The following is a 72,089-nucleotide window of genomic DNA, read 5'->3' as shown; positions in this document are numbered from 1 at the left end:
CAACAAAATGCAATAATGAGGATCTCAAAGTAGCAGAGCAGGGATACTTCATCTGTAGGGATGAAGTATGGGCCACCACACACACTTGAACCCAGCAATCACTAGTTCACCAGAAGCAGGTCCTTCATCGTAGATTTCTGCCAGAAACCTTGAAAGCAGGAAGGACCCAGAGGCAACACCACCTAGATGCATACATTCTTAATAATTGAATTATCCAGAAATAATCACTATCCCGTGCTTCATCTTCAAACATTAGCTAGCCTTAAGGGTTTCCTCCTTAAGGGTTTCTTGGGATGCATGCAAATTATACTTCTGTAAATAATTGTGAGGAAAACTAAGCAATTGTAGGTCAAGTTAATCTTCACCCAGTAGAGACAACTGTACTGTTCAATGGTAAATGGGTGTGGAATTCAACTGACTCTGCTAACCCAAAAACACACATTGGGTTATCCCATGGCTTACAATAAATAACAATGTTCTGCTTGCCTCTCTCCATTTATCTACCTTAAATAAAGATAGTGACTAAATTATAACCTGTTTATTGCTAGGGGCTAAATTGGAGGATGTAGCTTATGTGAGAGATCACTGCATTGCAGAATTAGATAGATGTTCCCATTGAGTCTCAGTTTACTTTGGACAGCGGTGGCCTCAGCTAGCTTGTTCCCAAGGCAGAGAACAGATCCTAGCTGAGAATGCGTGGTTACTCTCTGGAACTGGCCAATCAGGGGAATCACTCCTCTCCCTCCCACAGGATGCTGAAGAGATGGTTACAGGCCTATAGCCCATGTATTCTTCACAGGAAGAAAACCGGCCCCCCAGCAATCCACCTCTGTTTGGATAACGTCTAATAAATTTTGTCTCAGAAAACTGAGCCTTAAATTTACTACTGAAGAAGAAATTCCATATCAGTTTGGAGAACCGAGTAAAAGATACAGTTATACGCTTTATGTCATAAATCAAAGCTAAGAGAGATAATAAGGACTGATATGATGAGAGATTTGTTACAGATAAATTATGTATGGCGTGTAGTCAAAGGAAGGCACTGGCACTTCTCAGCTAGAGATCTGAAGTTAATCATCCAAAGCAGAGAACAGAGTGGCAGTTAAGTCTTCAGAGGATACAGAAATTGTGAGCAGACTGCCAAATCACGTCTGGGAGAAAGACCAGCCTCACGCCGAGTAAACACTGCACGGTTATGTTGAGACCTCTGTCTCTGTTGGACTACCAAAAGGGCACCAGGTCACCATGGTGTGAGCAAATTTCCTCCTCTGTACCTGGCTCCAGAAACTTCCATATCACAGAACATCAGGAAACTACGCTTCTCCTGGGAGATCATGTCTGCCTCCATGCCTCCCATCAGTCATCTTTCCCAGGGGAGATTCTAGAATTTCTGTATAGAAAGGGCTTAGGGAAGCAACCTGGATGTAAGGAGGGGTCTCGGAGTGCTTATCTGAAAACATCCTCTGCTTTTTATATTTCTTACATTGTAGGTTTGTCATATCTTGGATTGGGAGTGAGTACGAGATTGTGGAGTGACTCACATCTCCCCAGGCCACTCCCATCACCACCTCTCTGCCTCTTCTAACAAAATAATTTAGATTCAGAGATTGACTATCCATCCTATATCACATGGCAGAGTATCTCTCCCCTTCTCCTAAAACAGTAGCATAGTCATTAATCAGAATTTGTGTGAACTCACACCCTGGAAGGTTGGTTGTGGAACCCTGTCCATGCACTTTCTCCATGGCTCCCCTAGACCAGCCACGCTGCTGGCCAGGCCTGAAGCACACTCACTCCCAATTTGAAAGGACAGTGGTGCCCTGTTCTTAGGATCTTCAAGGCCTGGTGTGACACAGAGTGAGTTGGAACAACACTGGCATCTGCTACAAGCCAGGGGACAGCTAGGATCAAAGTAGTGTTTAAGGAAGTTCCCCTGAGTTTCTGGGCCCACAGACTCCAGATGCAAACTCATTCGTGGTGTCCAAGAACCAGTCCTGGGGATGGTTCCTGAAGAACCAGTGCTGATGCTCTGTCAGCTCATATTTAAACTGGGGATTAGGCAAAACCACCTCAGGCTGATGGGTTTAATGCTCCTCTATTCACTGGGAGGGAGAAACATTCACAAATGTGAACAAATACATTAAATAGTGACAAGTTCTATTACAAACTACAGCACACAGAGGGCTGGCAGAAGTTGACAAATTATTAGACTTGTTTACCCTATAGGCCCATGCAATTCATCCAGAGTAATTAATATGAAAGAGAAAATTAGCCAGAATACATTAGTAATGTGGAGGAAGCTGAGCAACTTAAACTACCTCTAAGAAGAAATGAAAATACATTTGAGGTAGACAAATAAATATATCCTATGTATTTAGTACATTTATAAGTACATTTCCATAACTCCTACAGAAAAAAACAAACGAATTTTTGGCCAACCCAATACAACCAGAGACATAATTTGTAGAGCTCCTGCAAAAATAAAATGTGGGCCCTCTTGTTCAAAATGCAGGGAAAAAAAAAGTACAGTTAAGAGTACTAAAACAGAGACTCTTTTTATTTAGAAATATTTTATTATTAATACAATTTCATAGGAGTAATTTTATACAAAAGCAACAACACAAACTTATAAATTGCAAAATATATTCTGGTGTAATAAGTTTATAAAACAAATAAATAATAAAAATATTTCATTAATTTGATATCTTGATTGAGCATAAGGTTTCTGTGGCTCACTTTTCTGAAAATACCTTTACAAACTCATCAAAATGAGTATCCAAAGCAATTTAGCTTTCTTTTTTTCTTTTTTTTTTTGAATTTTATATATTTATTTATGTTATACAGCAGGTTCTTATTACTTACCATTGTATACCTATTAGTGTATATATGTTAATCCCAATCTCCCAATTCACCTCACCACCCTCCACCCCATTTTCCACCCTTAGTGTCCATACGTTTGTTTTCTACATCTGTGTCTCTATGTCTGCCTTGCAAACTGGTTCATCTGTACCATTTTTCTAGATTCCACATATATGTGTTAATATATGATATTTGTTTTTCTCTTTCTGACTTACTTCACTCTGTATGACAGTCTCTAGGTCCATCCATGTCTCTACAAATGACCCAATTTCATTTCCTTTTTATGGTTGAGTAATATTCCATTGTATATATGTACCACATCTTCTTTATCCATTTGTCTGTTGATGGGCATTTAGGTTGTTCCATGACCTGGCTATTGTAAATAGTGCTGCAATGAACATTGGGGTGCATGTGTCTTTTTGAATTATGGTTTTCTCAGGGTATATGCCCAGTAGTGGGATTGCTGAGTCATACAGTAATTCTATTTTTAGATTTTTAAGGAACCTCCATACTGTACTCCATAGTGGCTGTATCAATTTACATTCTCACCAACAGTGCAAGAGGGTTCCCTTTTCTCCACACCTTCTCCAGCATTTATTGTTTATAGATTTTCTGATGATGCCCATTCTAACAAGTGTGAGGGGATACCTCATTGTAGTTTTGACTTGCATTTCTCTAATAATTACTGTTGTTGAGCATCTTTTCATGTTACTTTCAGTCATCTGTATGTCTTCTTTGGAGAAATGTCTATTTAGGTCTTCTGCCCATTTTTGGATTTGTTTGTTTGTTTTTTTTAATATTGAGCTGCATAGCTGTTTATATATTTTGGAGATTAATCCTTTGTCTGTTGATTCATTTGCAAATATTTTCTCCCATTCTGAGGGTTGTCTTTTCGACTTGTTTATACTCTCCTTTGCTGTGCAAAAGCTTTTAAGTTTCTTTAGGTCCCATTTGTTTATTTTTATTTCCATGACTCTAGGAAGTGAGTCAAAAAAGATCTTGCTGTAATTTATATCAAAGAGTGTCCTGCCTATGTTTTCCTCTAAGAGTTTTATAGTGTCTGGTCTTACATTTCTGTCTTTAATCCATTTGGAGTTTATTTTTGTGTATAATGTTAGGGAGTGTTCTAATTTCATTCTTTTACATATAGCTGTCCAGTTTTCACAGCACCACTTATTGAAGAGACTGTCTTTTCTCCATTGTATATTCTTACTTCCTTTGTCATAGATTAGTTGACCACAGGTGTGTGGGTTTATCTCTGGGCTTTCTATCCTGTTCCATTGATCTATATTTCAGTTTTTGTGCCAGTACCATACTGTCTTGATTACTGTAGATTTGCAGTATAGTCTGAAATCAGGGAGTCTGATGCCTCCAGCTCCATTTTTCTTTCTCAAGATTGTTTTGGCTATTCGAGGTCTTTTGTGTTTCCATACAAATTGTGAAATTTTTTGTTCTAGTTCTGTGAAAAATGCCATTGGTACTTTAATAGGGATTGCATTGAACCTGTAGATTGCTTTGGGTAGTATAGTGATTTTCACAATATTGATTCTTCCAATCTAAGAACATGGTGTATCTCTCCATTTGTTCGTGTTGTCTTTGATTTCTTTCATCACTGTCTTATTGTTTTCTGAGTACAGGTCTTTTACATCCTTAGATAGGTTTATTCCTATGCATTTTATTCTTTTCATTGCAATGGTGAATGGGATTGTTTCCTTAATTTCTCTTTCTGATCTTTCGTTGTTAGTGTATAGGAAAGCAAGAGATTTCTGTGCATTAATTTTGTATCCTGCAACTTTACCAAATTCATTGATTAGTTTTCTGGTGGAATCTTTAGGATTATCTATGTATAGTATTATGTCATCTGCAAACAGTGACAGTTTTACTTCTTCTTTTCTGGTTTGTATTCCTTTTATTTCTTTTACTACTCTGATTGTCATTGGTAAGACTTCCAAAACTATGTTTAATAATAATGACAAGGGTGGACATCCTTGTCTTGTTCCTGATCTTAGAGGAAATGCTTTCAGTTTTTCACCATTGAGAATGATGTTTGCTGTGGGTTTGTTGTATATGGCCTTTATTATGTTGAGGTAGCTTCCCTCTGTGCTTACTTTCTGGAGAGTTTTTATCATAAATAGGGGTTAAATTTTGTCAAAAATTTTTCTGCATCTATTGAGATGATCATATGGTTTGGTTAATATGGTGTATCACATTGGTTGATTGTGTATATTGAAGAATCCTTCATCCCTGGGATAAATCCTACTTGATCATGGTGGATGATCCTTTTAATGTGTTGTTGGATTCTGTTTGCTTATTTTGTTGAGGACCTTTGCACCTATATTCAACAGTGATATTGGTCTGTAATTTTCTTTTTTTGTAGTATCTTTTTCTGGTTTTGGTATCAGGGTGATGGTGACCTCATAGAACTAATTTGGGAGTGTTTCTTCCTCTGCAACTTTTTGGAAGAGTTTGAGAAGAATGGATGTTAGCTGTTCTCTAAATGTTTGATAGAATTCAACTGTGAAGCCATCTGGTCCTGGACTTTTGTTTTTGGAAGATTTTTAATCACAGTTTCAATTTCATTACTTGTGATTGGTCTGTTTATATTTTCTATTTCTTCCTGGTTCAGTCTTGGATGGGTATACCTTTCTAAGAATTTGTCCATTTCTTCCAGGTTTTCCATTTTATTGCATAGAGTTGCTTGTAGTAGTCTCTTATGATGCTTTGTGTTTCTGCTGTGTCCATTGTAACTTCTCCTTTTTCATTTTTATTGATTTGAGTCCTCTCCCTCTTTTACTTGATGAGTCTGGCTAATTGTTTATCAATTTTGTTTGTCTTCTCAAAGAACCAGCTTTTAGTTTTATTGATCTTTGCTATTGTTTTCTTTGTTTTTTGTTTCTATTTCATTTTTTTCTGCTTTGATCTTTATGATTTCTTTCCTTCTACTAACTTTGTGTTTTGTTTGTTCTTCTTTCTCTTGTTCCTTTAGGTGTAAGGTTAGATTGTTTGAGACTTTTCTTGTTTCTTGAGAAAAACAATTTAATTTTCTATTGACATAATTGACAACAATATCACTTGTTCTTGGCAAATGTAAGGTCACAAAGCATTTTTTAAATTTTTTAATTTTAAGTAGAATCTTTTGTTGATGCAACTATGACTGAAGGTTATTATATGCTGTGAAAAGTGTAGGATACATTTCTGTTAAATTATTATTATTATTATTATTATTTTTATTTTTTTTTTTTTGGCGGTATGCGGGCCTCTCACTGTTGTGGCCTCTCCCGTTGCGGAGCACAGGCTCCGGATGCGCAGGCCCAGCGGCCATGGCTCACGGGCCCAGCCGCTCCGCGGCATATGGGATCCTCCCAGACCGGGGCACGAACCCGTATCCCCTGCATCGTCAGGTGGACTCTTAACCACTGCGCCACCAGGGAGGCCCACTGTTAAATTATTTTGAAATATGATTTAAAAAAATTTTAAGTAATAAAAATAAGTACTAAAGTGTCTGCAAACACTTTGAATTTAAAATGTATTTTCACTTGATCATAAATTGTATGGTTTTAAATAAATTTTTCAGTGTTCAAAAAAAAAAGAAATATGTTTTTTAGTATACCTAAAGATAATCATTCTTGTGTAATAATTTTTAAAAATATTATGAATTTTGTGTTTGAATAAAAATTCTGTTTGCTATTTTTTAAAAATAAACTTTATATAGTACAGCATTTTTATGTTCAAGGCAAAACCGAGCAGAAAGTGCAGAGAGTTTCTGCTCTTGCATGTATTGCCTCTCCTACTACCTACATCCCCCACCAGATGGTACATTTATTATAGTCCGTTAACCTACACTGACACATCATAATCACTCAGTGTCCATAGTTAACATTAGGGTTCCCTTTTGGTATTCTGTATTCTGTGGGCTTGGGCAAATATATAACATGAATTCACCTTTATAGTATCATACAGAACTGTTCTGCTGCCCTACAAATCCTCTGTGTCCCATCTCCCTTCCTCCAATTCCATCCTTTCCTTCCTTCAGCCTCTGGAAACCACTGATCTATTTACTGTCTCTGTAGTTTTGCTTTTTCCAGAATATCATAAATTTGGAATCATCTTTTCAGATTGGCTTCTTTCACTTAGTAATAAACATTCAAAGTCCCTCCATGTCTTTTTATGGCTTAATAGCTCATTTCCTTTAAGCACTAAATAACATTCCATTGTCTAAATGTGCCATAGTTTGTTTACCCATTCATCTACTGAAGGATATCTTGGTTGCTTCCAAGTCTTAGTGATTATGAATAAAGCTGCTATAAACAAGAACCTGTGTGCAGGCTCTTGTGTGTACCAATTTAATTTTAAAAGTAAATTTCCATGACCATGTTTTAATGTTTCCTCTGGCATTTCCTTAACTTGTGTATGAAATACAAGAACCCAAAAGCAGATTCATGATTTGCACACAATTCAAAATTCCTGTTTCTGCACTCAATCACTGTATCTTCAATAACATAGAAATTCATTTAAAAATTATCTTCCTCATCAATAGTAGGCTTATCTAAAGGTTCATATGAAGATAGCATTATTTACCATCGAATATGATATCCTTAAATTTAATTTCTACTTTTAAGCTTGTGGGTATTTGCTTTGCAATTTTGCAGCAGTTTTCAATACAAGAGATTCTAACTCTCTGAAGATTTCTAGTAACTCCCCGATATGTTTTATTGCAATGTCCATACATATGCTTTTATTTTGTAATAAAATAAAATTTTACTAGCTCCAGCAGTTTATCTCTCAGGCTGGAGAGTTAATATTTGTGCAGCTGCTGCAGGCGGGGGCTCCACTGCAGGTCTCAGACCTGTCCCCACTTGGGGTCCTCTTCTCTCCCTCAGCTGTCACCTCTGCCACCAAAGCTCCTGTTTTTCACTGCCACCTCACAGGAAGATGCACATGTCTTTTCTTCTCTTGTCTCTTTCCTCAGCTAGTTGTCACTCTCTCCCTTCTCTTCTCTTTCCAGGCAGTGTGGCTTTGGGGAACTTCCTCCCTACACTTTCTGTTCAAATGCCCCCAAAATCAAAGTTGGGTTATTTCTCTTGGAGGGAAAATTAGGGGTCTGGGGACACTGTCCACAAAGTCATCTCAGCTTTGCTGCCTTTGTCCTCATAGTATGTTCAAACCATTAGCCCATTTCTCTCCATCCTTCTCTGAAACTCCCCAGCCTGTTGTTGACCCCAGCACCAATGTTTGAGCCCCACTGTCCTCAGTTTCTCTTTCCTAAGGTGAGGAGCAGCTCTGCCTATTCAACGTTGTCAGGTGTGTGAGCCCCAATATCCTTTTCCACTTCTCCAGGGCATGCACCTGAGTCTCACAGAACACAGGATTTCCACCACTTCTTAACCAGGCAGTGCTCTGGGTATCTCTATGCTTTTCACTCGCTTGTCCAGCTTCCCAAAGGGCCGTTACTGCTTCTCATCCTCCTAAGGAATCAGATTGAATGCCACCTCCTCCAGGAAATCTTTTTCAAGTGTTCTGGTTTCTTCATCTTCTTCTCATAGCCTCTTTAAAGATTTCTGTTAGATCAGGGACAATATTTACCATGATTATTTTCTCACACATCAGCCTCTTTCAAACCACTGATGAATCTTGTGATGATTTTGACAGGAAATCTAAAGGTTCTGTATTTTACCCCAAATCTGCTCTGCTTATGACCAGTCTTAGCATAGGTTATTTTTTCTCTTCTACCCCATCTTTCCATGATTCATCCTCTAATCTGATAACTCTAATTTGCCTCCATAATTGAGTCACATTTCTCAGTTATTCTCCTCTACTCTCATTACCAGGATAAAAGAGCATAATACCTTTACATGTCCATAAAGACTTCAAACTCATTATCTGTGAAAATAAATATATTTGACATGAAATCTCAGAATTTACAAATCCAAAACTGAGGCACAAATCAGGTAATAAAATGTTTTAAGCTCTGAAAGAGGAAAGCAAAGAGAAATATGTGCATATGCCTTTGTGTGTGTGTATGTTTGTGTGCAGGTATATATTAACAAGATAAGCTCATCAGAGTAATTTTGTTGAGACTCACAGACTTAGAGAACAAACTTATGGTTACCGTGGGGAAGGGTGGGGGAAAGGGATAGTTAGGGAGTTGGGGATTGACATGTACACACTGCTATATTTAAAATAGATAACCAACAAGGACCTACTGTATAGCACAGGGAACTCTGCTCAATGTTATGTGGCAGGCTGGATGGGAGGGAAGTTTGAGAGGGAATTGATACATGTATATGTATGGCTGAGTTGCTTTGCTGTGCACATGAAACTATCGCAACATTGTTAATTGGCTATACTCCAATATAAAATAAAAGGTTTAAAAAAAAGTAATTTTGTTGAGGCAGAAGCCAAGAGACACAAAAATAGGTTACTCAATTGCCCATGATACTTTTGAAAATTGTTTTCTATTTTTTCATCCTTCCCCTTACTTCACTTCAGAAAATGGAGGGGAAGTGAAGTTAAAACACAAGATGGCCAGTTTTATGACAGGGCAAAAATTGATTACAAAGAAGAAGCAAAGACTAGAAAATAGAAAAAAAAAAATGCTCTCCATACCTTGCATGTTAGTCGCCTCCAAACTTCAACCTGTTAGAGGTGGTCTTTCCTAAGATGAGCAAGAAATCCCTTTATATCTTCTTATTTTTATATAATTTCATGTACACAAGAAGCCCAGGGTGACTTGTGAGGACTAGGGAGTTTGGCTGTTGTCAGACACTAATTTTCTTTATTGGATGAAATGAGGAGAAATTGATGATGCTGTTCATTATCTTTGGAGTGTGGTTGAACTTGTTGGAAGTTTGCAAGCCTTGGGGAATTTTGAGCCAATTTACAGGTTATTTTTTTAACTTTTTATTTTATATTGGAGAATCATTGATTAGCAATGTTATGTTCATTTCAGGTATACAGCAAAGTGATTCAGGTGTACATATACATGTATCTATTCTTTTTCAAATTTTTTTCCCATTTATGTTGTTACATAGTATTGAGCAGATTTCCCTGTGCTATATAGTAGGTCCTTGTTAGTTATCCATTTTAAATATAGCAGTGTGTACAGGCTATTTTAATTGACTAACAATATCTCTTAACTTCACTAATTAATGTATGTGGTGTTATGTATTCCTTGGCCCTTCAAGAATTCTGATGCCCCCTTCTCCTGCTACCCCCACTTTTTGACTTGGGATTCAAAGAGTGGCTTACGTGGTATAAAGATGTGATTCTTCTTGATTAGAAAAATAGCTAGGGCATGAATCAGGAAAGGGGTAACTTTGGTGGCCTTAGGCAAAAGCTAATAAAGAGGAAGTGTGATAAAAAGATGAGGGAAAAGACAAATCTTACCAATGAGAAATCTAAATAACTATTATAGATACAAGTTAAGGTAAAGCAAAGACACTTCAATGTCTAATTTTAAAAATCAAGACAAATTTCTCTTGAGCCCAGCAAGAGGTGTATTTGAGGAGCAGAGAATTAGGAGAGGTGAGGTGAGAGGAATCCATACATACATCAGGAGAATTGTTGGAGAATACATTTCTGTATCCTTGGTTAGCTGGCTTTTCTGCAATGTTGTCTCCCTTTAGTCAGGAAACCTATGAGGAATAGGTTGTAATGAATGCATTAAAACCTGACTGTAGTAGATGTGGTAGATTTTGTTAAGAAAATGACCACAGTGCTATCTCTCAACACATATGCTCTTTGGCAATGGTTTCTTGTCTCTCCTGACCCCTGATTCAAAAGGGGAATCTATTTCCTTCCCTGGGAATCTGGACTAGCCCTTGAGTGCTCTAAACAGTAGAATGTGGCAGAAGTGATGTTCTGAGACTTCCAAGCTCAGATATTAAAAATATCTGGCAGCTTTGACTCTTGTGCTCTGGGATAAGCCAGCTACCAGGTAAGACTTCCAATTTCCTCAAGACTGCCATGCTGTAAGTGATAGAGATAGGTACACAGAGGAAAACAAGACACCCACAAGTAGCAGAACCCAGACCAACCTGCTAGCCATGTGACTAAGATCATCTTGGAAAAAAATACTACAGACCAGTCGAGCCACCTGGTGACACCACATAGAGCAGAGTACTGCTTTCTCCTCTAAGCCCTGCCTACATTGCAGAATCATGTGTAAATAAATCATATTTTAAACCACTAAGTTTTAAGGGGGTTGCTAACAGCAATAACCAAAGCATGACCTCATACACCTTGAGGTTCCCTACACTAATCATACTAGTTGTACAAATGGAGGCATGTTAACAGTAACTGCCCCAATAGACAGCCCTCAATAGACCACCCCTGTACAAGTTCTTTTAGAACATCCTAACTCAACTTCAAAGAGTAGTCCTTAAAAACTACCTTTTCTGTCCAATTGTGTAAAACTTTTCCACTTTGATTCCAAGGACATGGATACCATATGCTAGCTGAGAAGATAATAGATGGAGAAAATAGATAGTGTAACTCCAATACATGAGTAATTTCACAGCACTCTGGTAAGATGTAGTCTCTTTGCTATATTCAGGGTTTAAAATTTTAGCTAAGACCCTAGAGTAAATAAGAAACATGTTAGAAGCAGACCCTGTAAGCCTTTGCTCCCTTAAAGCAGATATTAAAATGTGCCTCCTGATGGTAGATTACCGATGTTTGTATGCTCCCCACCATACACACATGGCACATAAATATAGGTCAGTAAATAAGAGCCTTCCAAACAATTAGGTTTGCTAGTCTGAAGTCTCTTGGGATATCATAATCTTTAAGAGCACATAATTTTATTGTTGGATTACAGAAGTAGGAGAGATAGGGAAAGTTAAGAATATAAAATATAAAAATATAAAGTGGCAAACAAGGGGCTCAGTGACCTTATTAAAATTGAGTGAGTTGATTAAAAGCAGTTTCTGCATCAGCCTATCTTCTGCTTTGGTGGGAAAATGACATTTGTATAAAGAATTGTAATTTTCCCAAGATTTGATTTTGAAAAATTTCAAAAACAGAACATTGAAAAATATTTACAATGAATAACTAAATACCTCTACCTAGATTTTACCATTATCATTTATTATGCATGTTTTATCACATATTGATATTGATCACTTAATTTTTGAAGCACTTCAGAATAAATTGCAGACATCAGTACACAACTTTTTAGATGCTTAAACATGTATGCCACTAACTAGATTTCAATATTTGTTTATAGAGACTATGTAAAATTTATACACTATGAAATGCACAAATAATAAGTCTACATTTGATGTTTTTCCAAAGGTATACATTGTAATCCAAAACCCTATCAAAATATACAATATTAATCTCACCACAGGAAGTTTCCTTATGCCGCTTCCCAGTCAGTATTCATTTCTACTTCATTCAAATTGGCAGTCATTGTTCAGATTTCTTTTCCAAGATCAGTTTTTCCTGTGTATAATTTCGTATAAATGTAATAGAATCGTGTAGTTTATTGTGTGTAGGGCTTTTTGCCCAGCATATTTTTGTGACTCATCCATGGTCTTGCATAGTCACACATTTGTTCCTATTCATTGTAATGTTCCATTGTAGGAATGTACCAAAGTTTATATATCCATTCACCTATCAATGGATACAAGTGATGCTTTCCAGTTTTTAACTATTATAAATAAAGCTGCTATGGACATTCTTGGGAAAGTCTTTCCATAAACATGTTTTCATTTCTCTGGAACAAATAAATAGGAGAAGAATTCTGGGACATAGAAAAGACATATGTTAGGCTTTTTAAGAAACCGTCAGAATATCTTCTGTGCCAGAACATTTTAAAGTGTTTGTACCATATTACATTCCTACTAACATTGCATGAGAGTTCCAGCTGTCCTGCTCCTCACCAACATTTGGTTTTTTAGGTCTTTTAAACTTTAGTCACTTTGGTGGTCATTTTTCAGTTTGAGATGATATCTCATTATGAATTTAATTTAGATTTCCCCAATGATAAATGAGATTGATAACTTTTAAATGTGTTTATTGGCAATTCATACATATTGCTTTGTGGAATGTCTATTAAAATATTTATTCCATTTTTTGTTAATGTGTAGTAGAAGTAAGAGTTTCATCTTGTCTTGTGCTTGATCATAGTGAGACGAGAATTCAGTATTTGATCATTAAACGTGATGTTACTTGTAGGGTTTTTTATATGCTTTTTATCAGATTTAGAATGTTCTATTTCAATTTGGCTAAGAGATTTCATCATAAATGGTTGTTGGATTTTGTCAAGTTATTTTTATGTATACATTATAAGACTATGATTTTTTCTCATTTATTCTCATAAAATAGTGAAATGCATTAGTTGATTTCAAATCAGTTTTAGCTTTTGGAACAGTTTTAGATTTACAGAAAGTTTGAGAAGATATTACAGAGAGCTCCCATATACACTGCATCCAGTATCCCCTATTATTAATACCTTATATGAGTATAGTTCATTTGCTACAAGTAATGAACCAATATTGATATGTTATTTTTAACTAAAGCCTATATTTTATTCATATTGTCTTGGTTTTTACCTAATGTCCTTTTTCAGTTTTAGGATCCCCTCCAGGATACCACATTGTATTTATTTGTCATTTCTCCTGAGACTCCTCTTGGCTGTAAAAGTTTCTCAGATTTTCTTTGACATTGATGACTTTGACCAATTTGAAGAGTACTGGTGAGGTATTAGAGAATGTCCCTGTATTTGACTTTTTCCTGATATTTTTCTAATGATTAAACTGGGGTTATGGATTTTGGAAAGGAAAACCAGAGTTTAAGTCCCATTTTTATCACATCAAGGGCATATATTATCAACATGTTTTACCACTGTTGATTTTGATGATCACTGGTGGAAGTTGTGTTTGCAAGTTTCTCCATAGTAAAGTGACTCTTTATTCCTCCCTTTCCATGATGTACTCTTTGGAAGGAAGAGGCCTGCCAGCCCATGTGTAAGGAATGGGGCTTGGTCTCCCTCTTCTTGAGGGTGAAGAATCTACATAAATTATTCAGCATTCTTCTTCACAAAAAATGGGTCTCTTCTCCATCATTTATTAATTTATTCAATTATTATATTAGTATGAACTCATTGATATTTATTTTATACTTTGTGTTATAGTTTAATGATACTTTGTCTATTTATTTTGCCAAAATTGTTCCAGCATTGCCCATTCGGAGCTCCTGTACCCTTCAATGTATGTGTGATGTTAGCTGTAGGCTTTTGTAGATGTTCTTCTTCAGAGGGAAATGATTCTCTTTTATTTCTAGGTTGCTGAGATTTTTTTTTTATCACGAATAGATGTTGAATTTTACCAAATGCTTTTACTCCATCAATTGATATGATCATGTGGCATTTTTTCTTTAGAATATTAATGTGGTAAATTATATTGATTGATATTTTTAAAATAGTAGACTATCTTTTTTTTCACAGGAGTAAACCAAACCCCCCAATTCGGTGGCAAGGGCTTACACTATATATATAGATATAGATATAGACATAAATATAGATGATATAGATTTAGTTTGCTAATATTTTGTTGAGACTTTTTGTGTTTATGTTCTTGAGGAATAATATTGGTCTATAATTCTCTTTATTTTTTTAAAGTAGTGTCTTTGCCTGGTTCTGGTATCAGGAGGATGAGGTACTCAAAAATAATTTTGGAAGTGGTTTTTCTATTTTCAGGAAGAGATTGGACAGAGTTCTTGTTATTGCTTCTCTAAAGTTTGGGAGACTCCACCAGTGAGGCCATCTAAACCTGATAATTTCTTTTCTGGAAAGTTTTTAACCACTAATTAAATTTTCATTATATTAGTAGTACTATTCAATTATTTGGTCTATCATGGGTGAGTTTTGATAGTTTGTACTCTTCAAGGAATTAATCCATCTTATCAATGTTGTCTAATTTATGTGCATAGTGCTATTTGTAGTAGTCTCTCTTTTTTTTTTTTTTTTTTGCGGTACATGGGCCTCTCACTGTTGTGGCCTCTCCAGTTGCAGAGCACAGGCTCTGGACATGCAGGTTCAGTGGCCATGGCTCACGGGCCCAGCCGTTCTGCGGCATGTGGGATCTTCTTGGACCAGGGCACGAACCCATGTCCCCTGCATCAGCAGGCAGACTCTCAACCACTGCGCCACCAGGGAAGCCCTGTAGTAGTCTCTTATTTTTGTAATGTCTGTGAGATTGGTCGTGAAAATCCTTCTTCATTCCAAATATTTGTACCTTGGGTGTTCTCTTCATTATCAGACTTGCTAGAGGTTTCTCAGTTTTACTGATCTCTGATCTTTTCAGAATATAAGTTTGAGTTTGCTGATTTTTCTCTACTTTCCTGTTTTTATTTTCAGTGATTTATGTTCTTATTTTTTATTCACTTCCTTCTTGTTCTTTATTTACTTTGTTTCTATGAAGTAAAATAACTGATTTCAGACTTTTCTTCATTTCTAAGTGCTGTTACTTTCATTTATAGCACAACTTTATTTGATTTCCACATATTTTGATATGCTATATACTTTTTCTTTTTTTTAACATCTTTATTGGAGTATAATTGCTTTACAGTGTTGTGTTAGTTTCTGCTGTATAACAAACTGAATCAGCTATATGCATATGAATATTCCCATATTTCCTCCCTCTTGCGTTTCCCTCCCACCTTCCTTATCCCACCCCTTTGGTGGTTGCAAAGCACTGAGTTGATCCCCCTGTGCTATGCAGCTGCTTCCCACTAGCTATTTTATATTTGGCAGTGTATGTATGTCCATGCCACCCTCTCAGTTCATCCCAGCTTACCCTTTGCCCTCCCTGTGTTCCGAACTCCATTATCTACATCTGCATTTTTATGCCTGTCCTGCCCCTAGGTTCTTCAGAACCTTTTTATTAGATTGCATATATATGTGTTAGCATATGGTATTTGTTTTTCTCCTTCGGACTTACTTCACTCTGTATGACAGTCTCCCGGTCCATCCACCTCACTACAAATAACTCATTTTCGTTTCTTTTTATGGCTGAGTAATATTCCATTGTATATATGTGCCACATCCTCTTTACCCATTCATCTGTTGATGGACACTTAGGTTGCTTCCATGTCCTGACTATTGTAAATAGAGCTGCAATGAACATGGTGGTACATGACTCTTTTTGAATTATGGTTTTCTCAGGGTATATGCCCAGTAGTGGGATTGCTGGGTCATATGGTAGTTCTAGTTTTAGTTTTTAGGGAATGTCCATACTGTTCTGCATAGTTGCTGCATCAGTTTACATTCCCACCAACAGTGCAAGAGGGCTCCCTTTCCTCCACACCCTCTCCAGCATTTACTGTTTGTAGATTTTTTGATGATGGCCATCCTGACCAGTGTGAGGTGATACCTCATTGTAGTTTTGATTTGCATTTCTCTAATGATTAGTGATGTTGAGCATCCTTTCATGTGTTTGTTGCTAATCTGTATACATTCTTTGGAGAAATGTCTGTTTAGGTCTTCTCCATTTTTGGATTGTGTTGTTTGATTTTTTGATATTGAGCTGCATGAGCTGCTTATAAAATTTGAAGATTATTCCTTTGTTAGTTGCTTCATTGACAAATATTTTCTCCCATTCTGAAGGTTGTCTTTACATCTTTATTATGGTTTCCTTTACTGTGAAAAAGCTTTTAAGTTTCATTAGGTCCCATTTCTTTGTTTTTGTTTTTATTTCCATTTCTCTAAGAGGTGAGTAAAAAAATGTTCTTGCTGTGATTTATGTCATAGAGTGTTCTGCCTATGTTTTCCTCTAAGAGTTTCATAGTGTGTGGCCTTACATTTAGGTCTTTAATTCATTTGGAGTATATTTTTGTGTATGGTGTTAGGGAGTGTTCTAATTTCATTCTTTTACATGTAGCTGTCCAGTTTTCCCAGCACCACTTATTGAAGAGGCTGTCTTTTCCCCATTGTATATTCTTGCTTCCTTTATCAAAGATAAGATGACCATATGTGCGTGGGTTTATCTCTGGGTTCCTATCCTGTTCCACTGATCTATATTTCTTTTTTTGTGCCAGTACCATACTGTCTGGATCACTGTAGCTTTGTAGTATAGTCTGAAGTCAGGGAGTCTGTTTCCTCCACGTCCGTTTTTCTTTCTTAAGATTGCTTTGACTGTTCAGGGTCTTTTGTGTTTCCATACAAAATGACATTTTTTGTTCTAGTTCTGTGAAATATGCTCTCGGTACCTCGATAAGGATTGCATTGAACCAGTAGATTGCTTTGAGTAGTATAGTCATTTTCACAATGTTGATTCTTCTAATCCAAGAACATGGTATATCTCTCCATCTGTTTGTATCATCTTTAATTCCTTTCATCAGTGTCTTATAGTTTTCTGAATACAGGTCTTTGTCTCCTTAAGTAGGTTTATTCCTAGATATTTTATTCTTTTTGTTGCAGTGGTAAATGGGAGTGTTTGCTTAGTTTCTATTTCAGATTTTTCATCATTAGTATATAGGAATGCCAGAGATTTCTGTGCATAAATTTTGTATCCTGCTATTTTCCAAATTCATTGAATAGCTGTAGTAGTTTTCTGGTAGCATCTTTAGGATTCTCTATGTGAAGTATCATGTCATCTGAAAACAGTGAGAGTTTTACTTCTTCTTTTCCAATTTGTATTCCTTTTATTTCTTTTTCTTCTCTGACTGCTGTGGCTAAAACTTCCAAAAATATGTTAAATAGGGGTGAGAGTGCGTAACCTTGTCTTGTTCCTGATCTTAGTGGAAATGGTTTCAGTTTTTCACCATTGAGGATGATGTTGGCTGTGGGTTTGTCCTATATGTATGACCTTTATTATGTTGAGGTAGGTTCCCTCTATGCTTACTTTCTGGAGGGTTTTTAGCATAAATGGTGTTGAATTTTGTTGAAGCTTTTTCGGCATCTATTGAGATGATCATATGTTTTTTCTCCTTCAGTTTATTAATATGGTGTATCATGTTGATTGATTTACGTATATTGAAGAACCCTTGCATTCCTGGGATAAACCCCACTTGATCATGGTGTATGATCCTTTTAATGTGCTGTTGGATTCTGTTTGCTAGTATTATGTTGAGGATATTTGCATCTATGTTCATCAGTGATATTGACCTGTAGTTTTCTTTCTTTGTGACATCTTTGTCTGATTTTGGTATCAGGGTGATGGTGGCCTTGTAGAATGAGTTTGGGAGTGTTCCTCTTTCTGCTATATTTTGGAAGATTTTGAGAAGGACAGGTGATACCTCTTCTCTAAATGTTTGATAGAATTAGCCTGTGAAGCCATCTGGTCCTGGGCTTTTGTTTGTTGGAAGATTTTTAATCACAGTATCAATTTCAGTGCTTGTAATTGGTCTGTTTATATTTTCTATTTTTCCTGGTTCAGTCTCAGACAGTTGTGCTTTTCTAAGAATGTGTCCATTTCTTCCAGGTTGTCCATTTTATTGGCAAATAGTGGCTTGTAGTAATCTCTCATGATCCTATGTATTTCTCCAGTTTCAGTTGTTACTTCTCCATTTTCATTTCTAATTCTATTGATTTGAGTCTTCTCCCTTTTTTTCTTGACGAGTCTGTCTAATGGTTTATCTGTTTTGTTTATCTTCTCAAAGAACCAGCTTTTAGTTTTATTGATTTTTGCTATCCTTTCTTTCATTTCTTTTTCATTTATTTCTGATCTGATATTTATGATTTCTTTTCTTTTTTCTTTCTTTTTTTTTTTTTGGTGGTACACGGGCCTCTTACTGTTGTGGCCTCTCCCATTGTGGAGCACAGGCTCCAGATGCACAGGCTCAGCAGCAATGGCTCACAGGTCCAGCCACTCCATGGCATGTGGGATCTTCCCGGACTGGGGCACAAACCCATGTCCCCTACATCGGCAGGCAGACTCTCAACCACTGCGCCACCAGGGAAGCCTTATGATTTCTTTTCTTCTGCTAACTTTGGGGGTTAGTTTTGTTCTTCTTTCTCTAATTGCTTTAGGTGTAAGGTTGGATTGTTTATTTGAGATGTTTCTTCTTTCTTGATGTAGGACTGTATTGTTATAAACTTCCCCCTTAGAACTGTCTTGGCTGCATCCCATAGGTTTTGGTCAACTTGTTTTCATTGTCATTTGTTTCTAGGTATTTTTTTATTTCCTCTTTGATTTCTCCAGTGATCTCTTGGTTATTTAGCAGCATATCATTTAGCCTCCATGTGTTTGTATTTTTTACATATTTTTTCCTGTAATTGATATCTAGCCTCATAGTGTCATAGTCAGAAAAGATACTTTATACTTTTTCAATTTTCTTAAATTTACCAGGGCTTGAGTTTTGGCCCAAGATATGATCTATCCTGGAGAATGTTCCATGAGCAGTTGAGAAGAAAATATATTCTCTTGTTTTTGGATGGACTGTCCTATAATTATCAATGAAGTCTATTTGGTCTATTGAGTCATTTAAAGCTTGTGTTTTCTTATTTATTTTCATTTTGGATGATCTCTCCATTGGTGAAATTGGGGTGTTAAAGTCCTTTACTATTATTGTGTTACTGTCACTTTCCCCTTTTATGGCTGTTAGTATTTGCCTTATGTATTGATGTGTTCCTATGTTGGGTGTATAAATATTTACAATTGTTACAACTTCTTCTTGGATTGATTTCTTGATTATTAGGTAGTGCCCTTCTTTGTCTGTTCTAATAGTCTTTATTTGAAAGTCTATTTTGTCTGATATGAGAATTGCCACTCCAGCTTTCTTTGATTTCCATTTGCATTGAATATCTTTTTCCATCCCCTCACTTTCAGTCTGTATGTGTCCCTAGGTCTGAAGTGGGTCTCTTGTAGACAGCATATTTATAGGTCTTGTTTTTGTATCCACTCAGTCAGTCTACGTCTTTTGGTTGGGGCATTTAATCAATTTACATTTAAGGTAGTTATCAATATGTATGTTCCACTTACCATTTTCTTAAATGTTTTGGGTTTGTTTTTGTAGGTCTTTTCCTTCTCTTGTGTTTGCTGCCTAGAGAACTTTCTTTAGTATTTGTTGTAAAGCTGGTTAGGTGGTGCTGAATTCTCTTAGCTTTTGCTTGTATGTAAAGGTTTTAATTTCTCCATCAAATCTGAATGAGATCCTTGCTGGGCAGAGTAATTTTGGTTTTAGGTTTTTTCCTTTCCTCACTTTAAATATGTCCTTCCACTCCCTTCTGGCTTGTAGAATTTCTGCTGAAATATCAGTTGTTAAACTTGTAGGGATTCTCTTGTATGTACTTTGTTACTTTTCCCTCGTTGCTTTTAATATTTTTCTTTGTATTTAATTGTTGATAGTTTGATTAATATGTGTCTTCGAGTGTTTCTCCTTGGATTTATCCTGCATGGGACTCACTGTGCTTCCTGGACTTAATTAACTATTTATTTTCCCATATTAAGCAAGTTTTCAACTATAATCTCTTCTAATATTCTCTCAGTCCCTTTCTTTTTCTCTTCTTCTTCTGGAACCTCTATAATTTGAGTGTTGTTGCGTTTAGTATTGTCCCAGAGGTCTCTGAGTCTGTCCTCAATTCTTTTCAATCTTTTTTCTTTATTCTGCTCTGTGGTAGTCATTTCCACTATTTTATCTTCCAGGTCATTTATCCATTCTTCTGCCTCAGTTATTCTGCTATTGATTCCTTCTAGAGAATTTTTAATTTCATTTATTGTGTTCATCATTGTTTGTTTGTTCTTTAGTTCTTTCAGGTCCTTGTTAAGTGTTTCTTGTAGTTTCTCCATTCTATTTCCAAGATTTTGGATCATCTTTACTATTATTAATCTGAATTCTTTTTCAGGTAAACTACATATTTCATCTTCATTTGTTTGGCTGGTGGATTTTTACCTTGATCCTTCATCTGCTGTGTGTTTCTCTGTCTTCTCATTTTGCTTAACTTATTGTGTTTGGGTCTCCTTTTCACAGGCTGCAGGTTTGTACTTCCCATTGTTTTTGGTGTCTACCCTCAGTGGCTCAGGTTTTTTCAGTGGATTGTGTAGGCTTCCTGGTGGAGGACACTAGTACCTGTGTTCTGGTGGATGAGTCTATATCTTGTCTTTCTCGTGGGCAAGACCATATCTGGTGATGTGTTTTAGGGGGTCTGTGATCTTATTATGATTTTAGGCAGCCTCTCTGCTAATGGGTGGGGTGTGTTCCTCTCTTACTAGTTTGGCATAGTGTGTGTAACACTGTAGCTTGCTGGTTGTTGAGTGGAGCTGGGTCTTCGCGTTGAGATGGTGATTTCTGGGAGAGCATTCACTGTTTGATATTACATGGAGCTGGGAGGTCTCTGGTGGACTAATGTCCTGATCTCAGCTCTCCCACTTCAGAGGCTCAGGCCTGAACTCCAGCTGGAGCACCACGACCCTGTCAGCCAGGTGGCTCAGAAGAAAAGGGAGACAAAAGAAAGAAAGAAAGAAAGAAAGAAAGAAAGAAAGAAAGAAAGAAAGAAAGAAAAATATAAAGTTATTAAAATAAAAATTAAAAAATATTATAAATTAAAAAAATAAAAAAGTAATAAAAAACGCTAAAACTATCCACCTCCCCTAAAAAGGACAGACAGATCCCTAGGACAAATGGTAAAAGAAAAGCTATACAGACAAAATCACACAATGAAGCATACACAAAAACACTCACAAAAAGAGAAAAAGAAAAAAAATTATATATATATATATATATATATATAATATTATATTATATTATATTTAATCCGCTGCTCCTGAGGGTGCTGGGAGCGACTTCCCTTTCTCTTCTTTGTTCACACAGCTCCTGGGGTTCAGCTTTGGATCTGGCCCCCCCTCTGCATGTAGGTTGCCTGAGGGCGTCTGTTCCTCCTCCCGACAGGACGGGGTTAAAGTAGCAGCTGATTAGAGGGCTCTGGCTCACTCAGGACAGGGGGAGGGATGGGAACGGAATGTGGGGCAAGCCCACGGCAGCAGAGACCATCATGACGTTGCACCAGCCTGAGGCATGCAGTGTGTTCTCCTGGGGAAGTTGTCCCTGGATCATGGGATACTGGCAGTGGCGGGCTGCACTGGCTCCCAGGAGGGAAGGTGTGGATAGTGACCTGTGCTTGCATACAGGCTTCTTGGCAGCTGCAGCAGCAGTGTTAACGTTTCATGCCTGTCTCTTGTGTCTACTCTGATAGCTGTGGCTTGCGCCCGTCTCTGGAACTTGTTTAGGTGGTACTCTGAATCCCCTCTCATCACGCACCTCAAAACAATGGTCTCTTGCCTCTTAAGCAGGTCCAGTCTTTTCACCAGACTCCCTCCTGGCTAGCTGTGGCACACTAGCCCACTTCAGGCTGTGTTCACGCAGCCAACCCCAGTCCTCTCCCTGGGGTCTGACCTCTGAAGCCCGAGCCTCAACTCCCAGCCCCCACCCACCCCGGTGGGTGAGCAGAAAAGCCTCTTGGGCTGGTGAGTGCTGGTCGGCACTGATCCTCTGTGCGGGAATCTCTCCACTTTGCCCTCTGCACTGCTGTTGCTGTGTTCTCCTCCATGCCTCCGAAACTTCCCACCCCCACCACACCCCATCTCCACCAGTGAAGGGGCTTCCTAGTGTGTTGGAACTTTTCCTCCTTCACAGCTCCCTCCCAGAGGTGCAGGTCCCATCCTTATTATTTTGTCTCTGTTTTCTTTTTTCTTTTGCCCTACCCAGGTATGTGGGGATTTTCTTGACTTTTGCAAAGTCTGAGGTCTTCTGCCAGTGTTCAGTAGGTGTTTGTAGGAGTTGTTCTACATGTAGATGTATTTCTGTTGTATTTATGGGGAGGAAGGTGATCGCCATGTCTTACTCCTTTGCCGTCTTGAAGGTTCCTCCTCTGCTGTATGTTTATTTTCATTCAGTTCTATATATTTTTCATATTTCCTTTAAGACTTCTTCTTTGGCCCATGGATTTTTATATGTATGTTATTTAAATTCAAGCATTTGCTGGTTTTCCTCTCATCTTTCCGTGACTGATTTCTAATTAAATTACATTATGTTTAGATATCATATTTTTATGATTTCTAATAATTATTATCTGTTTCAATATATTTTATGATCCAAGATAAAGACTATCTTGGTGACTATTACTTGGGCACTTGGACAAAAATGTGTATTCTGTTGTTGACTGTAGGGTTCTATAAATGTCAAATATATCCCATTTGTCAGTGGTGTTGTTCAGTTCTTCTGTTTACTTTCTGATATTCAGTCTATATCAAAGTTATCAGTCACAAAGAGGGGTTATTAATGTGCTCAGATATAATTTTGAATTTGTCTATTTCTCTTTTTAGTTCTGTTAGTTTTTTCTTTGTGTATTTTTAATCTCTGTTGTTTGGTATATATGCTTTTAGGATTGTTATATCTTCTTGGTAAATAGTCCTTTCATTGTTAGTTAATGCCTTTCTTTGTTCCTGGAATAATTTTTCTGAAGTCTAGTTGGTCTGAACATCAGCTTTTACTTGACTAGTTTTTATATGGTTTTTATTATTCTAATCTGTTTCTCTATTTCTTACATGTATCTTTATATTAGAAGTGAGTTTCTTATAGACAGTATATAGCTGAGTGAGTCATCAATTTGTTTAACTCATTCTGACAATTTCTGTGGGACTCTTGAAATTTACTTTTAATGTAATTGTTAACATGTTAACATTGAGATCTGCCATTTTATTATTTGTTTGGGTCATTGGAAAGTTTTTAAAGACTATTTTGATGTGGACCATTTTTAAAGTCTTTATTGAATTTACAATATTGTTTCTGTTTTATGTTTTTGGTTTTTGGCTGCAAGGCATGTAGGATCTTATGTCTCCAACCAGGGATTGAACCTGCACCCCCTGCTTTGGAAGAGGGAGTCTTAACCACTGGACTGCCAGGAAAGTCCCTGGATCATTGATTTTTAATTAGATATTGCTGGTATATCTACAACCTATACTAATAGAATTAAAGTGTTTGCAAAAAAATAAATAAATAAAGTGTTTGTGAATATTGAATGAATAATATCTTATTTTATAGATCTTGAAATACATATTTTAACAATGGAACAAATGTTTACAGAAATAAGTACAGTTTAAATAAAATATTAAAAGAACCAGAAGAATGCTAATGAGTACAGGGTTTCTTTCAGAGTGATGAAAATATTCCTGTGTTACATTTTAGTGATGGTTGCAGAACACTGTGAATATATTAAAGATTTTAAATGAGTGAATTGTACAGTAAGTAAATTATATTTCAATTATGCTGTTAAAATTCAGAGGTAAAAACAACCAAAAAACCCTGGTAAATCAATATAGTGGTCATGTTTTATTAGTTTTATTATTAAAAATTGACCCCCAAAAAGCCTTACCCTGGATTTGAAGACAAATGTGATAAAAATTTTAAAAAATACTTTAATAAAACGGCAGGTTCCCTCACTACTGTCAGAAATTAGTTTCATAGTAACAGCTTCAGGCAGCATTCAACCTCAGTAGGTCTTAGTAGTGGATTTTTAGTTTTTGTATATTGTAATAACATTCCCGCTTGAATTTCTCCTCTGTACGTATGAAAGTGAAAGAGCAAAGAGCGTTTGATAATAGAGAGATAAGAATATAAGAAATATACAAACTACTACTGAGCTGACACAGTTTGGACTCTTCACTGAAATGTTTCACAGGCAGCTTGAACTGAATAGTTCAAAAATATCATACTCCAAAGCAGTAGCAATTTTTACAACTACAGTGTGGCTGGACCACACTGACTCCATCATGTCAGCTCCATCTTAGACCCGCAGTCCTGCCCCCTCCCCTTTCTGTATGACTGAGCTCCAGCCAACTCACAAGGAATGCACCCAAGCCAGGTAAGTTCCCCTTCAACTTTTACCCTTGGCTTCATCTGACATGAAAACTAGAAGAATTCCTTCTGCTGTAGTGGATGGTTAAAGATCATGAGAACCCCTTCCCCCTTTCCTCACCAAGGGAGAAAAAAAAACATCAGTGCAGCCATGCTTCTCACTTGGTAGTCAAATTCTACTTTTAGCTTTGGCCCCTTTAAGTCCCTCTGTACCGCTTTCTGCTGCAGGTAGTGCAGCTTCGAATGCCCCTGCATAGTCCTCCACTGGATCCTGCCCGCGTGTAAGTTATCCACAATAAACATCATAGTGGCTCTTTATGGAGTTGCCTGTTTCACTTTTCAGTCTTAAAGTTCCTTCTCAGTTCACAGGATGGTATTCAATATCTCCACCTCCCAACAACTACTTTTTTACTCTATCTCTATTAGTGGCACCCACTTGCTCAAGCCAGAACCTTGTATCACTCCTGAGTCCTCCCTATCTCTCACCCCAACAATGGAATGTGTTTCTCAATGATCTCTTAGAACATTCCTCCCCTGTCATAACTCAAGGTCATGATAAGTTCCTTTATACCCTGACTACTGACCACACTCTGGTTTGCAAAGCCTTGTCTCCTGCACAGTGCAATCCCCTCCCAGTAGCCCTTCCTGCACATCACGCTAGGTCAGGCAATCTCTCCATCACATTATGCATTTTCCACAAACAACATTTTCTTCCTCAAATATGTTTTCCTGTCTTCTTTACAAATTTAAATCATGTTGATAAACCCAGGTAGACTCTCACCTTCCCTCTGAAGCCCTAGTTGGCCATCTGGGCTTACCCAGCTCTTTGTCCTATATGTGTTTAATATTAGATTGCAATGACCATAGCTTTTTTTCCTCCCAAATTGTCCATCTCTTCCACTAAATTATGACGTCCTTGAAGGCATGCTTCATGTCTAGTCCACCACTGAATCCCTACTGCTTAGTTCTGTTTCTAGCAGTTATTGAACCCAGTAAATCTGTGTCAAATTTGATTTAATTTGTTTCAGCATCCATTTGTCCTTCTGAGCCTTGAGGGAGGGACTTTTCCTAAACACTGTGAATCTGCAAGGCATATATCGTGCCTGATAGACAACAGTTTTCTTAAAATATGTTTAATGTTTATTAATGCATAAAATTGATTAATAAAACTCAACAAAGCTGTGTCCCTAACTCAGTTGAGGGAGCACTAAATTGGAATAGAAACACCTGGACTTGAGTATGTATATCTGTGACTGTAAGATTTTAACAAGCTGCTTTTCCTCTTTGGTGCATACATTCCAGAATCCAACTGCCTGGATTTAAAGCCTGGTTCTGTCACTTAACAGCTACTAGACCTTAGGAAGTAGCTTAATATAATGGAGCAGACCCCAGTGTGTTGGGCTTCAAATCTCTCCACGTGAGGCACAACCAACACACCAATCCTTAGCCTCATGCAGTTAGACAGGAACTTAAAACTAGTTCTGGCCAATGGACTGCCTATAGAAGTTTGGTCTTTTTTGGTCTCAAACATTTAAAAATTGATGAATGACACTCAGCTCTCTCTTTCTCTGCCATGGTAATAAGAAAGACATGAATTAAAAAAAAATAAGAAAGAGAGAAATTTGCACAAATCATGTGTTCAGTTTTCTGCATTCACAAAATAAATAAAACTGTATAAAACTACACAGATCAAGAAATAGAATATCACCAGCATCTGAAAAAACTCCTTATTCAAACTCTTAATTCTTATCCCATCTCTTCCTTTCTAGTTAATTATTATCCCAGCTTCTAACACCCTGGATTCTTTTTGCCTACTTGCCCACACAATCCGTGTTTGCCCTTTTGACTATGGTCTTTTTCACTAAGCATCACATTTGTGGGATGCACCCATATTGTTATTTGTAGCAGTAACTCACTCATTTCCACTGATGCAGTGTATGCTGTTGTATAAAAAAAATTCAAAATTTATATATCAATTAACCATTGATGGGCGTTTTAGATATTTCCAATTTGAGAGATGTAGCTATCTTCCAAAATTATTACCCCCTTCATGTTCTTGATGTATTTAGGCCAGAGGCTGCTCTCATTTCCTTATCAGGTCATCCTCTCCATCCTCATGAGCATGCAAGAAGGCCCTAGAGAGATACCAGCAAGATAGGTCATGGTCTTTTATAACCTAATTTTGGAAGTGACATCCTGTGGTGTCGACAGTGCTCCAGATTCTAGGTCCACTCATGGTCAGGAGGAGTGGATTACATAGTGTATGGCTACCAGGAGGTGGGCATCACCAGGAGCCATGCCAAAGGGTGCCTACCATGTTATCTGCAGACTGCAAGTCAAGAATGTCAGATGCCATCGAGTATGAGGTGCACTGTTATTTTAAGTACCAATAAGAAAACAAAACTGCCACTGACCATATTTTAAGATACAATAGATTGTAGGATCACCTTAATTTGAAATGTTAAAATGTGAAGAAAATATGCGTTCTAGATTCAGTGAAATAAGGTACCTGTGTTTTTCAGTGATAATCTTAGTAGCTCACTATGAAAAAAATATTTAATTTCCTTATACCATTAATGGTGGCACTTTAAGCATATAAACCAAGGGTGTCAAGATGAAATCCCTATGATGTGGTGACAAGTTCAAAGAATTGCTTATTTTTAGTTTTTTAAGGAAACTCCATACTGTTCTCCATAGTGATTGTACTGATTTACATTCCCACCAACAGTGCACTGGGGTTCCCTTTTCTCCACACCCTCTCCAGCATTTATTGTTTGTAGACATTATGATGATGGCCATTCTGATGGGTGTGAGGTGATACCTCACTGTAGTTTTGATTTGCATTTCTCTGACAATTAGTGATGTTGGGCATATTTTCATGTGCTTTTTGACCACCTGTATGTCATCTTGGAGAAATGCCTATTAAGATCTTCTTCCCCTTTTTTGATTGGATTGTTTTTTTTGTTTTTTTGTTTTTTGACATAGAGCTGCATTAGCTGTTTGTATATTTTGGAGATTAATCCTTTATCAGTCACTTTGTTTGAAAGTATTTTCTCCCATTCTGTAGGTTTCATTTCATTTTGTTTATGGTTTCCTTTGCTGGGCAAAAGCTTTTAAGTTTAAATAGGTCCTATTTGTTTATTTTTGTTTTTATTTTCATTACTCTAAGAAGTGGATCCAAAAAGACATTGCTGCAATTTATGACAAAGCGTGTTCTTCCTATGTTTTTCTCTAAAAGTTTTATAGTGTCTGGCCTCATACTTAGGTCTTTGATCCATTTTGAGTTTATTTTTGTGTATGGTGTTAGGGAGTGTTATAAGTTCATTCTTTTACATGTAGCTGTCAAGTTTTCCCAGGACCACTTACTGAAGAAACTTTTTCTTTATTGTATATTCTTGCCTCTTTTGCCATAGGTTAATGGACCATAGGTGTGTGGATTTTTCCCGGGGTTTCTATCCTGTTCCATTGATCTTCATTTCTGTTTTTGTGCCAATATCATACTGTTTTGATTACTGTAGCTTTGTAGTATCATCTGAAGTCAGGGACCCTGATTTTCTAGCTCCATTTTTCTTTCTCAGGATAGCTTTGGTTATTCAGGGTCTTTTGTGTTGCCATACAAATTAAAAAATGTTTGATCTACCATATGATCCAGCAATCCCACTCCTGGGTATATATCTGGAGAAAACCATAATTCAAAAAGACGCATGCACCCCAATGTTCATTGCAGCAGCATTTACGATAGCCAAGATACGGAATCAACCTAAATGTCCGTTGACAGAGGAACGGATAAAGAAGATGTGCTATGTATATACAATGAAATATTACTCAGCCATAAAAAAGAACAAAATAATGTTATTTGCAGCTATATGGATGGACCTAAAGATTGTCATAGTAAGTGAAGTCAGACAAAGACAAATATGATATGATATCATTCATATGTGAAATATAATTTTTAAAAAGATATAAATAAACTTATTTACAAAACAGAAACAGACTCACAGATTTCAAAACCAAATGTGTGGTTACCAAAGGGGAAACATAGTGGGGAGGGATAAATTAGGAGACTGGGATTAACATACACACAGTACTATATAAAAAATAGATAACCAACAAGGACTTAATGTATAGCAGAGGGAATTCTACTCAATATTCTGTAATAACCTAAATGGGAAAAGAATCTGAAAAAGAATGAATATCTATATCTATACCTATATATAGATATAATATATAACTGAATCACTATGCTGTACACCTAAAACTAACACAACATCGTAAATCAACTATACTCCAATAGAATTTAAAAAAATAAAAATGGTTTAAAGAAATAAAAAACAAAACATTACTTATTAAGATTCCACCCCATGCAACTGGACATCAGTCTTAATATTAATGTTAAAAAAAAATCACTAAGCAGGGAATCTAAACTAGATTAACATAGTCTTGATTGATCACAAAATTGGCCAGACAGAGCATCCAAAGCCCTTGAATTTCCTGTGATACCAGACTTGATTCAATTTACTGGGATATGAATCTCTCAGCCAAAGGACAAGAAATGTGTGTGTGTGCGTGTGTGTATGCACATGTGTGGGCCTGTACATGCCATATTGAAAAATCAAGCATAAAATTACATAATAATTTGAGAGTGGGAAATAAAAATGATATTCAGAAAATAATATAGTAAAAAGTAGGAGTCAAAACATTCTAAATAAACTAAGCACTCACCTGGAATTTTTAGTATTAGTGTATTATTTTTTCAGTAAGGAATGAGAATACAATTTCTATCTATATCTTACACTTCTGAAAGTGATGATCCAAATATGAGAAATGTGTATAGAAAAGTAAGGAACTGTTTACATAAATTGTCCTATACCCATATAACATAATGCTATACAGTTATTTAAAATACTGTTGTAAAATAATGTTTGATAGTTTGGAAAAATGTTCTTCACGTTATACTGAGTGGAAAAATGTGGCAAAATAGTCTCCACATACATAATATTCACATTTAAAATATGACATTTATATATACATAGAGAAATGAAAATGTCTATGAAATATTAACACTGATTTTTCTAGTTTGAGAGATTAAAATTAAATTTTCTTCTCTGTTTTCAATGTAAAAATATTTGATATATATTTTATGTTTATAAGTTTAATAAATGAATTAGTTTACTAACAAGACTCATTAGCAATGTTCCATAACTGGTGAAGACAGTCAATAAATTAACATGTAAAAAGTATATCAATGTTTGAGACTCATTTGTCATTTTAATTTTAAAAAGAAAATGATTCTATATTTGAAATAAATTAATATAGAAATAATTATGAATAAATTTTATTTAAGTGTATTTCTCAAATCTAATATGTCTTTATTAATTGCAGAATTCTAGGTACAAAAATTACATTTCCTGTGCAGTTCAGATTCTGCTTTGTTTTTATATTTTGAGATATGCATTTTATCATATCCAAAAATTCAATTTAGCTTAGAACTCATGGGCAAATAAATAGGCAATTCATAGAAAAGGAAATTTCCACGTCTAATTAATATATGCAAAAATCTCCAAATTAATAGTCATCCAAAGACATGAATGTAATGAGAAACAATTGCTCACACAACACTTTGGCAAACTTTTAAGTCTGCCAATATTAAGCGTGGACGAGGATATAGGGAAATGCAGGGAGGAGTGGAAATTGGTACTTCCACTGAGGCAAGAAAGTAATGATGTCTAGTGAAGGTTAGATGTACGTTTTCTATGCCCAGCCATTCTCTACAGAAAGCCTGCACATGTGCGTAAGAACACACACACAAAGATACTCATTGCAGCATTGCTTATAAAAACTCAGAAATAATCTAAATGTCTATTAACATATTAGTAAATTAAGATTTATTTATAAAGTACAGTGTTATATATAGTTAAAATAAATTGACTAGTTCTAAAGGTATCACCAAATTAGATCTCAAAAGTATTTGGATTGAGATAGAATAATAGATTTTCAATTCAAGGTGGTGGAACAAACACAGAAAAGAAGAGAAAATTATTAGTAAAATACTTTTAAAACAATTCTCCATACTTGAAGGACATGAGTTTCTAAATTTAAATGTACCACTGACTGTCTAGCAAAACAGATGAAAATAGAGCCACCAGGGATAACACTGTGAAATTTCAAAACATTGAGTATAAAAAAGAGAAGATGTACCAAGCTCCCAAGGAGGAAAAGAGTTTTTATATAAAGGATTAAGCAAAATGGTAAAAATACAGAAAAAAATGCTTTCTAAATTCTGAGGAAAATTTATTTCCATCTTAGAAGTTTACTGGAAGTCAAACTATAAATCAAGTGCAAGGATAGAATAAAGACCTTTCAGACGGTCAAGTTCTCAGACTTTTACATCTTCCTTGTACTCTGTTCCAAGAACCTACTAGAAAACATGCCACACAAAATCCAGGGAGTAACCCAAGAAAATAGAAATAAAGACAAGAAAATTCAGAAAACATGGCATCCACCATTAAAAAGAGGTGAAAGGATGCTTCAGGGTGATAGAGAACGGGGATTCCAGGCTGGCGGCTTGGCAGCATCCTGGCAGATTAAAGGAAGGAGAATCCCTATGTGCAGGAAAGGAGCAGTCAGTGCAAAAGGATGCACGCAAGACAGCCAAACTCATCTTTCATGGCAGGAAGTCAAGAGAGTGTTATTAAAACTGAAAAAAGAAACAACAATGTAAGTATTACTCTCAGTGATGGAAATAAACAACACAATAACCAGCTGAAGGAGTTGAATGCATTCACTTTTGGGAAGAAGAGAATAGGGTGTATATTATGGTGGGGAGCTCCCAAGGTTCGTAACACAATTTCTAGAATTATTGGACTCTTTAAATATTGTGCAGTATAACTATTTTAAATATTACAAATACATTTAAATATTAAAATACATTTTAAGCAATAGAAATACAATAAATTTTAAAATAAATTTGAATATTAAAATGCATTTAAGATAAATACAAGTAAATTTAAAATAAATGTAAAATTTTGACATATTTTTTTCTTTAAGAAGATGTTGGGAGTAGGAGTTTATTTATTTATTTATTTATTTATTTTTGCTGTGTTGGGTCTTCGTTTCTGTGCAAGAGCTTTCTCTAGTTGTGGCAAGCGGGGGGGCACTCTTCATCGCAGTGCACGGGCCTCTTACTATTGCAGACTCTCTTGTTGCGGAGCACAGGCTCCAGACGTGCAGGCTCAGTAGTTGTGGCTCACGGGTCTAGCTGCTCCGCGGCATGTGGGATCCTCCCAGACCAGGGCTCAAACCCCTGTCCCCTGCATTAGCAGGCAGATTCTCAACCACTGCACCACCAGGGAAGCCCTAAACTTTTTAATTATTAATAATAAATTATAAAATTCAACCAGCCTGCAAGTGCACACTCACACAGGCACACACACAGTTCTGACTAGTGATGGACGATGAAATCAAGGCATAAGTACAGGAAAGACAGGTGCACACCAGCTCTACAGGTATGGTGGTTTCAGGGAAGGAAGGAAAGCACTGGGATGGGGAGGAAGGGCACTTTGTATGTCTTCACCAACTGAGCTGTTTTTTAAAACAATTGTCTAGCTCCTGCCCTTGATCAGAGAGTGGATAAATGACAGTGGGATTGGAGCAGTCTCTGGACACCCCAAGTGGCCTGTGCCTGCCCATTTGGACACAGTGGTTGAGGGTTCACTGCTCTCTCTACAACAGAGATCTCTTTACCACCCAAACTTGTCACTTTCACACACTCTTTTCCATTGAAAGAACATGGTATCTATTATGTGCTTTGAGTTCTGTCTAGGAGAAATTCAGTAGTTGTTGGGCAAATTTAGAGTATCCCTCTTTATTCATAACAGCTGGAGCCAGCCCTTTAATGCATCCTTAGGGACCACCAGGGTATGGCCATGACACAGGTGGATGTTTATTTTCTGTCCACTGCTGCCGTTCTGAAATGCAGTCAACTTGCCAGACACCCCCTTTTTTTAACCGGGGGACTCGCCCCGATTCTAACATGAATTGCATATGAAAAACTGTCAACATAATACTTGTGAATGCCTGTGAACAAGCCCCTTATTACTCTTACAAATAAAAGTGTAGTATGTGTAGTCAATATATCAAAATAATATCAGTACTGTGCCCCCTTCTACACCGAGTTTATTGTCACCGTCATCCAAAAGGACCATCCTTTCTCTAGAACATCGCCCAGCCCCTTGCCCCTGCATGGCAAGGATAAGAATATCAGCTTTTACAGATGGAAAAGTTTTGAGTTGTTCATATTACTATTCCCATAAGAATTGTTATGTCTACAGGATAAGCTCCAAATAGACCACACTTTTTAAACTCATGCATCCTATGTTATTTACTGTAAATATTGGCATATGTGACTATGGCTGAACCATTCACCTACAAAATGATGATGGCAAAATCTACCTTCTAGAAAAAAATAGGACAGGTTTAGACTAGATGCCTTTTAACATTCATCCATCAACAAATGGGGTTCTGTGAGCAAAAAAATCACCCTAACCCTCTCTGATCAAGAGTCTGACTCCATTTTGGATGCTTGCTAATAGCCTTCAAGCTCCGCTCCTCCCTGGTCCCCTCCTGCCTCAAATCTGGGCAAGCCAATGAGAAGCCCAGCCTCCCTGGACTTGCCAGGAAGTTTGCACCATGCCAGCCTTAGGCATCGACACCATCCCATAACCCCTGTACATCCTATGGCCCCTTTCTGCTTTCTCAAGATATTTCAGACCTGCTTGGGACCCTGTCCTTCTCTACCCAGAAAGCAACATGATTGTGAGACTAAACCCTGGCATATCCTCTTCATGCATGTGTAGCATCAACAGACTTGGCAACTTAACCAAATTTTATTGGGGGGTTGGTGTTTGATACCTCTTACATAGGCGACCACAAATCAATCTCCTTCACTGGATGAGAAAAAATATTCTAGGGAAAAAGCGTTTCCTTTGAAGAACACAAGAAAATACTCGTGTGTACTTGGATTCATAGAGCTGTATGAATAAAAATAGTGAGTTATTTCACAGACCCCCTACTCACCAGCTCCTCAGCAGGGCAGGTAGCTGCACAGGTGAATGGTGTTCTTCACCTCCACAAGCTGAAACATGGGAATAAAGCATGTCTCCACCTGGTCAAGCAAGGAGGCATGAGGCCACATGTCCACCACTTGACAAACCATAGTTGGGAGAAAGGATTCTCAGGGATGTGTAGTCCATTTGAATCTGACCTTTGGAAATATAGGGACATACAAGCACTTTGGGGCATTTAAGATGAGGGATTTCTACTCAGGTAACAACACTTGGGTTCCCTCCTGTACGGATCACAAAAGAGCAACCAGAGAGAAGATGTCTTGAGAAACTACTACCTCAGACTGAATCACATTGATGACTTGCAGAGGTGGAATTAGCATCCTTTTACTAACCTCCTGGGCCAAGTAGGATTCCTTAGAACTCTTTTCTTTTTCTTAAAGCATATCTTAAACTTAAAATGTGCATATTGCTCTTTTGCTGAAAGTGAAGCAAGAGAAATTCACTTTGGGGACAATGGTTGCCTTGGTATTTTTATAAGCTTTTTGAATTTCCAGTTCATAGTAAGGACAATTAAAGCAGTATTTACAACAAACAACTAACCTCAACTTCTGTGATTTGTAAATGTAAATACAGGCAAATCTATATACACCTATATAAGAAAGTACATTTCCTAAATCCCCAAATTTTCATTTTTTACACACACACCATAACTGAACAAAGCAAATAGAAAAACTCTTTAAAAATCTGAAAAATAAGACTACCTAGAGTAATTCTGTTGTTTATTCAGAGACATAAACAAAACAAATCTAAACATAGGTCCAAAGAAAAATGTATCTTGCTTCTGTTCTAGTTGGAAGTTATGCCCATGAATAGAAATCAGGTCTCCTGAATTTTAAGAATGGGTTTATCTCCCTTACCTCACCCTCAGGAGCTCAAGATCAACCAAAGACCGATGTAACAATAGTCTCCACCTCAGTCCCGTTTCATTCTCATCCTCGAGTCAGCAGAGGTATCTAGAATGGCTACATATCAATATTTCGTCTTCAATTCAAATTACACTCTTATATTCTGCCTGCATAAAATTTCTCCATCTATATTAACAAATTAAGCTTCTTGATGATCATAAAACAGCACGGGAGTATTTAAAATATAACTAGAATGAAAAGTGACACTTAAGTAGTTTTTGACAATTAACAAAAAAGTGTATTAAAAAGATAATACAATTAAACAAATATCTAAGGAGAAAATACCCATACCAGGCTCAATATGAATAGGATTATATGATTTACTAAGCCAGAAAAGTTTAATTAAATCCAAGATAAAAGTGATGGGATGCTGCATGCTTTTTAAATTCTATTTTTATTGCAGCTTATTAAGGAAACATACGGACAATCCTAATGTAGAATATGAATTTGTTAAATTTCATAAGATTGCAAATCAAAATGATGTATCTAATAAAATTTCCTATTAAATTTTCAGTTTTTCAAAGGACTCCTTTCTTTTGTAATACAGCTATTGTCAGTTAAACGTCAGCAGAAAATCAAAGTAACTTTTTCATGCTTAATGTTAAAATACTGTGACACCACAGCAACTTGCACAGAGACTCTGCTTATCCATTTTAGTATCCAACACAGGTATGCTCCTTGGCTGGTTGGACCCTGAGTCTGACATACTGGAGTATGTCTGATGTCCAGTACATGACTGAACTCCTCAAGTGCACTTAAGCTTTTCTGTAGGTACTCAGTGGAATATCTAAGATGAATTTGGTAGCAGTTGCACAGTGCCAAAATGTTTTGTTCTTTCCTCAAATTTAGTGGGTTTTGAAACTTGAGAAATAAACCAGATTGAAAGTCCCTGGCATAATAAATTCAAAATAGCACAAAACTGCATAAAATATTACAGAATAAATTGTCTTACACTATTCATATGTCACACCCTAACTCTGAAACCAGCCCTGTGGAAAGGCTACTTAGTTCCAGTATAAACATCTTAATCTCTTGGGATGCCAAAGAGACTATGAATTATGGTCACTTTAAAAATAAATTTTAGAAGAAAATTTTAAACAAAAATTACACATATTTAAGGTGTACAACATGATGGTTTGATATACACAGTGAAATGATTATAATTATTACTATGGTCAAGCTAATTAACATATCCAACTCCTCACATAGTTACCTTTTTTTTTTTTGGTGAAATCTACTTTTAACAGTGGATTAAGATCAGCATTCTTTGACAATGCATGGCAACTCCCATACAATTAAACATCATAATATATCGTGGTACTGTGTCTATTTCTGGCATTTTAGTCTGTCCTTCCCAAATTTTAGTTTTTCCTAATGTTATTTGGCAAGCTTTATTATATCTATTAGTGATGATTCCTGCCAATATCCTACAGATGTGTCATTTTGCATATATCCCTGAGGGGTGTTGGTATATGCAAACTAGCTACATGTGACCATCCAACTCCAAGCTTAATAGGGTTGGATGTATTGTCTGAATGGAGAGAGAGTTAATTGTACCTCATTATGCCTTTGGGGTCCTCACATATTCAAACTCAATACAACACTATTTTCAAACTTCAAAACGCTATTCCAGTAGGTGCTGCAGCTGAAGGGACCTTATAAAAAATGTGAATGTTAAAAAAGGCAGATTAAAAGCCTGTCACTATTAACACCTCCCAGGGTCCTGTCTCAGAGGAAGCTGAAGCACAAGACTGAACCTGAATTGGACAATTCTGCTTCAGAGTGTTGATTGAAGATTCCAGGATTTTATGATAGACTCTGACACCTGCAAAAGCAATGTGAATAAGATTACAGTTAATGTTTTCTTCTGTCATAAAGCTAAAGGTTAAAATATGATTCAGTGCCACAGACGTTCAGGAGCTCTCTTGCACTACAAAATCCATCATATCCACTTGTAAACAAAATCTCTAACAGTGCCACCACTACATTTTTATATTTAAATCCATTATAGCTTGGACTTATATCCTTAAATTTTCAAAATAGAAATGTTTTCATCTGACATTTGATGATTTTAGAATTATGTGAATAAAGATATATCTATTTTCCAAATTGTATTTAAATAATAGTTTCCTTTCTTGTGAGTTTGAAAAAAATTATCTAAAAATTTAGACCTCAGGGAAATATTTTTCTTGAGTAAATCTTTTCTCCATGTAAATGAAATTGAGCTTCAATATTGAATATTAGTTCCTTGGATTGGGAGGGGAAAATGTGAATCTGTCTTTTATCAGAGTGTCAATAATTAATACCTCAATTATTTAGGGTAGAGAGGTCAATCAGCAGGAAAAAAAGGCAGGGTGAGGGGAGAAATCTAAGGGAACTTTAGAATCTGCCTACATTTTCTAGAAGTAATGTTGAGGTTCCCCACTAAGTAGCCAATGGCTGCCCCATCTCCCCCACCAACCAGCACAGGGCAGGGAATATGGTAGAAGCTCTGTAACATTTATTAGATTTGTGAATAAATAAATGAGTGGACAAATAAATGAATGAACACTCTTGATAATTCTTGGATGTCAAATAAATAACTGTCAGTTAGTTCTTAGAAAAAGACCCCCTTCTTAAAACAAAAATCACATAGGAAAATGCATCTTCAAAAGTCTTAAAAAATGTAAATTTGGGAGTAATTTAATGGCGTCTGATTCTCAGGCTCTCAATAAATGTATTTAATTTTTAATTTTGCTTTCTCTAATACATGCTACCTTCATTCTTTTACCAAGTTGGAAAACCATTAAATGCATGTCTTCCTTAATCCCTATCAACCAGATAATAACAATCAGTGTTGTTATAATCCCAACCCTTTGAAACTCTCTTCTGATTTGAGATAAAAGGACTTAGGTCTGTGGGGTGGCCTCAGGGTCTCAGTTGTGCAAATTTTCAGGCCTTGTTTTCTTGCTCCCCTGCATGAGAGAAGCGTGGCCCAGGTAACACAGTTCTCATGTAGCACTAACACAGTAGCAGTCAGGCACAGCTTTGGAATGAGGGCCTGGATGCTGAGCGTCCTGGTGTCCCCTCAGAAACCCCAAACCTCTTCATGTCTGGGGGGACCTTGTGGCTTGTTGTGTTGATCAAACAATGTGAAGTAATTGCTCTTACTTAAGCTTCAGAGGCCAGACAGCAGAAGACTCTGCCATGGTTTATATCTATGTTCATTCATATTAATATCAAAACTCTCTTGCTCTGTGTTTTATCAAAATGGATCTCCCTCTGCTTCAGTTTCTCAGGTGGATGTATTGGGCAGTATCTGGCTGAATGGCCTCCAGGAGGATTGGGAAATGCTCAGACATTTTGACTATGTTTGCAGGATTCGTCATCTGGATTCAGAGAAGAGATCAGGATCAAAGCCGACATAATTTGGTCACATGAGATTTGGCAGGATCACAGATCTTAACTCAGAGAGGGGGAAGACCCAGCTCCAGAAGGATGTGAGGTGCAGTGCGAGCAGGCAGCAGAGAGATACATCTGGTCTCCCTCATGCTGCAGACCCAACGCTTGGGCCTCAGAGTGGTTCCCTTCCAAGGTGCCCTTGATTCTTGGCAGCCTTCTTGCCTGATAGATAAGAACTAGATAATAGCAAACATCTGGGAAAAGGAGGAAAGTTTGGAGGTCCTTTCATTTTTACTCTTGTTTCTGTGAAGTTTAAAAGATTGGCATTTCTCGGGCTTCCCTGGTGGCGTAGTGGTTGAGAGTCCGCCTACCGATGCAGGGGACATGGGTTCGTGCCCCGGTCCGGGAAGATCCCACATGCCGCGGAGCTGTAGGCCCGTGAGCCATGGCCGCTGAGCCTGCGCGTCCAGAGCCTGTGCTCTGCAATGGGAGAGGCCACAACAGTGAGAGGCCTGCATACTGAAAAAAAAAAAAATGGCATTTCTCTAAATCCTGAGGATCTATACCAAAAGACGAGTAAAAATCATGCCATTTATGTAATCATCTGGAATTTCTATGTTCAAGTACTACAGAAATTAAGAAACAAAGTACAGTAGTTTGTCCCTTAGTATCCACAGGGAATTGGTTCCAGGATTCCCATGGTTACCAAAATCTGTGATGCTCAAGTCCCTTCTATAAAAGGTGCAGTATTTGGGTATAACTTACACACATGCTCCCGTATACTTTAAATCATCTCTAGATTATTTATAATGCCTAATAAATGGAAATGCTGTGTCAATAGTAGTAAATACAATGTAAATGCTATGTAAACAGGTGCCCAAATGCAGCAAATTCAAGTTTTGCTCTTTGGAACTTTCTGAATTTTTTTTTCAAATAATCTAGATCTGTGGCTGATTGAATCCTTGTACGTGAAACCTTTGAATACAGAGGGCTGACTGTAAAACTCAAGCTATTATCTAGTTGATGCTACTGTGCTTTTCAGATTTACCTACTGCTTCCTGGGAGTCTACAACAGGTGCTATCACATGCACCTGAATTCACTCCACTCTCTGAAGCTTCCTCATGGGGACACTAAAGAGAAGCAACATATTTCACAGGAATAAAAGAAAAGGAAACTGCTGCATGTCCCAGTTAGAGAATTAGTGATGATGCCTACACAACTTTCTAAATACAATAAAATCCACTGAACTGTACACATTAGAAGGGCTGCTTTATGGTATATTAAATATTAATAAATCTCAATTTAAAAATAATATTAAATTGCTCTCACAAAGTGCAAAAAAGTGCAAAAAAGCCTTTTTTAAGTTGAAGTATAGTTGATTTACAATGTTGTGTTAGTTTCAGGTGTACAGCAAAGTGATTCAATTATACATACATATATTTCTATTTCCCTTTAGATTCTTTTCCCTTATAGGTTATTACAGAATACTGAGTATAGTTCCCTGTATTATACGGTAGGTCCTTGTTGTTTATCTATTTTATATATAGTAGTGTGTCTATGTTAATTCCAAATTCCTAATTTATCCCTCCCCCGCTTCCTCTTTGGTAACCATAAGTTTGTTTTCTATGTCTGTGGGTCTATTTCTGTTTTGTATACAAGTTCATTTGTATCATTTTTTAAAGCCTTTAAAATTTTTTTTCAGGTAAACTGAAATATATTGGAACATTATGGGAGGAACAGGGAGAGAGAAAAACTCCCAGAATCATCAAACTCTTCACTCACAGGGAATTAAGGGAAAATCATTAAAAGTCATAAATAAGAAAGAAAGTAGTGAATAGAGCCAGCCCTCTTATTGGCAGGTTTTGCAGCCGCAAATCAATCCAAAAATCCATCCGAGGTTGGTTGAGTCCTTGGATGCAGAACCAGCAAATATGGAGGGCTGAATACTAGTATTTTATATTAAGGGACTTGAACATCCAGGGATTTTTGTATCTGCAGGGGTCCTGGAACCAACTCCTTGGATACTGGAGACAAATGTATATAAAATATCACCACGACGAACATTATCTGGTGAGTTACTTTCCAATCACAAGCCTGTCAACCAGAGGGCTAAGATCCTCTTTGAATTCATGTTGCTTTAGTCTGTACTGATTATAATGATCTCTCTCCTGTCCCACTTCTCAGGAAGAGGATGATCCCTAGAGAAAAGTCCTGGAACATTGTCTTGATTCTGGACAATGGGACGATTTTGAGTGATAAAACTTCCTCTTACTTTTCACACCCATTTTCTTTATTGCTTGAAAATTCTCCCAGGACATCCTTGCTCAAATGCCAGTATTCCTATAGTAGGGAGGTGTCAGTACGATCCCCAAGTTGTAAGTCTCTGGAAGTGTGAATTATAAATGCATTGAGTCCAGTTATACGATATTTTCCATCTTACACAATCTTCAGAAAGGCTTAAAAATGGAATATGGACATAATTTAGGGCAGTAGATCTCAAACTTTAGCATGTATCAGAAACAGTTGGGGGCTTGTTAACACATGTTGACGAGATGCTCCCTTGAGTTTCTGTATCAGTAGGCCTGGGGTAGAGGCACAGAATTTGCATTTTGAACAAGTTCCAAGTGATGATGCTGTTGGACTGGGAACCACATCCTGGAACCACTGATTTATGGGCTGAAAGGTATAAAGTTTTACCCTCTTCCTTTCAAGGGACATGGAGAAAGATCATATGCTATTCATTAAACAACTAAATACTCCCTCTTTGGATTTTCTTTTCTTTTCATTGGTTCCAGGGTTTACAGAGACTATGAAACCAGCCTTAATGATAAAGATTTCATTTTCTTGCTACTCTGTTTTCTCCTTATTCTGGAGCCTAGCTAAAAAGGAGGTAGTATTTAGGGATTCCCGTTCTCATTTTTATTTTGAAATTGTTTCATCTTTAGCTTTCAGTAAAACTGCTAAATCATCATTTAGAGGTTTGGCATTATTCTTATTCTATTACTATTACAGAAGAGGAAGAAATCAATATCTTTTCTTTCTTTTTAAAATTTTTCTGCAACTGTCTCATATGTGCTAATTGTTATTTTCTTAAGAGAATAATTCCACTTACCTAAAGCCTTTCTTCATAATATTCATCAGTGCAGTATTTAGTTTTCTTTTTAAATGGTCAGCTTGCTGAGATATCCTCTCTACAGAGTTGCTCTTTTTCCCCAGCTTTATTTGATCTGAGTTGCTCATCCAGCTCACCGGGCCTTTTCAACAAGCAGAGAGGAGTCTTTGTTTAGTCCCAGAGAATAGCTTGGAACTTCTCCAAAGTCAGCTATGGAAATGAGTGCTTGTCGATTCATCTAGGCATGCCAAGGAGGCTGCTCTTGGTGCTCAAGGAGATAATAGCACCTTATAGATATACACAGTATTCACTTCTGCATAAGCCACAGATTGCTGCTGACAAATGCACAGTCATTCCCGTTTATATCAGGCCAATAACAGTTGGGTTCTAATGAAAGACCTTGAGAAGGTTGTAATAGACAGTTGTGATCGTTTAGGACGTGAGAAAGCTTTGTGAACCTGAAGACAGAGGGGGATGGAAATGAGACTGAAGTCTGTCCCCTGCTGGGAGCCTATAAAAGAAAACCTGAGTGAAGGTCAATGCTGCATTTGTACAGATTAACTGGGTTAAATGTGCACTTCTGCTCCTAACTGGTCTCCTAACCCACACTTCCTCTCCTTCATTCTTGTGCCTTTGCCTTTGGTCTCTTAAGCTTTCATGCTCCCTTTTTCCTTCTCCCCACTGCTATCAGCTCATGTTCTCTTGAACTCATTAGAGTCTTTTCTTTGTCTGTGAATTCTATATTTTTGGAAGACTTTATTTTTTAGGGCTTTTTCAGGTTCATAGCAAAACTGAGAGTAAGTAAGGTACAGAGGTTCCCAATATTCCTCCTGCCCCTCCCTCACTTGATCTCCCCCACTATCAACGTCACTCCCAGAGTGGAGCATTTGTTACAACTGATGAACCTACACTGACTGACACATCATAATCACCCACAGTCCACAGTTTACAGTAAGATTCACTCTTGGTGGTGTACATTGTATGGATTTGGACAAATGCATACAGGTACCCATTATGAGAGTATCAGATACAGTATTTTCACTTCCCTAAAAATCCTCTGTGCTCTGACTATTCATCTCTCATCCCCACACCCCCAACCCCTGGAAACCACTGATAATTTTACTGTTTCTTTTGTTTTGCCTTTTCTAGAATGTCATATACAGTACAAGTGAGTTCCATTCCAAGAGTGAATTTGTAAGTCCAATTTGTTCATAAGTCCAACAAAGTTAGCCTAGGTGCCCAACTAACACAATTGACTGTATAGTACTGTACTGTAATAGGTTTATAATACTTTTCACACAAATAATACAGAAAAACAAACACAAAAAATAAAGAAAACATTTTTAATCTTACAGTACAGTACCTTGAAAAAGTACAGTAGTGCAGTACAACAGCTGGCATCCAGGGGCTGGCATAGCGTGAACAGGCAGGAAGAGTTACTGACTGGAGAAGGGAGAGGAGGTGGGAGATGGTAGAGCTGAAGGATAGTCAGTAATAAGAGATGGAGGGCAAGCTGCAATTTCACTCACACCTGAAGTGGTTGGAATGCATGTCCGCATCTTTGAAAGTTCACAACTAGAAGGCTCTAATGTAGGGGACTTACTGTAGCTGGAAACACACGGTATGTAGCCTTTTCAGATTGTAGTGTCTTTGCCTGGTTTGGGTATTAGGGTAATGGTGGCCTCATAGAATGAATTTGGTAGTGTTGCCTCCTCTTCATTTTTTTGCAATAGTTTGAGAAAGATAGGTATTAGTCCTTTATATGTCTTTATATGATTTTTATTATTTTTAATTGTGATAAGAAACACATAACATAAAATTTACCATCTTTTAACCAATACTCATTCTAAGTGTACAGTTGAGTAGGATTACGGATATTCACATTGTTGTGCAACCAATCTCCAGAACTCTTTTTTCTGCAAAACTGAAAACTCTATACCCATTAAACAATAGCTGCCCATTTCCCCTCCCCAGACCCTGGCCACCACCATTTTATTTTCTGTTTCTATGAACCTGACTACTGTAGATATCTCATTTAAGTGGAATTATACACTATTCGTCTATCAGTAACTGGCTTATTTCAGTCAACATGTTGTCTTCAAGTTTGATCCATGTTGTAGTATGCATCAGAATACCATGGATAGACTACATCGTGCTGAATGAAAAATACACATCCCAACATGTTGTGTACCACATGATTTCATGTGTGTAATTTTTTTTGAAATGGTAAAATTCTAGAAGTAGAAAATAGATCACTGATCATTATATGTTAGGGATGATGGTGGAGGGGTTATTAAAGGCAACATGAGAGACTCTTATGATGATGAGACTGTTTAGAATCTTGACTGTGATACAGATACACAAATTATACTCGTGTTAAAATCATATAGAACTAAAATGCACATTCTCCTGCACATATACCACACACAAGTACATATAAAACTGAGGAAATCTGAATAAGAGCAGTGATTTATATCAGTGTTAATACCTTGGTTGTGATAATTTACACAACCACATTTACAAGACATTTACCATTGGGAGAAACTGGGCCAAGGGTTCATGGGATATTTTCATATTATTTCTTCCAACTGCATGTAAATCTACAATTATCTAAATTAAAAATTCTATTTAAAAGTAATAGTTCTCAAGACCTCTAGGTACATTTTCTAAATCACATAAACTTTTGCATCTCTTTCTCAGGACTACCCATATACACTGTGATATTCCTAATACTTTATTTTGTAGAACAATCATTCAGAAAGTACTGTTATTACTGAAGTTTCAATCATTTTTGTCTACTCTATGTGGTAAGTAGAAACACAGGTTTCTATTAATAATGAATGGAAGGATTAAAAATTAGAAACAAGAGAACTTTAGTCTTTTAAAAAATTCCCTATGGTGTATTTGCTGCATTTCCAGATTGACTAAAGACTGCCTTTGAGTCATGAGTGTCAAAAAGAATACAGAAGCCCCCATACATGGCCTCTTTGCTGTGTAAGGAGCTCCTGGTAGGGACTCCCACTGCAATGCTGTGTACCATTTGTTTCCAGCCTGGAAGGCAAATCTTACAGTCATCACTATTGATTTCTCTGTCTGCAAATGGCAGCCACTAATTTTAATCACCACTTGACAGGTAGCTTTTTGCAACTCAGAGTTGTCTTCTTTGGGTTCATTGCTCTGAGTATTCCATTACTATTATATATCAGCACACCCTGACACACATCACTCTACCTTATATAGAAAAAAGTGTTCCTTAATTTAACTTCAGCATTGGTTTATTTGCTTGCCTGGCTATGATTTTAGGTTCTGCTGTTTAGAGGTCTTATGTCCAAAGGGAGGAATGGTTTCACAAGGGGGCACAACAGTTGATCCCATCGAACTGGAAGTTAGCACTGCCTCCTGGGCTCTTTGAGCATCTCATTCCTCTGGGTCAACAGGCAGAGAAGGGGGTCACTGTGCTGGTGATGGTGATGACCTTGACTATGAAGAGAAAAGTGGGTGACTACTGCAAAATGCAGGCAGAGAGGAGTATGTCTGGAAAGCAGTCATCAAGGGCATCTGTTAGGACTTTCAAGTATGTAATTAAAGTTGATGGGAAACTATAATAATCCAATTCAGGCAGGACTGCTAATGATCCAGACTCTTCTGGAATGAGGTTTGGGTCACCTCACTAGAAAAGGAAACAAGAGAGGATGTTTAGTGAGGGAATATAGAATGTCCCCAGATTGCTCTCAAATGGTTCCAAAAAAGGGATATGTGTGTGTGTGACAGAGAGAGAGAGAGAGAGAGAAGGAGAAAGCAAATGGGGCAAAACAAATAATTCCTTAATTTGAGTCAAGGATATATGAAAATTCTTTGTACTAATCTTGAAATTTTTCTGTAAATTTGAAATTATAGTAAAAAAAAGTGTTACAAAAATAAAATCAGTGATTTTAAATGGAGTTTGGGGAGCATTTCAGACTCACAGAAACAAAGCTGTTTTCTGTGGGAAATGACTTGATAATGTTTTTAGTAGCTATAAAAGTCTAGCCATAAAAACGATTACTGTGCACACGCAGGTTTTTTATTAAATCCAGCCTTCACGGGGTGCAATGGCTGTTATGGCCTTTTTCGCTTTGTCACTGCAGAACTATTATTTCTGGTCACATTTTTCACTTTACACTTTACACTTCTGTGATCTCACCAGCTGCCACTCACAGAAAGCAGTTGTAATGTGCATAACAAGTTCTCCTTACCCTCATTAGCACAGTCATGATATAACCAACAGCATAAAATCAGGCTGCAATTGTGGTCCTTAATCAATGTTTCTCATCTTTTTAAATTCCTTTCTTTCAGATTATGAAATGTCTGCGCTTATAGATTACACTCATTCAGGTCCATTGAAAAGAAAATTTCATCGGTAACCATAGATGAGAGCAGTGCTAGACTTAAGGGTGCAACAGTGAGAAACTGGAGAAAAGGAGACTTTAGCAAGAGTGGTCAGGACAGTCCTCTTGGAGGAGGAGATCTATGGAATGGGGACTGAGTGTGCGGCCAGGGACCGTGACTTGGGCGGAGAGTCTTCCAAGTAGAAGGAACAGCAAGATGGGGCCCTGGGTGAGTTGATGAGCACAGAGAAATCCCCATAGTTATTGCAGAGTGAAGAGGATGCCAGTGGGTTGCGATGAGGCCTGAGAGACTACAAACCATGTGGGTTTCATTTTGAGTGAGAGGATTTTAGGAAGGCACTGGGTTGATTGTGTTATACTGAACTGCATTTCCCTGCTCTCTGCAACCTGTCTGCACAGCTGACTAATGCTTCAGAGAAACTGCTTATGCAACTTTATGGGTTTCCAAGAGGTCTCAGCATAAGATCAAGGTTTCTTGATTTCTCGTATATTCTTTTTTTTTTTTTTTAATTTAACTATAGTTGATTTACAATGTTGGGTTAGTTTCAGGTATACAGCAAAGTGATGCAGTTATACATTTATATATACATATTTTTCAGATTATTTTCCATTATAGGTTATTACAAAATATTAAATATAGTTCCCTGTGCTATACAGTAGGTCCTTGTTGTTTATCTACTTTATATAGTGTGTGTATGTGATAATCCCCAACTCCTAATTTATCCCTCCCCCTCCCCCTTTAATGGACTCATATGTTCTTAGGATGACTTCCACCACCTCTAACTGCCCACCATATCTCCTAACCCTCTCCCTTGATTTAAGTAATCCAAGGAGACCCAGTCCTTTACAACCATAGGAACCTTTTCCTATTCTCTGTCTCTATCCCTTAACTGGTTTACATGTAATTAGGCAGATTTTTTAATTAGAGTCTTTTGATGAAGAAAGTTTTATTGTCTGTTAATTTCAATTGCAGAAGTCTAGCTTTTGCATTCTCTTACGATTTGTTCCAATATGTTTGTGTCTATACCTGTCTCTGCCCCTCTTTAATTTCATCATTTACATCTTGGCTGTGTTGGTATGAAGGTGAATGCTCAGGTAAGAAAGTGAGAAATGTCTGTCTTCCAGTGAGTAGAACCATGGAGGAGATATACTGGTTCAACACAACATGCAGTTCTTCCCAATTCCTACCCAAATACGCCTTTGGAAAGATGTAGATTTGAGGGTACTCCTTTAGGAAAACACTCTATTTTCAGTCCATATAGTGCAGGTGGTAATGATGCCAAAAATCTGTTCCATTAGTCCTTCTCAGTTGCATCATTATCAGAGGATAAATAGTTTCTCTTTATGCCACTTTTACTGATGTTACAATTAGTGTGTTTCAGTGCTTCTGCCTAGTATATCCATCACCCAGATAACCATCAACTGTTCACTGATGCTATTGCATTAGCAGCCATGGCTGGCAGTTAGTTGCTTAGCTGTTGTTTTATTAGAGGTTTCAAAATTTTAGCCTTCTACTTCTACCATTCCTCCTGTGCTTATTTATCTCCAACTTTGGGGTATTAGTCAGTAAACTCTTTTGATAAGCTTGACTTACCTTAACTGATACTAATTCTTAGTTTTTCAAGGTTCAATTTCTGACTATGATCTCAGTCAATTGCCCTCTAAAAGGCCCAGGTTCTATTCAGTGGAAACCACTGGGAAAGTAACATCTGGGAAGAATGACACACACTAAATTTTCTAATTGGCTAATAAGTATCAGTGCTAGAAGTCTCACAGAAGCACAGAGGCAAAACTCTGGAATCAGTGTCACCAAACACTCTAACAATTCTCTAGTTAAAGACCAGGTTCATATTTGAAAATAGAAGATGAAAGCATTAAAGCATTTTTAAGCATCCTACAAAAACAGTATGGTATTCTGTAATGTTACCAAGGTTCTCCTAATCAAGTAGGATGATATCACTGAGTTCTGGAAAATGGTAAGTAAGCAAAGAGTCAGTGGAAGCTCCTGGGAATCTTCCTCAAAAGACAGCATGTATAGAACTTTGTCTCTTTTTATTAGTTTCTTTTCTTATCCCTGCTTGTATGAAGCAGGTTTAACTACTGAGCCTCCAGTGGCCACCATGTACCATGGTGTACAAGGCAAACACTAGGGTTGACAGAGTGTAATAGTGTAAGAAAGCTGGGACTTAGATAGAGTTATAAAAGTGTAAGAACACCCCTGCTTCCATCAACTTGATAATATTTCATCTTGTGTATTTGAGCCACTGCAAGTTAGCTTTTGGAGACATACAGCTGAACCTAACCCTTATTAATATGCTGACTAAGAGAAACTAGTAAGTAAAAAAATTTATCTTCCTACCTTTTAAAAAAAAATTTCTCTTCCTATCTTCCTATGAGGACATGATATTAAGAGATCTGGCAGCCATATTGCCAGAGCCACACCTGAAATGAAGTATCCTCACTGAAATGGTAAATAGGACATGGCACACGAAATCATTACATTGTAGTAACAGCAAAATGCCAGTTATCAGAGGCGCTCCCAAGAAACATTTTTATGCCATCTGTTGTAGTCTCAGAAACAATATCTATCTGCCTAACACAGTAATGTCCCCTAAAGTTGAGAATTATTTAAAGGACATTTATAATTCTCAACCTTCCTTGCAGTTGGGTAGGGTCTTGAAACTAGTACCAGGGAACAGAATTTGAGCAGGAGTGTCATGCCTCCTTACTGCTCCCTGGTTGGAGAGCTTGTGCTGATTCCAATCCAGCCTCTCTCCCTCTGTCACTGGCCATGTGGTCCAGATGGCAGGACCTCCACCATGAGGGCCAAGACCTCCTGCCAATCCACATGGAGTGAGAAATAAACTTTTGTGATGTGAAGCCCTTGAGATGTTGGGGTATTTCTGCATAAGCTATGCCTGTATGAATACACACCATACTGAAGTTAATAAAAATGTTACTTGTGTTAATGATTACAAGTTCAAACAGTTCAAAAAATTATAATTAATAAAATAAAACCACAAAGTTCAATCTCTTTGTAATATTAACCACTACTAGGTTTCCAATGTCTCCTTCCAGAAAAAATATGTCATGCAAAAACTGTTACTAAAAAAATTCATCAAACTCTACACACTTCTGCATTTTTCTTTTTAAAGTAGTAATGTATCTTGGCTGCATAGTTATATCTCACTCTTTAAAATAAAAAAACTGCATTGCATAGGTAAAGCATAGTTTGCCAGGTAACTATGGGAATAACTGTGGGAATAAGATAAGACAGCAGTAATCTCCACAGCAGCCCAGTGAAATGGACTTCTGGGTGCAGGTTATAATTGCCCTTTAAAGCACACCTCACTGTGATGATTGGCTCTACTTTTCCAGGACCATCCAGATCCTCACAGAAGTGGCTGAATGTTTGCCAGGGAATCTGACCTTGAAACGAATGTCTCTACAGGCTTTCAAATCAATTATTTTAAATTATTTTTTTAGCTCCTGGCAAATGTTTAAACAGGTTCTTACACTAATCTTTAACATTAAAAATTAACCACTATAAATGAAGGGCTCATTACTGGAGCTGAGGCAGACTATTTTTTCAAAAAGTAGACAATATGAGATATTTATAGGATTTTAAACATCAAAGAAAGAACATGGAGTTTCTTTGGGAGATGTCCATTCCCTGCTCCATATTTAAATGTGATAGCAGGAAGATAGCATGTTTCAACTTTGAATATTATAATATGAAACTACAAAAATGCATATTATTTGGCTAAAATTTCCTTTAATAAACACCAACATAATCCAGATTAGGGGATGCTTCCTGCTGGGTTAATATAAGTAGGTCATAACTAGAAACCAGGGGAGAAAGTGGACACTTTCAGAAGGCCTGTGTTACAAAAAGGAAAATATGTCTTGACCAAGATATGACAGCCACATAGATATATTATAAGAATCAGGTTTAAATTAATTTTTAGCCCCAGATGGGAGTTCTCAGGCAAAGGTGTCCCAAGGCATACATGAGTGTTTTTATAGGGAGCATACACAGAAGGTGAGAGATTCTAACCAAGCATCTCAGGGAGACACCCAAGGCCACATTTGCAGATGGATGAAGATGGAGAATAGACACTTCCTCCTCCCACTAAAGAAAAGAAAGACAACTTTGTACCCAAACAGTGGTTCCACAGAAGGGATCCTGGAGAGAGTAGCTGAGAGGAAGGAGAGACAGAGGGTGATGACAGGGAATGAGAAACTAGGACACAGAACAGGGAGGATTTCTAAGTGGGGGATGAGCAGGTGCCAGCACCTTGAGAAGTCAGAGCTATTTTCTTAATTCTCCCTCAGACTTAGTTCTTGACCCCTTTCTCCTCTCTGCAGAATAGTCTGGACATGGAGCATTGCATTTATTTAAAATAGTCCAGATGCTCACTAAGCATGTCCTTTGGATGGAGCGTGGAAGTGGGAGGGAGAGATAAGGAGAGAATAAATACAGTAAGGAACCAGCATTTACCCAGGGTGGGTACTTGAAAAGTGTCCTTGGAAGTTACCACGGAGGGTGAACACATTTCCCTCTAGACAAAAGTATCACACAATTCATGTGGGACATCTGAAATTCCAGAATTGGTCATCATTAGTCACCACTCTTCCCATGTAAAATGTCACATGGCTGGGTTGGGTAACCCATTGGCCAGTAAGCTATTCCTGAGATAACTGAGTACTATCCTCCCAGCTCACTGACCCCCAAAGAAGGCAGAAATTTCAAGAAGGTGAGACACGAATGCCAAAGAGGATGCCATGGAGAAACTTGGAGATTCCTACAAAGTCAAGGTGGAAGAAGTGATTAGGACTAATGCTAAGCCTGCTTCAGAGAGGTTACCTAGGTCTCAACTCCAGGCAGAACCAGCTACAGAATTTGTGGGTCCCAGTGCAAAGTGAAAATGCAGAGCCCCTTCTTTAAAAATTAAGACTCAAACCAACAATGGCAGAGCACTGCACCACTCCCGGGATCCTTCTGAGCATGGGCTCCTGAAGGCTGCCCTGATGGCAGGACCCCACTGCAAAGATGCAAGGGGAGCTTGGAATGCTTAATCAGAATATACAGGTGACAGAACAGCTTTGAAGAAGCACAGAAACAAAACAAGAGGAAGCTTCATAGGTGGCTTTCATGCTCAATCTAGACCTGGAAGAGGCTGGTCTCGTTACAGCACTGTGATTCTTACCTTGATGTGAAAGTTGACTGAGAAGATGAAACCCAACAAAGGTGAGAGAATTGGTCCTTTCAAAAAGGTGATCTCCAAGGGTAAAGGACCTCATTAGCCTAGTTGCTTAAGGATGCCAAACTACAGGAGCACTTGAGAAAATGGGCATGGAAATTAAAACCTTAAATGACCAGGCTATACCTAATATCATCTTGACCTTAATAAGCCACAAGTGACACACAAGTCCTTTTATAGCTACATATGCAGGAGGTGAGGAGTTCTCAACAAGCCCAAAACCACAAAGAAAAAATGTAACCCCTGAAGAATATTCAAAGGAAAAATGCAAAAATGGTACCAATACATTTTTTTCCAATGAAAAGAGTCAAATGCTATCACTGCAAATGGTATAATTACATAATTCAGTCACTTAGGTTTCTTCCAGTGTAACTGTGTCACCAAGTTTGCATCCCACTGTGGACACGTCCAACGTTTGTATGCAAATGGCTTACACGAAGATTTGGTGCTTATATATAACAGAACTCAGGAAAATAAATCCAATACTAGACATTGGGTTCATTTCACATCTTTCTGTGTCTAAGATGAAAGTTACTATAACTTTTAGCATGATTTATTCTCTTTAGCCTTACAAATCATTCTCTATTTTCCAGTACCATTAGCAAAGATGGCTGGTAGAAGCACACTTTCTCCACTGAAAGATCAATAAAAGGTAGTAAACAAGTTTAAATCTGAATCCTGAACTTACACCACTCAATTTCACAACCTAAGGTTGCATTGCTTGCTGTCATAGACAGGCACATGACACTGGTTTTGAGGGTGGAGGTGGTGGTATTTTCCCAGGAGGTCCATGGTGTAGGTTGTGAACATGGAGAAGCAGTAAGAGAAGAAGCTGATCTGTCTCCTGGTGAATTCTCACCTTGTGAGGGTGGGCCCCCCTGCTCATTATGGGAATCTTAGGGAGAGGCTTCTCTTTCTCTCCATGTTCAGTTCTCTTGCTGTATCCAAGTTTGTCCATAGATAACACATGTTTTACCCACCAATGACCCTCTGGACACTGAACCCCAAATGGGCCACACCTGCTACTCCTTTGGGCAGGAAGAGCTCGTGTGAGCTGATGTGTGTCCACCTGGACCATCAAGGACTCTCGATGTCTGTTTTCAAGAGATCAGTGTCACATGAGGGAAATTGAGGTCTGAAGATTGCACGATCCAGTGCAAAGCAGGTGAGCCACAGCCTTTAAAGAACGTGGGGGTCAGTCATGATACAGATACTCAAGGAACTGCAGACAAGTGGGTGGCCTGAAAGCAGATGAGAGACCAACCCTCCTCTTTCCCAAATGTTATAGCAAGTGTTAAGCCTAGATGGGAGGGCAGGTCCCTCAGAGTAAAGGAGACAGAGACAGCAACTGTGTGTGGAATCTGGTAAATAAGAGTAAGCTGGTGCAGGATGAAGAGTAAGCAGATGGTGGAGTCACTCCATAGTAGAGGTTGCTATTCAAGGCAGTCTTCTCAGTAGAGGTGTTAGGAGCATTGAAAACCCAATACACTCATTCGTTCTTAAATATGGCTTGAGCCTCCCTTAAGTCCCAGAACTCTTACCATATTTTGGGAATACATTCCCAAAAGTCATTCACCATCCCTGCCTTTGTGAAACCCAAGTCTAGTGGAAAGATGGTTAATTAAACACATATTTACATACAATTCAATCATGGTGGCACAATATCCACAAGACCCAATTCCTAAGCACCTCATCCTCAATTAGATTCAGTGCCATATGGGAAAGGCATATTGACGCAGAAAGTGCCTTGACAATTATTTTATCCTGCTCCTTCTGTAAAATGGATCAGTTCATACTAGCTTTGCTGAAATATTGTGAAAACAAAGCAGGTTGAGAGTGCCCAGAATGCTGTCTGGCATATGGCCCACACTGAAAAAGAATTATAGCTAATACTACCCAGAACATTTTTCTTTGTCCCATTATTTTATTCACAGTGACTGGCAAGCTTACCAGTCCTGTTTCCTCTGACAGACAGGAGGGTAGGATAATGAGAAAAATAAGATGAGATATTTGGCATGTTCGCTTAAGTCATTTCCTATTAAGAACCCTATGAGCAAGGTCCAGAGAAGTGGAGGGCTATTTCAGGAAAACTTGAGAGGTTGCTTATTTTCTGTTTGCAATATCATCAACAGAATGGGTATTTATTTGTATTGCATGATTTTAAATAGGAACGTTCAGGGAATCTGACCCAATAAGTCTTTAAAGACATTTCCAGATCAGGACATACATTCAGACTTTGCTTAGTGCCTCCTGTCCTAATGTCAATAACACCAGAAAGAAGCATCGGTTCCCAGACCTGCTGATTGCACCATGAGCAGCAAACTGACCTGAATGACTGTTTTATTAAAACTGTCCCCAGCCGCCTTGTTGGAGGAAATTGTGCCTGAGGAATCATGGTTTTACACTCTTTCTAATGAACTCATGAAAAGATAAAAAGATGACTTATGAGGAACAAATCAAAAATTGACAAAAAATCCAGGAATTTGACCTGACAATACATGAAGAGGTGAGACTTGATAGGTAACAAATGATATTTTCTTTTCCCTATATGCAGACTCTTGATTCATCATATCCTCCTTAACATTTAGATAACACTTAGTTACCTCTACTAAACTTTTTTAAAATTTATAAACTTATATTTAAATAGAGCTTTGAATTTTGTGTGCTTTGGTAAACTGCAGGCTCTTCTAGAATTGTTGGAAAATGCATAGCACCCTTGAGCCCCCCAGGAACAATTGTAAGAGAAATTGAGGAGAACTTAAAATATACTCTCACATCAATATGGACAAATTTTTAATTTCATTTCATATAGATTATACAGTTTTAAGCACTGCTTTTTTATTTGTGTTGCATCACAAGCATTGTCAATTATTTTCTAGATACATAAAAGCAATGCAAAAAAGTATTTCATAACTTACTCATCATAAAGCCTTTACAGACCCACAAGCTATGGGATTTTCACCTGCAGGCTGGGTCTAAACCAAATGTGAATCAACCCTGACCAAAGTTCTGGAAACTCTTGATTTCCTGAGCCAAGGCCTCATGTGACCCTGGAAAGAGCCTTGTGTCCCTGTGGCCATTGAGTTGAGCCTTCTCTCTTCATCTCTCAGATGTTTTCCAGTTCAGCCAATGGAACTACTAGGCTTCAAACGAGTTTCCCTTCTCGACACACTATGCCCCTGTATTAGTTAGTGAGGTGTCTTAGTCCATTCAGGCTGCTATAACAAAATGCCATAGACTGGTGGCTTATAAACAGCAGAAATCTGTTTCTCACAGATTGGAAGACTGGAAGTCTGCGATAAAGGTGCCAGTGTACTTGGTGCCTGGTGAGAGCTTCCCACTTCAGGGGAAGGATTATAATGACTGGTCTTTCTGCACCGTTACTTCCAAGAGAAGAGGAGAGCATTTATAGGATTAAAAAGTTAGCATCATACATTAATTTCTAACATCTTAATCAAAATCATTCTTCTTCCCTTTAATTTCAAATAGTTACTCAAACAAAATCTCATTGTAGAGACACCACTACAGATTCATGAAAATGGTTAAATAACCAAACAAACAAACAAAACCCAGTATTGATACCAAGCGTTGGTGAGAAAGGATATGGAGAAACTGTAACTCTCATTCCTTGCTGGTAAAATGGTACAACTACTTTGGAAAACAGCCTGGTACTTTTTTACATACCTACCATATGATCCAGAAATTCCACTCCTAGGTGCTTACCCAAGAGAAAAAATATGTATACATTTGCACAAAGACTTGTTCCAGAATATTCACAGCAGCTACACTCATAATAGTTCAAACTGGAAATAACTTCCATGTCTATCACCAGGCAAATATAAGAACAATTGTGGTATATTCATATAAACTAATACTACCTAGCAATAAAAAGTAGTAAACTACTGATACACACAACAACATGGATGAATCTCAAAAACATTATGCTGAACAAAAGAATGCAGACACAAAAGGATGTATACTTTGTAATTCCAGGTACATGAAACTCTAGAAAAGACAAATCTAATCTACAGTAATGAAAAGTGTATCACATCAGTGTTTGCTTGGGTCAGGGTGTTGGATGGGAGATGTTTTGGGCACAAGGGAATTTTTTGAGGTGATGAAAACGTTCTATATGTTGACTATAGTGATAGTTAATATGTTTATATCAAACCTCATTTAACTGTACACTTAAAATGAGAGAGCTTTATTGTATGTAAACTATACCTTGGTAAAGTTGATTTCAAAGAAAGCAGATTGAAAACTAATAATAAGTAATAGTATGCAATAATAATAAAGTAAAAGTAATAATATGTTAATTAAGATTCTGTTTTTGTAAATAGGAAACAAAAGCCCATAAAAAAAGCCCATCTAAGGGCTTCTCTGGTAACACAGTGGTTAAGAACCTGCCTGCCAATGCAGGGGACACGGGTTCGAGCCCTGGTCTGGGAAGATCCCACATGCTGCAGAGCAGCTAAGCCTGTGCACCACAACTACTGAGCCTGTGCTCTAGAGCCTGCGAGCCACAACTACGGAGGCTGCGTGCCACAACTACTGAAGTCCGCTCACCTAGAGCCCGTGTTCCACAACAAGAGAAGCCACCACAATGAGAAACCCGTGCACTGCAACAAAGAGTAGCCCCCGCTCACCGCACCTAGAGAAAGCCCGCACACAGCAGTGAAGACCCAACACAGCCTAAAATAAAAATAAATTTAAAAAAATAGGAATTGGGGCTTCTCTGGTGGCACAGTGGTTGAGAATCTGCCTGCTAATGCAGGGGACACAGGTTCGAGCCCTGGTCTGGGAATATCCCACATGCCGCAGAGTAACTAGGCCCGTGAGCCACAACTACTTAGCCTGTGCATCTGGAGCTTGTGTTCCACAGCAAGAGAGGCCGTGATAGTGATAGGCCCGCACACTGCGATGAAGAGTGTCCCCCGCTTGCCACAACTAGAGAAAGCCCTCACACAGAAATGAAGACCCAACACAGCCAAAAAAAAAAAAAAAAAATAGGAGTTATTAAAATAAAACATATATGTTTGCATATATCTGTAGGAGTATAGAGAAAGGTGTGAAAGAATATATACCAAACTATTATCATTGTTTACCTTGGGAGTTAAGAATAGTAAATATAACTAATGTTGGGGGGAACTCTCATTTTAATAAAGCCAAGACAAATTTATCTATGGTGGTTATTTATCAATGTATTATTTTTCCATTTCTTAAAAGCACGAAGAGCAATCTGCTCAGTGGTAGCTATATTCTCCAGATATTTTTTTATTATTCTTAAAATGAATTAATTAATTTACTCACAGCTGGCATGACTGAGATGACCTTATTTTAAGCAATTAGAAAAAGTGTTTATGATAAGCTTTGGAAAGAACAGTGTTTTGGGTTTTTTTTTTTTTTTTTTAATTATTACTAAATCTCTGTGCCTCCAGATCATTTCAGGCCATCTTATTAAAATGCAGTCTAATGACAAGATATGAAATATTTTAAACAAGACATTGAGATAGATGACTTTGTTTAGTACAATGTGGTTTTGCAGCTCAAGGGTGAATTTACTTTGAATTTCATTGATCCAATATCTTATAGGTCAGTATATGAGCTATTAGTTTCTAGGGTCTTAAGAGTTTCTTTTAGGTCTTGGCATAAGTAAATCATAAGTCAAGCCCTGCATCTGTCAGTTTTCTGGAATAGAGTTGATTCTACAGGTCAGAAATGATAAATAGTAGAGCTTGAGGCTAAATTTGCTAGTTGGTTTCTCAATGTTGCAATATTTCTGTTCTCAGAATGTCATTCTCAAAAAGTAAAACATTTTTTCTCTTTTGCTTAAGATGCTACATTAAAAGACCTTCAGCTGATTCAAATGGGCAGTCAGGGCTAGACATCACTGCATGATCCCATGCCCAAGTGGGTTCAGTCATCACATATAGCCTAGAGTAAGGCCTGGCATTGCCAGAGAAGCACAAGTCAGACTCAGAGACCTACTCCACGGCATTTTACTGAAGCCTGGCTTGATGCACTGTTAAATAAAGAGCGGTAGTTGTGAGAAAATGGAGCTGGGAAGAGTCAGAAGCCCTCATATGACAAGACTGATTATGAGTCAGTCTTTGAAAATACTTTTTCAAAAAGGCAAAAAAACAAAAAATCCCAGAGTTTTGTTTTATCTCTTAAATATACAAATAGCAAGTTTCTTACAGCTGATTTATACAAAAAGAAAGAAATGACATATATACAAGGGAATGTTACTCAGCCATAAAAAAGAACGAAATAATGCCATTTGCAGTAGCATGGGTGGACCTAGAGATTATCATACTAAGTGAAGTGAAGTCAGACAGAGAAAGACAAATATCATATGATATCACTTATATGTGGAATCTAAACTATGACACAAATGAACTTATTTACAAAACACAAATAGAGTCACAGAGGTTGAAAATAAACTTATGGTTACCAGGGGGTAAGGGGAGGGATAAACTGGGAGATTGGGATTGACATATACACACTACTATATATACAATAGATAACTAATAAGGACCTACTGTATAGTACAGGGAACTCTACTCAGTACTCTGTAATGACCTGTATGGGAAAAGAATCTAAAAAAGAATGGATATATGTGTATGTATAATTGATTCACTTTGCTGTACACCTATAACTAACACACCATTGAAAATCAACTATAGGGCTTCCCTGGTGGCGCAGTGGTTGAGAATCTGCCTGCCGATGCAGGGGACACGGGTTCGTGCCCCAGTCTGGGAAGATTCCACATGCCGCGGAGCGACTGAGCCCGTGAGCCATGGTCGCTGATCCTGCGCCTCCGGAGCCTGTGCTCCGCAATGGGAGAGGCCACAAAAGTGAGAGGCCAGCATATCACAAAAAAAAAAGAAAAAAAAAAGAAAAAAAAGAAAATCAACTATACTCCAATAAAATTTTTTAAAGAAGACTAAACAATTGAACTTAAAGAAAAAGTAAAAACAACAAAAGTAAAGAAATTTGTGCCTATTCAGTGTTTGCAATATATCTGTGTGCATCATAAGAACATATATGTCAACTGACTTTGCGCTAATATTAGCTGGGCGGATTAAGACTGCAGATGACCCTTGAATGACATGGGGCTTAGGGATGCCAACTCATGCACAGTGGAAAATCCACATATAACTTACAGTAATCTTCATTCTGCATCTACCAATTCAACCACCCAAGGATTGTATAGTACTGTAGTATGTATTTATTGAAAAAAATGCATGTATAAGTGGACCTGCACATTCACACCCAACTGTATATATATGTGTATATTATACACATAGTACCTTAAAACTGATAGAAGCTTTTAAAATATTATGTTATTATTATTCATTATCAATTATAAACCAGGCATATTACTGATGTTAATAAATGTATTCACAAGAGACAAGTAAAACACACCTTCATCATCTGGGGATAGAGGTCTGTAGTGTCACATATGCTTGTCTGGACTGGCCTTTGCCTACTTCTCCCCCCATCATCACCTGCCATGAGCCCTTTGCAGCCCCTGTTCCCTCTGAGGAGGCCTCCTAACTGTGCCAAGTCCCCTCTGTGTAAAATGCTGCTCAACGCCTCTCCACCTCTGTTCCCCTTTGCTGAAGTGCCCTGTATCCTCTTGTCACATGTTTTTCCCTCCCTCACTCTCAGTAGCCCCTCACAGGCATCCCTTCTCTGGGGTCCCAGAGCACTCTGCTTCTCCGTCCTTCACTAGAATATCAAGGTCAAAGATCCATAGGGCATCTCTGTAGCCCCAGTCCCAGACTAGTACAGGACACAGGACCCAAGTCCCTAGTTACCTGTGGAATGGATAGCAGAATTCACAGGGATATGCTGCTCTCCAAATGTACTGGCATTTCCTCCACACTAGTTCTGACCCTTGGAAGAATTAGAGACAGATATATCAGAACTTTATCCCCTCATCTTTTCATTAGAACAGAACACAGTCAAGACCCTGGCAACAAAGCTAATTTTGAACTTGTAATTACAAAGTTTAAATTAAACCTCATTGTGTTATCAGAAATAATCTCTGTATTGTATGTATTGCAATGTGAAATCACAGCACTAAACTAAGTTAAGGACAGATTAGCATGAAACACTGCTGAGGAGTTATTTTTGAGCTGGAATAGGTATGTAACCATTTTTATATTATTTTTAAGGGACGGAAACCCTTGATTACATCTCTAAAAAGTTTGTGTAAGCAGGGTTACTCTGATATAGTATTCAGACTTCTTTTTCTATTGAAATTCTCTGGGAAAATCAGAACCAGATGGCTTTTGTGAAGGTAGGAGAATTCCAACAGCCTTATTATTAGAGGAATATGAACACTAGGATTTATTATGACCATGGTATTTTAAAAGCCAAATGATAGATAATTGGACTCTCTGGAAAAAGTATTTCATTGTAAATGTTACTACCTGACCACATATTATAGAACAGTCCTCATCTGTGAATTGATGATATGTGAAACTTAAACCTAAGAAAACTACACAATTTTTATTTAGTATTTTAACAGTGCACGTTAGCGACTGGTGCCAGACATTGCTCCAGAAATTTTCTTCTCAGGAGGAACTGAGCTTACCATGGGGTGAGTGGTTTTTCCTTAAGTAGTTTCTGTCTGACAGTCTCACAGAGCAGTCAGCATCTGCTTGAATAATTAAGCCTGACTGACTTTGAAAGTTTAAAAGCAGACACAGCTTCTTTGAAATTGAACCCAAAAGAAGGACTATCAAGGCTATTGACTCCTGTGAAAAGAAACAGAAAGAAAACACACCTATTATGTACAGAATAAAGGAAAATAGTCACTAACTGTGCTTAATGACTGTGTTTGCTTTTCCAACACTTCTTAAAACAATGACTTGTAAGATTTTTCTCCCATTTTCGTTGAGACAAAAACCCTGGCTGCACACATCCTAACACACCCAGGTTATCAGCAGGGAACATTGTCATTTCCACTTAAAGAGCACAAAGATGTACACAAAATACTTTTGTTGGGATTTCACAAGAAATGGATGTCAGAAGGAGACACATTTGGCAAAATAACTGTTGGAAAAAAGTGTGTTTGGGCTTCTCTGTTCTGTCTTTTACTATTATTATTGGGAAGCGGCGGAAATATTATGTTTATATGGAAGAAAAAGGCAAATAAATTTAAGAAAAAGAGGTACATAAAATCAAAAACATATTTAACTCATTCTTTGTGGCACTGACTAGCTAAACTCCTTTAAGTGTCCCAGAAATGGAGAGAAGAGACAGATCTCACCACCACTGTCCAGTAAATCTGCATGATAAATGATGGCCACAGGTGCATGTTCTCAGTGTGCGATGCACTTTTTTTTTTTTTTTTTTTGCGGTACATGGGCCTATAACTGCTATGGCCTCTTCCGTTGTGGAGCACAGGCTCCGGACGTGCAGGCTCAGCGGCCATGGCTCACGGGCCCAGCCGCTCCACGGCATGTGGGATCTTCCCGGACCGGGTCATGAACCCATGTCCCCTGCATTGGCAGGCAGACTCTCAACCACTGCGCCACCAGGGAAGCCCACGATGCACTTCTTACTCATTTTCACTATCTTCCCTGTCATATGAGCATAAGGTTTAGTAAAAGTTATCACTGGGGTATTTAGAGATCCAGTACTTGAGTTCCTGCCTCCCTCGGTCCCCAGATTTGTCACAGGCTATTTCTGTAGAAATTGTGTGAATTGTATGTGGGGAGAGAGTAATGGGGGGAATATTATTGTTGATGTTGGATAAATATAATTAAAAACAAAACCTTCTCCCAACCCAGAAGACCTCTTCAAAAAGGTAATAGAGAAAGAAAACAGTCTTATTATCGAATTAGCATTAAACCAGAATGTGATGTACATCACAGGCCATCTGCTCAGACTTCAAAGAAAGAAAAAAAATCTCACCTTTTATATAACAAAACCCATGCAATCCATTACATGTTTGTTCTTGAAGGGCTCAGAAAGAGCTTCCCAAAGTGTGGCACGTTGACTTGTGGATTATGTTGAGCCAAAGGCAATAGAGACACTGCAGGCTTGAGAGAAAACTCTGCCCCCCTTTAATTACCTAGAAAGACTTAAATTGGGGGCCCTTCCCAGCATAATAGTTACTACCAGAGATAAACTTTATCTGAGTGGCCCACTGTATGGCAGAGCAAACATCTAATTACCCAGTGTCTACTCTTCTTCTTATCATCCTCTGACTTACCCTCCTGTCCTTAGAAACTCCAGGTCCCTATCCCATTCCTTAGCTGAGGATGGCTTTATTTTTATTTATTTATTTTTTTGCAGTATGCGGGTCTCTCACTGTTGCGGCCTCTCCCGTTGTGGAGCACAGGCTCCGGACGCACAGACTCAGCGGCCATGGCTCACGGGCCCAGCTGCTCCATGGCATGTGGGATCTTCCTGGACCAGGGCACGAACCCGTGTCCCCTGCATCGGCAGGTGGACTCTCAACCACTGCGCCACCAGGGAAGCCCGCCCACCTGTCTTTAAATAAACCTCTCATGTAGGTGGAGGTCTTTGAACCTCTTAGATATGTGGGGTTCCCATACATACAAAATTAAATTTTATGTTTTCCCTGTTAATCTATCTCAGGTCGATTTGATAATTAGAGCAGCCAAAAGAACCCTTGAAGGGGAGAGAAAATTCTTTCCTACATCCTCAATAAATAATAACTTTTCCTTAAGTTGATGGTTCTATTTGTCACACATAGTTCATCCTAAATACACTTGTTAATGGAGGTTACCATTTGTTAGTTAATCGGTTTTATCCAAAGATATCCTCATATCTTTATGACAGAAGCAGTGTTGCAACTTGGAGTCAGGTGCCCGCCAAAGTTAGGTTCCTACCCTTGCCTGAAACTGGGAGACAGGAACATATCTTCCTAGATGATTTTATTTCAAGGAGACAGTTCCCAGGGCCTGGAGAAAGATATTCCAGGGTTGTAAAGTTGTCAAGAGGCCTAGTTAGCTTGTAAAAAGACTTACATACATTTCAAAGAGACAGAAAAAACTTACAGGCACATGTTTTCCTAAGTAAATGTTCTAAGAAAAGAGGGGGAGACATCTCTTTATTTTTAATCAGGAGAAGTAAGCTCTTAAATTTAATTTGTATTGCCCTTACATTGAGAGAGGAGTAGTGGCCACAGTTCAACAAAGATTTTTAAAGAATGTTTAACGGTTTAATTGGAATTAAATCTTCTATACGTGTAATACATTTAAGAGCTACCATTTACTCTTGTAGACGATTCAAAAATAAATAGCAGATAATAAATTTTTTCTAGGGTCTGAAAATAATCATAGTGGAAAGTATGAGAATAGAATAGAACTTGAATAGACTCATGCTAATTTTCGTTGAGGTCATTCTTAGAATCAGTCATTAATTCTTGACCAATAAACTATTATACTATAAAAAGCATTTTAAAGGACACTTAAACCATCCCTCTGTCAAACAGATACAAAAGACACCTATAATTTAAGCTCAAAACCATGGGGTTAGGGGTTAGGGGTAGGGTTAGGAGGGTTAGGGTTAGGTTAGGTAAACTTCCAAGTTCAGGTGGTCCATGTATGTGTCTGAATAACTGAGAGAACTCAGTAAGTCACATCCTTACTCTTCAGCTTTTATTGTAAATATTTATTCCCTCCTGGCCTTTTGGAATGCACTGCTAGAAAGTTATGATTAATTATTCAGAAGGCCAGAAATGCCCTTTCGCCTGTTATCTTTATGAAGTGCAAATTGCAGATTCAGAAATATAAGACGATGACTGAAACTAAAGCATAGAACTACGGTTACTGTTAATGGAAATACCTTCAAAGTCAGAGCATCCAGGAAGATTAGGGAAGGGGAGGACTTTTTCTTTAAGAATTAAACTTTCTCAATGCTAAGCCCCTTATGGAACTTTTTTTTCTTCATTTGAGGGAATAATTTCTTAATCGGCAGTCCTTGCATGAAAGCATCTTCGAGTTTTCAGAAGAGAACAGGACTGTTTCAAAGCAGGGCCTGCTTCTTAGAAATAAAGTATCACCTCATTAAATTGAGAGTCTCCAGCTGGGCAGGAACATCAGTCAAGGGCAAAAAGAAGAGTGAGAATTCATTAAGATTTTCCCGGTAAAAATCTATATTTAAGTCATTCTCTTAGAAATCTTATCTAAAACGTAAACCCATGATCACCCACCATTCAAAAGCTAAATGGCTCACTTCTCTTTATCTTGTCTGGTCCTGAATTAAATGCCAATACTTTTTTTCTCTTCCCAAAGTGGGGGCATTTTCAGAAATCAGTGAGAGGTTTTGAGATTGCAGAGGGTCTGGGTAGAGACCATGGAGTTCAATTTATGTTATAATGAGGTGTATTTTTTATTTTTCAGCTTTGAATCTCAGTGCAGGTAGTTAAGGAATATTCATGGAATATAATTCATGGATTGTAACTTTTGCACTATTTATGTTGACATAAACACGTTTAACAGTACATAGCAAAGGATATTTTTCCAAAATTAAACTACATTTTAAAATATGATTCTTATGTGTTCACTTCTCTGAGAAGTATCAGTACAGATTAATTATCCTTAACAAAATAAAATGTTCCCATGTCTATGTGCCAGAATAAGTAATGGCCAGAATAGATACTATTCACTCTATATTACAATCTGTTAATTCCATTGAACAGGTGTTCAAATACAACTTTCCTCTGAAATACTTTCAAAAAAAAAAAAAGCCATGATTATTTGTCAAAAATGTACAAGAGGATTTAAAATGTGTCTATTTACTCAAAGTGATTACAAAAAGTTAGTGTTGAGTTGGATTCTGTTTCCCAAAGAACTGGAAACAAGGTCTCTCATTTTCTGCCTTAAATCTTTGTAAAAATAAATAAGTAAATGTCTTTACCCACAGAGGGTAGCATCATGCCTGGCATATAGTAACTGCTCAGTTAATGCTTGGGGCCTATGGTAAGATGGGAGTAAATATTTTGTGGAACGTCTTCCTAGGGTGTGTGTGGTAAGACTCTTAGGATCTCAAGTTTTAGCTCTAGATTTGTCAGTGTTCTCACTGAAATATATACACCAAACAAATATTGAATAAATGCAAGAATTCCAATGCTGAGAGGCTTAATACATTATTCATATTTTTCAGTCTTCCTTCTGGCTATTTTGTTGCTCATTAGCTCTTCTTCCTACTGGTAGAATAGTAAAGACAGAAGAAAATTCTAATGATATTTTTTTCTACTCTTACAGCTTTAGTAAAGTGTTGTTTTGAGTCACCGTAACCATAGAACCGAACAGAGCAGACTGCTTTTTCCCCCGCAGGTCACTTCTCCTATTTATAATTTTGTTTTTTGTTTGTTTCCTTGTGATAACAGGTAGTAAGTCTATATGGACAAAAGTCATGAGGTTTATAGGGTGCAATGAAAAATCTCACTTGTCTTCTTGTCTCCCAGCCTTGCTGTTCCTCTCCTTGAAGACAATCAGTGTTACTGGTTTCTCATGGACCCTTCAATGATGTCCTCAAATAATTTTTGAAAGGAGACTGGTGTGATTTTTACAGGACAATTGAGTCACTGAGTGAAGCAGCATTATTTTGAGGGAAAGCTGGCCACTGAGTTAGTGGTGCGGGAAGAGAAGCCAGAGATTCATTTCACAAATGAGAAAATTGAAGCCTGGAGAATAAAAAAAAACTGCTCAGCTAATGTTTCAGAAGGCACAAGCATTTTGAATACAGGTCATGTGAGTCCAAGTGTGATGCTCTCTTTTAACACTATGTGAGGGCTTCCCTGGTGGCGCAGTGGTTGAGAGTCCGCCTGCCGATGCAGGGGACACGGGTTCGTGCCCTGGTCTGGGAAGATCCCACATGCCGCGGAGCGGCTGGGCCCGGGAGCCATGGCCGCTGGGCCTGTGCGTCCGGAGCCTGTGCTCCACAACGGGAGAGGCCACAACAGTGAGAGGCCCGTGTAAGGCAAAAAAAAAAAAAAAAAAAAACACTATGTGAAACTGAATTAAGCATTTATAAATTTATCAAAATCTTAAACTTAATCATTATCTTAAACTTAACCTCTATCATTGACCATTACCATGAGCTATCAAGGCTGATCAGATAAAGGCAGTGAAACTGAGTCTGTGTTTTAACTTAAACATAGAAAGAATAGCATGGCAACCCTGCAACATTGGACAAAAGGAGATACTATAATTTATGAGGTATGAGAATTATATGTTAATTTTGTGACCACTTAAAAATATGATGATGACGGTGATTTAAAAAATCCCCCCAAAATACAAAGATGGATAAAAAAGAAATATTTTAAAACAATTTTTAGGAGGGATAACAACAAAATGTGATGCCACAAAACTGATTGAAACTGTAACTAGCAGAAATTAAAGAAAGTTGAAGAAAATTTTATGGTCTTAGGAAATATTTTTTTTAAAATGTGTTTTTCACATAGAGGATAATTCACATGGAAACATAATGCTGACATTTATGCCTGAATATTATCCTCTGGAACATGTCAGCACCACACGGCAGGATATTTCCCAGGAAGGAAGGCTTTTTCTAAGCATCATGTTTAGTAGAAAGAACTAGAAAACTATGCTTATCTGGGCCTCCTTCGTGCTACCACTGCGTTCTCTGTAGGTTTGACAACCTCAATGGACAAACTCCTCTGAGCAGATATTTTCTATCCATCTACCCTAGGAGCGATGGGGATGAGTACTAATTTCATCAAAATCCTGTTCTCCCAAACCAAAATCTCTCTCAAGCCTGTCTCAGTTTTACTTTTACATTCTATAATACATCTATAACAGGTGTATCAGCAGCCAACCCTAAAATCCATGGAGAGCAGCTGTGAACAGTGAAATAAAAAGTTAGTAAGAAGGAGATGACTTTTAATGACTGCTGTATGACCATTCTAATAGTGAGAGGAAATAGTCAAATCTCAAGAGTTTTCAAAGCAGACACATCACAGGGTGGTTGTGAGGAGTGAGATAATTAAAGAAGGTTGTTTAGCAGAGCATCTGGAATTTTAAGTAAAATGTGTGTGTATTTTTTTTCTGGCATTGACTTCATATTTTAAATTAAAGTAGCAGAGTGTTTGAGCTATGCCTCAGACAGGAAGGTGGTCTTTTCCCTGTTGAGAGGCACAGAGGCGTACAAAACCCCATCCAGCAGTCACTGATATGACCAGAATTGGCAGTGCCTTAAGAAGAACTGTGTGCAACAGCTAGTTGCATCAAAATTACAGCAAAGCAGAATATGTATAGTAGTCTGGGCAATAAAGTTTCAAAAATCTCTATAGTTCTGAATATCATCTGACGCTAGAAGTCAAACAGTACAACAGAGTATCTCTAAAATGATCTTCCGGGACTTCCCTGGTGGTCCAATGGTTAGGATTCTGTGCTTCCACCGCAGGGGGTGGGAGTTCGATCTCTGGTAACCGAACTAAGGCCCCACATGCTGCACAGCAGGGCCAAATAAATAAATAAAATGCTCTTCCTCAAGATCTTGACTTTGTTACTGAGTCCAAGCTCATACTGCCCTCTGCACCACAGGCCAATAAATCAAGACGTGACTTGTGGAGCAAGAAGTAGCAGCTTGATTAGGAAAGCCAGCAGACCAAGAAGATGGTGGACTGGTGTCCCAAAGACCCATCTTGCCTGGGTTTGGATGCTAGTTTCTTTTATAGAGCAAAGAGGGCGAGGTGAGGAGGTAAAGTAAAAAAAGCAATATGCTGTTGCAAATTTATCCTGGTTCTACCCAGACTCTGGAGGGAATGTGTTAATTTCTTCTTTCCTGCAGTTATTCACAGGTGAGCCTTGTCAGGATGTTTCCAGTGAGCTAAACAAAAGCATTTTAGGTTAACACTCAGGTATGGGAGACAAGGTCCTGGAGATGGGCCATTATGTTTACTTTAAGCTGAAGGCAACATCCCTTTAGTGACTAACTTGTAGCAAAAGCAATAGAATACAAAGATTAAAGAAACAGATCCAGTGTGGAGTCAGATTTGTTTTTCCCCATTGTCACTCCCTCAGTGGAATCTACTCTTTGCTCAAAGGGTATCCACTCAGAGAAGTCTTTCCAGATAGTCCTATTTAAAATAAACTCCAAACTTATCACCCCAGACTCTCTCTCTTCCAGTTTTATATTATACATACACATGCACACAACCCATTTACTTGTTAACATGTTTTTTCCCCTGACTAAAGTGCAAATCTCAGGAAGAGGGGTCACCCTGTGTTCTTATTCCCTCCTCCATTCCGCCTATACAGACCATGGCAGGCCGGATCTCCATGGATGTCAGTCTGCTGGTTGGGTGAAAGAATGAATAGACATGGCAAAGGAGAGTCATGGTGACTAGTGCAGACCCTGAAAATCGCCTAGGTCTATATCTTATCCCTGCCATTTAACTTATCCCAATGGGATAAGATTAGTGCGAGTCTCTTAAGTTGCTTTGGAGATTGGGTTAATCCATGAAATATCTTTAGCACAGTGCCTGGCACATGGTAAATGCTCAGTAAGTGATAGTTATGACACCATGGACAAGAGGTAGATCATGTGTCTATTTCCAAGTCAGTCTCCAGCAGGTGTAGTTGAATTACTAAAACTGACCTAGAGCAATCACAATTCACTCTGTCCTATATAAGCAAGTAGGGTAATTGTTAAGAAGTCCCCAGACAGCATCTAACACCTGGTCAGGCTGGGCTGCTTGGTGGTTGATACCAGAAATGCACTGCAGCCATGCTCTGTGTTACTTGCAGTTTGATATATATGTGATTATATAAATTACTAAGTTATATAATTTTGTTACATAACTTGATATGTAGGTTGTCTTTTCAACTAACTCTTGGATGAAGAAGCATACATCACTGTAGGAAGTAGGAACAAGTAATAGAAAGTTGTTTTTCTATTTCTAGTAGATATTGTGAAGACTCCTTTGCTTAAGTAGCTACACATTAAATAAAACATATTTTAATGATTTGCTGGGCATATTAGCCAGGTATAGGCACAACTACAGTATGTAACAAACCACCCAATTTCAGTGGCTTCAAATAATAATTATTTATTCTCATCTCATTGATTCATGAATTGACTTCACCTTGGCCAGGGAAGATTGAACTCTATCCAGGTTCTGGGTTCTAGGATCCGTGTTGAAGTTAAGGTTCAATTTCATTTCATGTACCTCTCATCCTTCTTGGACCAGGTAATGCTCACTGCATCTGGTCTGTGACACGTGTCTCATTCTGGGGGCTAGGCTGAATGTCAGTGGCTGCCTGGGATATACTCGTTTCATGGCAGATTGTTGGAGCTTAAGAGGGCAAGCTTGGCCACACAAGTACCATTCAAACCTCCATTTGCATCAAATCTGCTACTACCCTACTGACCAATGCAAGTCACTTGGACAAGCCTAAAGTCAAGGAGTGTGCAAGTGCACTCTGCCTATTGTGAGGCCATTCTCCAGAGCAGAGAATTGGGACCAGTAATTCAATCTATCACTCTAAACTTGCCATAAGTGAAAGAAAGCTCTTGTCATGACCATTCCCAGTTTCCTTCATGAAAGAAAAATAGAAAAGTGAGCTTAAACCTTATAAGAGTGTAGGGGGAGTGAGTAAATGCAAAATGCAGTTTCCCCGAGGGTTAATCTAGTGTCAGAGATGCTCTCAGAAGGGCAGCAGACAAAACTACAGAGAAAAAAGGGTACAGACATCATTATAGGCAGAAATATAACGTATGTATTTTAATAATTTTAGGTTAAGTAATCCAAAAATTAGACGAATTACAGATTTATAAAATATAATTAATGTTTGACTTAATAAGGGTGTATATATACATATATACACATATATACATATATTATATAAAATTGTCCACCTGACAAATCGTGAATAAATATTCTTCATAAACACACATGAAACTTTAAAAAAAGACTAAACATAAACTAGACCTAGATAAAGTTACCAGAGAATTTGGACAATTGATATTATATACACTACATGCTCTGAAAAAATTTTTAATTAAATTAGCGGTTAATAACATAATATACACAAAAAATTCTCATATATGTAGAAACTAAAACACACACAGTTATGTCCCCCTTTCTGTAAGCAGCTCTTAGCAGGAAACCGCTCTCAGCAGGAAGCCCTTTTGTCTCGTGTCACTTTAGCAAAGCTATATTGTAACTAGCTTTTAAAACAGGGACCCCTTATGCTCTACTCATCTCCGGCACACCTTTTAAATCTTTTAATCACACAATACCTTGCTTAATTTGTCAGTTCTTTCCTTGGATCAAAGAAGTAGAAATGAAGATTAAGTAATTAACCAATGACCAGATCTCTTCCCTAGCTTCCCCTCAGTAAACTGCTGAACAAACTGTGTGACCAAACTGTGTGAGCAAGATAACGTCTAGAGGGGAATCATGAGGCGTCCACAAGCCTGCACACAAGCCTGCACACAGCTAGGGATGGTGACAGCCCTGACCCTATCTCAGTGATTAACTGGGATTACTTCCCTCCTTCCCTTTAAAAGGCTCATGGCTGAGCAGAATCTTTGGAGATGGTTTTGGGGGGACGTTGAGTCTACCACCTCCCCAGGTTGCTGGTATTCTGATTAAAGGAGTCTTTCCTTTGCTACCAACATTCGTATGTTATTGATTTTGTAAGCTGCCAGCAGCAGAACCCCCATTGGATAATATTTCCCACCATGATGCTTATTTCTCCTCTTTTCCTTCATTGTCTTTATTCATCATTTCAAAGAACTTAGACTTGGATTTTAATGATTAACTTATATTTTTTTCTACTCTGCCTAATTTTTCTTCATTTCCTTCCTTCTGCTTTATCCCACTATTCTTTTTATTAAGCTCTCTAAATTTAAAGATCTGTTTATTTACTTTCAGTGTCTTGAATTCACACATACACGTGGATTTTATGTTAATAGCCAGGGATTCCCATTCTCCCCCTGGTAGCTTTTTTACAACCATTCTAGTCAGGCTTTGTGCCCTCCACTTCACTATAATTGCTTGTCGGTCACTGTGACCTGAACGTTGTTAAATCCTATAGATACTTCTCAGTTTGCCTCTTACACCTATTGCAGTGATGCACCCAGACGCCGCTAACGTTCTCCCTGAAACACTTTATGGTTCTCTAGTGCATCATACTCTTGAGTTTCCTAACGCCATTCTTCTCAGTCTCATTTGCTACTTCCTCCTCTCCCCAAACTCTTTTTTTTTTTTCAGCAAAGTAGGGGGTTTATTTACAGGGTGCCAAGCAAGGAGTAAAGACAGCTCATGCTCAGAAGACCTGAACTTCCTATAGGCAATGGCTTTTCTTTTTCTTATGTGCTGGGACAATTTTACTTCTCAATAACCTTATGAGATAGAAACTAGGATAATTCGCATTTTACAGATGATAAACCCTGGGTTTGGGAAGGTAAATCACTTGCCCAAGGTCTGCCACAATGTGACAGAATCTGAATTTGCTCTGATGACACTTTTTTTTGTTTGTTGGTTGGTTATCTATTTTAAATATAGCAGTGTGTACATGGCAATCCCAAACTCCCAATCTATCCCTCCCCACCACCCTTCCCCTGGTAGCCATAAGTTTGTTCTCTAAGTCTGTGAGCCTGTTTCTGTTGTGTAAATAAATTCATTTGTATCTTTTTTTTTTTTTTAGATTCCACATATAAGCGATATCATATCAAACTCTTAACCAAAAATCTAACGTATTTGGTCCCCAGAGCATGTGATTTAACACTCTCTTCAGGATAAACAAAAGTATAATCATGCAATACTTGGTAATAGTAATAATCATGCAGTAACTTGATTCATTCATTAGTGTTTAGAATAACAAAAAGGAAAAGTAAGTTTCAGTTTAAAGTTCTTATTCAAATTTAGAAAAATATTTCATTTTCAAACTAAAATTTGTACTTTCTAAACCAAAATTTACAACTTGCAGTTAATATTGTTTTTAAATTTAGAAAACAAACAACAATGACAAAAAACCCTTTAAGTTGTCACATAGAAAGACAGAATCAACCTGTTTGCTATCTGGTTTCTTTGTGTTGCAGTCACTGTGCTATCAGCACATCCATCAGAGTCAAGGAGGTTCACGACTTTCAGAATCAGTGAGCCTTAGACCGGTTTGGGGAGGATCAGGGCACAGGAAGGGAGGAGACGGCAGATGAGGAATATGCAATATCAAATCAGGAGGGTTTCTTTTTTGTTGTTAAGTGTTTACCCACCCCGTTCCACAAAAATGGAAATGTTAAAAAATAAAGTTGTAGCTTCAGAAAAAATGGTCTTTCAGAGTTTTCAGCCAAAAAAGACTTCTCTTCTTTTAATTTTTGATTTTACTGACCCAAAGTCCTGAAGATACTGTTTCCCTTTGCTTTAAGTAGTCAACAATTTTCAATGCTCACAGTTTTTTAGCTCCAGCTATTCATCACTTAAATCCTTGGCTATTTATCATGTCTAGAAAAAAGAAAGAAGGAAAGAAAGAAAGAAAGAAAGAAAAGAAAGAAAGAAAGAAAGAAAAGAAAGAAAGAGGGAGGGAGGGATGGAGGGAAAAGAAGGAAGGAGGGAAGAAAAGGGAGAAAGAAAAAAACCCAATATTTTAGGGTGCAGAATTTTTTTTTGTTTGTTTGTTTTTTTGTTTTGTTTGCGGTATGCAGACCTCTCACTGTTGTGGCCTCTCCCATTGCGGAGCACTGGCTCCGGACGCACAGGCTCAGCGGCCATGGCTCACGGGCCCAGCTGCTCCACAGCATGTGGGATCTTCCCGGACCGGGACACTTACCCATGTCCCCTGCATCGGTAGGCGGACTCTCAACCACTGCGCCACCAGGGAAGCCCAGGGTGCAGAACTTTTTACAACAAATTTCTTACCAAATCCCCCTAGTTCACTAAACTCTCTCCCCTGTGCTAAGTCGCCAGATCACCCCTTCAGTTCTTTCTTCAGAAAACTGAACATTTCCTAACCAGTCCCTCCCCCGGACTTATCTCCCCGCACTTACCCTTAGGCCTGCAGTCAGGGTGAGGGTTCTAAAATGCAAATCTGGTTAAGTCCTTCCACACTTAAAGTCTTTCAAATACTTCCTCCCTATTGCCCCAGAGTAAAACTAAACTCTTTAATAGGAGTCGAAGGACTTTCAGGACCTGCGTCCTGCTAACCTGGGCTCATTTCCTGTCTCACTTCTCTGGGCACCCTTCAGGACCTACTCATCCTGAAAGTACCAAGCTCTTCTTCACACCTCTAAGCCTTTG

The sequence above is a fragment of the Mesoplodon densirostris genome, chromosome 3 (genome assembly GCF_025265405.1).
Source record: "Mesoplodon densirostris isolate mMesDen1 chromosome 3, mMesDen1 primary haplotype, whole genome shotgun sequence".
Lineage (NCBI taxonomy): Eukaryota > Metazoa > Chordata > Mammalia > Artiodactyla > Ziphiidae > Mesoplodon > Mesoplodon densirostris.
Note: the sequence above shows the minus strand (reverse complement) of the source record.